Source organism: Arachis hypogaea, chromosome 3, assembly GCF_003086295.3.
Source record: "Arachis hypogaea cultivar Tifrunner chromosome 3, arahy.Tifrunner.gnm2.J5K5, whole genome shotgun sequence".
In the NCBI taxonomy this organism is placed as follows: domain Eukaryota; kingdom Viridiplantae; phylum Streptophyta; class Magnoliopsida; order Fabales; family Fabaceae; genus Arachis; species Arachis hypogaea.
In genome coordinates this window covers 23,424,472-23,496,560 of record NC_092038.1, presented here as the reverse complement: position 1 = coordinate 23,496,560, position 72,089 = coordinate 23,424,472, and the positions used below count along the sequence as shown (strand labels likewise).

Genomic DNA, 72,089 nt, shown 5'->3' with positions numbered 1-72,089 from the left:
TTGATAAAAAAATACTATATAAAAAGAATAAAAAATGATTATCTAATAATAAAAAGTGATTATCTAATAATAGAAAAGTTATAAAAAGAAAAGTTTTCTAAAATATTTATCTAGCAATATTAGAAGTTATCTAATAATCGAGAGTTCATTGTGTCATTATTTATTTTTTTTAATATATTATACATAAATTGATAGATAAACAAATAAATAAATTTTCATAAAATAAAATTCATTCTCCAAATATGATATGCAATATTAGAATTTAGATAATTATACGAATTAACATTTTTATACTCTATTTTTTTTTTGTAAAATAAGATAATTTAGTGTGTAAAATTATGAGATTAATGTTGGGTTGATTGTATATATGTTATTTTTTATGGTAATATAAATGTAGTTTAATTCTAAGATAGATATAATTTTTTTATGTTATTTCAATGGATGACATGATAATTTCATACGAAATTTAAAAGTTTATTTGTCATTCATTCACTGTAACACTACTTTAAACTCTTCTTTTATATATTATAATAGATAATATTAGAATTTAGATAATTATATGAATTAACAGTTTTTATACTCTATTTTTTTTTGTAAAATAAGATAATTTAGTGTGTAAAATTATGAGATTAATGTTGGGTTGATTGTATATATGTTATTTTTTATGGTAATATAAATGTAGTTCTAAGATAGATATTTTTTTTATGTTATTGTAATGGATGATATGACAATTTTATACAAAATTTAAAAGTTTATGTGTCATTTATTCACTCTAACACTATTTTAAACTCTTCTTTTATATATTATAATAGATAGATTTTTATTTTTTATAGAATAAGATAATTTAATATATAAAATTATGGAATTAATGTTAGATTGATTATATATACTATTCTCCGTACAAATATAAATGTAGTTTTAAAATAGATATTTTTTTATGTTATTATAATGAATGACATGACAATTTTATATAAAACTTAAAGATTTATGTGTCATTTCATTCGTACAAAAAAGTCAAGTTTTCTTTTTCGCAAACTTAAATTTTTAATATTTTTTTTATCTTACTAATTTAATTCCATTTATTATACTTTATTAAGTAAAATTCTCTTCACATAGATAATAAAAAATAATATTATTAATTTGGGTAAAAAACCTAATTGAGCTAAGGAAGGAGAAGCTTAACCTAAATCCGCCAAAATGAATTTCGATACAGCATTCAACCAAAACGAAATTTTCATATAATTCGAACTGATATGATTCGAATTAAACTTGAATGTAGTTCGAATTGAGTAAACTCGAATTACATGAACTAATGCAATCCAAGTAATTCGAAACAAATAGTTTCGAATTAGAGAATAGTAATTCGAACAATATCAATTCGAATTACTTTGAAAGTGTGACGCTAGGTATAGTTCGAGACATATTGACTCGAATTACGTATAGAGGATAATTCGAATTTAGTTAATTCGAATTATGTATATATGGTGCGATAATGGAGTTGATTCGAATTAGTGGGAAGCGGAGCTCTATATATATGCTGTGAACTCATGTTGTGCTCAACAAAAAGGTGAGATGGCTAGTGAGGATAGTTTTCTAGTGCTAGTACACCACAGAGGATCGATTAAGAGAACAACTCGGTCTGGGGTGAAGTTCACGGATAAGGATCCTCTATGTATTATCATGAGCCCCGCCACCAGTTACGATGGTCTCGCGAGCTCTGTGCTTGGCAAACTTGGTCTGGAAGGAGTGAAGAGAGTTAAGAAGTTTTTCTATCGCATTCCAATCACGGTGCTCTACGATACGGTGAAGTATGATTGTTTCACGATCGGGAGTGATGAGGACTTGCAGGTCATGTTTCTTTCTCGTAGGCAGTTTCCGGAGGTGAGGACACCGGAGCTGTTGGCTAAGTTCGTCGACGTGGTATCTAGCTTTGGTGGGTCGAACCGGAATGCCAACACTATAGCCACGGCGGCCGGTTCGAGCTCGAGACCTGCGGTTGCTTCTTCCTCCGTTCCAGTGTATGAGGCAGCGGTCCAACCTGCCGCCTCCCCATCGTTTGCTGTTGATCTCGCCGGCAATGTTGGAGACGCCGTTGGATATGATGAACATCATCCGACTGAAGTACAGTGTCCTCCTCCGACTGGTGTTGGTGAGGCATTGTGTGATGATGCAGATGATGATGAAGTCGAGCCGGATATTATCGCTGATGAAAGCGGTGATGATGTTGGAGCGAGTGATCCGATTATGCCTACTGGTGGTTCTAGTTCTGGCACCAATCAGTACCCACCCCATTTTTCATCGTTGGATCTGGATGCCATGAGGCAAGACGGACATATTGGGCAGCTAGCTGGATTTGGCGCTAGAGATACCGACGGGTCTGCCGGTATAACAGAGTTCCAGGTTGGTCAACAGTTCCAGGATAAAGACGAGGCGCTGTTGAGTGTCAAGACGTATAGCATCTGCCAAGGGGTACAGTACAAGGTGGTTGAGTCTGACTATCGCCGGTACGTGGGAAAGTGTTCTGAATTTGGGAATGGGTACACATGGTTGATTAGGCTGAGCCTCCGACAGCGCAAGGGCATCTGGGAAGTCAAGCGGTACAACGGGCCGCATACCTGTCTCGCCACCTCCATATCCAGCGACCATAGGAGCTTGGACTACCACGTGATAGCGACATTCATCATGCCAATGGTTAGGGCTGACGCATCCGTCAACATCAAGGTGCTTCTAAATGCAACGGCAGCACATTTTGGCTTCAGGCCTACCTACCGGAGGGTGTGGATGGCCAAGCAGAAGGCGGTAGCAATCATCTACGGGGACTGGGATGAGTCGTACAACGAGCTCCCTCGGTGGGTCTTAAGAGTTCAGTTGACTATGCCTGGCACTGTAGCAGTCCTCAGGACATGCCCTGTTCGAGTTAGTGGACATGTGGATGAGTCTCAGGCTTATTTTCATAGGATGTTCTGGGCTTTTCCCCCTTGTATCGAAGCATTTCGGCATTGCAAGCCGTTGATGAGTATTGACGGCACCTATCTATATGGCAAGTATGGGGGAACGTTGCTCGTGGCGATTGCACAGGACGGGAATTCCAACATACTCCATGTGGCATTCGCACTAGTTGAGGGTGAGATTGCTGAGTCATGGTCCTTCTTTCTCTCCCACCTCCGACAGCACGTGACACCTCAGCCGAGTCTGTTAGTTATTTCAGATAGGCATAACGGCATCAAGGCAGCACTTGAAGCACCTGATGAGGGATGGCTACCTCCGTCTGCATACCGGGCATTCTGCATTCGACACGTTGCAGCGAATTTCGCCCTCACCTTCAAGGGCAAAGATGCCCGGAGGCTTCTTGTGAACGCCGCATATGCGAAGACCGAGGTGGAGTTTGACTACTAGTTCGACATCCTGCGCTCTGAGAATCCAGCAATGTGTGACTGGGCGAACCGAATTGAGTACTCTTTGTGGACACAGTACTGTGATGAGGGCCGGAGATTCGGTCACATGACGACCAATATATCAAAGTGTGTCAATTCAATCCTAAAGGGGGTAAGGAACCTCCCTGTTTGCTCGCTGGTTAAGGCCACATACGGAAGGCTGGCTGAGCTATTCGTGCGTAAGGGTAGGGAGGCCGAGGCTCAGATGGGTACTGGACAACAGTTCAATCAATACCTAGTAAAGTGTATCGAGGCCAACCTGAAGACTGCCAGGTGCTTCACGGTGACTGTTTATGACAGGGATAACTCGGAGTACACCGTGGCTGAGACGACTCCGACAGGTTCATTCTCACTAGGTACGTACAGGGTATCATTAGGGTCAAAGACTTGTGATTGTGGATACTTCCAAGCACTTCATTTCCCGTGTCCTCACGCCCTGGCCTGTTGTGCTTATTCACGTCTGACATGGCAGCCTTACGTCCACCAGGTCTATCGCCTTAGTTCCGTTTTCGGTGTCTATCAGATGGGATTTACACCACCCATTCCGGAGGGTTTCTGGCCACCATATGCCGGGCCTACCGTTATACCGGATCCGAACATGAGGCGTGCGAGGGAGGGTCGTCTAAGGTCCACACGCATTCGCACCAACATGGATGATGCAGATCCGAACCGGCCAAAGAGATGTGGCCTCTGCAGGCAGCCAGGACACACCCATCGTAGTTGTCCACAAGCCGCAGGACCCAGCGGGAATGCTGGGAATTATTAGGAGATATGGTTTGTCTGTTTATATTTCTTACTATATCAGCAGATGTATTTTATTTCAGTTAGCGACCATTGTTCTACGTGGAACTAAGTTGTATTCTATAAGTGTTGAAACTTGTAATTCGTACCACATATGTATGTTGAATGTCTTTCTAATTTTGGAATTTAGTGACTAAAACAAACTACACTATCTGGTGGGATGACTGATAATATTTAACATAACACCAAAGTACATAACATAAGATAACATCGAAGTACATAACATCAAAGTACATAACATAACATCAAAGTACATTACATAACACTGATAACCAACAAAGAAGGTACATAATATAAACATAATAACACGACATACACCACAATCCATAAATCATCTAAATAGGTGCGACCCCGTGCCACATCGGCGTGGCACCCGTGTCCTGTAACCCCTACGTATAAGTGGCTCCTCATCCTCAATCGAGTCATCGCTGTCATCCAGAACTGCGTCGGTCGGGGTCCTGGGCGGAACATGCACGGATCTGGATGATGACGAGCCGGCAACTGAATGTGACCCCAGAGTATGGGCTGATGCTGGCGTCCCACCCAGGGCAAAAGTATGCGCAGGAGGAACCGTGGCAGGCTCATTCAGATCTACATCTAGAGGTGCCTGTGTCGGGGTCGTGTGAACCCGTCCTCGTGCAGCCTCATCCTCCTGCATAATGGTCCAGATATCCTCAAGGAAATGCGGTCCACCGAACTCGGCGACAATGCCATCACTAGCAAGGAAGTCTGGAAACATGGAGCCCGGACTCACCCATGGAGTACTCTCCTGAAGGGTCTGATCGTTACCGGAAACACCGACGAAATAATCTCCAAGTGGTCCACCCCCAAGCCCAGCCTCAGTGTGACTCGTCGGATCTCCCATGCCAGATCCATACCACTCACCATCATGCCCCCCCCTGATGGGGCCTATCAACCCCCACTGCAGCACCTCCTCCAGCTACATCCCCCCAGCCTGATGGGCACCCTCTCTAGCAGCAGCACCCCTCCTCCTGCCTCCACGACCACATCGTCTCCCGCCACCCCTAACTGCATCCTCGACGTCATCCATAGTATGATCAACCCAATTCCACTCACGCTGGCTACGACGTGTCCCGACCTGTGCTCTCCTCTCAGTACGACGTCTGTCAGGAACATCGTCGACCCGGGCCATATCTGGAACTCGCCCTGCACCCCTCTGCGTCGCCTCATCCGGAATAGGAATACCTCTCGGATCCCCCAATAACATCTCCGGCGACAGGAACCTCTTTCCGTGCTGATGCCACCATGTCAAGAAATCATGAGAAGGACCGGGGTCGGGCACGATGTCGAACTGTAAAATGTGCTCCGCACGCTCCTGCCAGTGAAGATGCCAGTCAGCTAAGTGCGCCGGAAACCAACGGTCACCTCCTCTCCCGTCCTTCGAGGAAAGGAAAGGGGCCAGCTAATCTCATCATACCCAGTAGGCCTAAATGAAGGAAACCTCCAGAAGATCCAAGACTGCAGTAACTGTAAAGGCCCAGCTAACTTCACGACATGTCTGTTGGCGACTCGGCACATGCACCGATACAACCATGCTAGTGCCGCCGACCCCCAACTGTAGCCACCCATCTCCTCAAGCCGAGCAACATACGGTAGCCATCTGATGTGTATACAATTGCCGGACTTGTCGGCAAACAGCTGCGTGCCCAATAACATCATGATATAGGCACGGGCAAAGCGCCTAACTGTCTCCTCATCAGCCCCGTCGGGACACTCTCCAAATGTCTCCTGGAACCAGGTGCAGTTGACTGCGAATTTCTGAACCTGGTTCTCGGGAGGTAAAACCCCGAGCAACTCATAGAACCACTGCCAAGCTGGCCTCCCACCCTCAATGTACAGGTGGAAGTCCGTCAAGCAACCACTGACGTAATGTCCGTCCACTGGCAACCCTAGCTGGTATATAACGTCCTGAAGCGTGATGGTGCACTCCCCGAACGGCATGTGGAAGGTGTGCGTCTCAGGCCGCCACCTCTCGACGAATGCGCTGACTAGGGGCTCGTCTAGTCGAAACCATCTGTCGTTCAGTCTCGCAAGATGGTACAATCCGGCCATCTGCAAGTACGGAACGTACCTCTCATCAAGACGCATCCCCTGCTGCCGCCTAACGCTGGATATGCAACGACGAGGCTGGCCAGTACATAAACCGCATAATTAGAACAGATCCACAAACCACTAAGATATACAATTTATTTCGTAAAGAACCAAAAAATAAATGGTGCAACACAAGATACATGAAATAGGCAACCAACATTGTATACACAAATCGCTAACATGAACCACATGCAAAAACCATCAACAAATACAACAATCACTAACAAGTAAAACCATTAACAAAAACCACTAGCATACACCTCTATCATAAACCACAACCTTAAACCACTAACCGTCACTAAAACCACTATCCACAAACCATTAACAAAAACCGCTAACAAAACACAATAAAAAAAACCACTAACAAAAACCACTGGCCTAAACCACTACCTTAAACCGCTAACACTAACATAAACCGCTATAAAAAACCATTAACAAAAACCACTTGCCTACACCACTATCCTAAACCACTATCCTAAACCACTAAATGTTACATAAACCATTACAAAAAACCACTATCAAATACCACTATCACAAACTGCTTTCATCAATCACTACCATAAACCACTAACAAAAAACACTATCAACAGCGCAACATCATAAACCACTAACCTCGTCGTTGATCACCCCGGCGATATAAGCAACTCCATCCAAACGATAAAGCCTCCCCGGATCGTCCCCCATCCCCTGAATATGCCTCCCTTGTCTTACTCGGTCCGAATGTTGGTCGTTTTCTCTGGGATTTGGTGGGGTATGAGAATGACTAAGTGATTCGAATGAACTTGGTTCGAACTCCTTATATAGCCGAAACCCTTGTAATTCGAATCAACTAGATTCGAATTACTCATGTTCACAAAGCCCTAGTAATTCGAATCAATATGATTCGAACCCCACTCATGTGTCGTTCTCAATGTAATTCGAATTAACTTATTTCGAACTACAATATTATAATTCAAACCTACTCGTTTCGAATTACTAAGGAATTTTATTTGATAATTCGAATCTTATAGGAGAATATCTTGGAAGTAATTCGAATTGATTCAACTCGAATTACATGAAAAACTAATTCGAATCCTATTGATTCGAATTATATAAAAATGACTTCTGGTGGATTGAAGTATCAAATTTTGATTTGGCTGATTTTCGTAAAAATGAGCTCCCTTTGGTTCAATTAGGTTTTTTACCCTATTAATTTTGTATATTTTTATGTGTCTAACAACTATAAATATAAGTTTTAATTATCCATCAGAAAAAAAAATTATTCATCAAAATAATCAGCGATTAAACTATTATTCATGTCAATCGAATGAATTTTTCTGTCGTGTTAAAGAGAGATTAATTCGTCTTATAATTTCTTTTGAGGCCTAATTGTTTTATAGGGTCTTATTTGTTCAACATGCGCATTAAATATTTTTATGAAAGCAATAGAGGGACCAATTCCTTTGACGAGAGTAATTATCAATGATTTCCATAATAATAAAAATTTAAAATTGTTAAGGATTATAGTATCAAATTTAAAATTCGTTTTGAAACAATTTTATATTTACTTCAGAAAATTTGTAATATGTGTGTGGTATAAATAAATTACAACAAAATTTATTATAAAACAATTAGATATAAAAATTACAAAAAATACTAATATAATCGACGGCCAAATCAACGGTAAAACCGTTGATAATATTAAAAATCGACGGTAAAATCGATGGCAATAGCCATCGCTTTAAAACGTGATCTAATAAAATCAACGGCTTCTCGAATTATCAATAAGCTTTCAATAAAATCGACAAACATTGTGTTGATAATATAGAATTAAAATTTTTACATACTTAAAAAAAGCAACACCAGAACTGTCGATAATATTATTTAAAATCGACGACACATGTGTCAATATTTAATTTATTAAAATTAATAAATTAGCTGTCGATTTAATTATTAAATTACCGATAACACCATCGTCTATTTTTTTTGTCTATTTTAAATTAAAAATCGACAACAATGTTGTCGATTTTTATCTATATTAAATTTAAAAATCGACAATGATACCGTCGATTTTAATAACTAATTTTTTTAGTTTTTTCCATATGAAAATAGCAGATAATTAATACAAATATACTTTTAAATATAAATATAAATTTATACTGAATATTAGATAACGAGACAAATAAACTTTAAAATATAGAGATCAAATTTATTCTAAATATTAGATAAGATAATAAATAATTTTCTAACATAAAAATTCAAGATAAGATAAATAACTAATTCAAATTGCAATCCACTAATAATACAAATGATATACCCTATAATGCAAGTACTGGTATACGAAAATTTCAAATTGCAATAAAAAAAAAAAAGTGCAAAAAATGGCTATCTATTGGCAGTTTAAAATAAACCTTGGAATCATTGAAGTAAAAAGCTTTTATTTCAAAAAGTCTTTGTTGTTCTGTATCCATGAACTCATATGATCCAATTAATAACTAGAATAATTAGATAAACTTGATAAGTTCCTGTATCAGAACTATCTTAAACACATTGCTAGCTTTACTTCGATCATCGAAACCTCCGTACTTTTCCGGTTTACCACCAGAAGCCATGGGATTAAGTACTTTCTCTTTCAACTTGAAATGATGTGCAGATTAAAACAAAAAATCAGAACCACCTCTTCTCTGGGCTTTTCTTTGTAATGGAGATGGGGACACCAGAGAGAACTTGGCACAATATCAATGGCATTATATTCATAGTTCACAAGATTTTTAAGTCCACTCACTAGCACATTGTTCACATCAGCTCAGTTCATACATCAATAAAATTCCAACGTCTCCTCAATTATACAATCTCTCGGTATTTTTCAAAATTTTAATTATTACAAAACACAAAACACAAGATCCCTAATAATAATAATCGAAAATACTTACATTTTATAAGGATTGGGTCCTGCATTACCTGTTGGCTTCGGTATAGGCATCAAAACCTACAAACCAAATCCAAATATCCAAATACATAAACTAGTGAAATCAATTGTTATTACAAGAAGGGCAACTAACTAAACTAAGTGTAAGCTAGTTGCCAATGAAGAAAGAAACTAGTGAAGGATAACCATACGTTCATAACACGCAGCGGAAGAAAAGAAAGTAATCCTTAAAAATCTATTTTGTACTTAAACTTTATTTCAATAATAAATATATAGTAGATCAGATCTAAATACCTGTGTATGCTAGTAAAAATCAATTTTCTCCTTCGATAGTACGAAGGCGCTATGCGTATCCACATCGAGACCAACCTTTGCTGTCAACTCTTTGACTAATGGATATCTGATCTAAATTGAAAAACCTCTTGCAACTCTTTGCATGCCATAAAATTCTTCTCCAAGAATCAGGCTCACATACGTTTATGTGTGTAGATGTAAAGGAATAAAATTATTGTGTTTTACTCTCACTTATTTCCTCTACTCTTGACACACATATATATATATATATAGTATGAGATTTGTTACTAATTTTAAATTTGATTCTCAATTCAAATTTAAACCATATTTTCAAATTCTAAATATGAATCATTCAAATTTATGAATCATATCATAACTTAATTTAAAACAAAATCAGTTAGGATCTCATCCAAATTTAGAAATAGAATAACTAATTATTCTCAAATCTCATTTAATATTCTCAATTATCATATTATTATTATATTCTTGGTGCTAGCAAAGAATATAATAATATTTCATCTAAATTAATATAATTATTTATTTGATCAAATCAAAATAATAATTAAATAATTCTATAGCAAAGATTAGAACACTCGTTAGTGTGTGACCCCATAGGTTCAATACTAAGCGGGTAGTAAATTAGTCATACTAAATTTACTAATCAAGGTTGGCGTCTAGCAACACTCCTCAACGACCCGATAGTATGGAGTAATATATTTTTACTAAGAACCTTAGAAGAACAAAGTGCATGTTTGGGCGCCATTATTTTGTTAAAAAAAGATCTTTTTTCAATGAAAAAAGATCTTTTTTTATTTTTTAACGTGTTTGGCAAATTTCTAGTAGTAAAAGTAAAAGCACTAGTAAAATCAAAAAAAGATCTTTTTTGAGAAGCTGTAATTTACATCTTTTTTTAAAAGATCTTTTTTCCTTAAAAAAAAGATGTTTTTCATGTAATAAATAAACAAAAAAGTACTTTTATATTGTTATACCCAAACATAATTGATAGATAAAAAGACCTTTTTTACATGAGATATCCAAACATAAAATTACTTTTACTTTTCTATAAGATCTTTTAAAAAAAGATAACTCGAAAAAAGATATTTTCTTAGAAGCTCACCCAAACAAGCCCAAAGTATAATTCCTTCCATCTTTTCAGCTCTTGGTTAACTCTTAGAGTATGGTTTAATTGTCAAACTCTAACTTGTTACCATTATTATAATGAATTGCGAATGACCTAAGAAATTCATTTCTTCATTCATTCAATCCCCTTGGTCAAAGTTTTATTCATCTCAGTTATTATAATCATAGAACTCAAACTCTTTACCGAGAGTTGATAGATTCCTTATTGGCTAATCATTAATTTTACAAGTATTTAAATCATACCCAATATCCATTCAACTAGCACCCTAGGGTATTAGGTGTCCGGAATCAAAGTATAATAAATACGTTATTAATTACTATGATAGTCGCAGGTCAAAGGAAAATCTATTACTATGTTCATCTTGAGAGTATCCTATTGACAAATATACAGTAATTATAACCATTAGGAATTCTCAAAGTGAGTCAATTCAATGACCATATCTCTATATGCACCATCTATATATATATATATATATATATATATATATATATATATATATATATATAATTTAATAAATGAGATCTATTAATCTTCATCCAATGAAGACCATTATATATATATTGATCTTTTCGGATTATTAATATCCTTTTTAATAATCCTATGACCAAGAACAATTTAGATTAAATTATAAAGGATTTATCTCTCAATATTATGATCACTATCACAATAATAAATCTCTAAATTTAATCAAAGACCTTATTATATTAACATTTTAATATAATAATAATAACAAATTATTTGACACATGATTGATTGAATTGTGGTCATACTCCTTGTTCCCAACAACTAGTTCCTAAAAGCCAAGTTCAGAGGTCATGTTCCTTCTCTAATGCCTCAGACAACTCACAAAGCATGATCTCAGCTCCTGTGCCAAATGGACCCATCATCAAGTCTCCAAGCACAGTTAATACCCCCATGCACATTCCACCATAAACTGCAGTAGTAACTATATAGAGATTCAGTTCCTCTGTCCATCCATCGTCACTTGGTGTTTCTACAAAAGTCAAAACATTGTTTAACATGGGCTAGTAATAAGAACATGGACTAGTTGATTAAAGCATTGAACATTTCCTGCAAAACGATAAATTGAAGTAATAGAGTCACAAGATGGCAGCACCGGTACAAAAAGGAACTGAATGGCATACCGTCTTTGCAGCTCTCTAAGCTTCTCGAGTAGTTCCCGGAATGTTGGACGGGAAGCTGGATCACTGGTAGAAACAGATGAAGTTGTAAGTTATAATACTATTTCTTTTGGATGAGAAATAAAATAGTTGTTCAACAAAGAGATGCCAGCAGCTCTCATCAACATCTTTTGGAATTTCAAGTCGTTGATCCATGAACCCCACGGCTCCAATCACCTGCAATGTTCCTAGACGAACAATTAATCTATATGCACCCAAAGTGATACACAATTCATGTGATGTCTATCATTCTAGTTTGAGTATCTATTTTTTTTCAAGATACTTTCAAGGTTTACATAAGCATGAAAGCAATACCTGAATTGAGTTGAGATTACTCCAAAGCTGTATACATCAGACCTGGAGTTCCCAAGGACAAGCAAATATGGATTTTCAAGGAGAAAAACTACATAAACCAAGATGGCAGCACCGGCACATCGCAGCATAAACTAAAAGTAGCACAAATATATTCAACACAGTAATGCTATTAAATAATTGGAATCTATTTCAATGTTAAGCCACGATGTAAAACAATTAAAATAGCACCTTATCCACATGGTTGATGAAAATTGAGGAGTTCAAACAACACATACCTAAGAGTAAAACAGTTTTGGTCGGAGGCTTATACAGAAGGCTTGCATATTACCTTTGATAATGACACAGATAAAAAAATAGCTATCTCTTTTCCAATTTTCGCTTGACGTGTGTTTTGATAGATTTAGTGAAATTGAAGCAAAACTAACCATGACAAGAACATTAAAAACTTGGTCGTGGTTTTGATGGAAAGAATTCCATCTGTTTTACAAGCATCAATAAAAATTAGGTTTAATTACTCTGCAGGTCCCTATAATTTCACCGAATTTTCAGTTAGGTCTCTATCCTTTTTTTCTTTTCAATTGGGTCCCTGTAAGTTAATTTTTTTTCAATTAAATTCCTGCCGTGAGTATAACTTTTAAGATAACAGAATATTCTTGGTAAAAAATAAATATTCTTGTCATTTGGTTGGAGTGGCTAGCTGAACAAAAATGTAATTTTCTAAAATACCAAAAGCACCCCTTTCATTTCATCGCAAAGAAAAAAAACCCTAAGTTGCTCTCTGGAGATCGCGAGGATTGTCCCCTGCGTCTCCTGTGTCTCATCGTCTGTGTTCGTGTCTGGCGTCATCTGCAACGGACGCTTGGTGGTCTGCTCCGTCGCATCCTTCCCTCTGCGCTGGTCTCCTTTGGTTTGTTCTGTTCGGAGGTCTTCGCCGTTTCTCCGTCCAATCCGTCGCTGTCCCTCGCGGTGAAGCCCCTCGCCTGACGTCGCCATGCCACACCGTACCGAGCCTCGTAGCGCTTGGCCTCCCGTCCCCACGTTGTGCCTCTGCTCCATCTCCCTGTACTCGAACTGTCTGCAAACAGGTGACAAAAAAAGCCTCTTCTTTTTCAGTTTTAAAAATTGATGTTTATGCTAATTTTATTTTGTTTAAAAATATAGCATTGGTTGATTATGTATTTGTTGAATAGATTTCTGCATTGTTTTGATTTAATGGTTTATTTAGGGTTTACAATATGAATATTTATGTACAGGAATTTTGTTTACAATATTTATTTCTGGATTGTTTTGTTATTTGCTGATGATAAATTTTGTTTATTCTTGATTCTTGATTCTTGATTGTTGTTGCTATGATGATGCTGTTTTAAATGAAATTTGTTTCTGTTTTTATTAATGTAGTGATGGAGAATTCGAAATTTACCATAGACATACATCATGGTGGCAAGTTTCATGATATAGAGAATGTGCTAGACTATTTGGGGAGAAGGGTGTTGGAAGAGATGCATTTTGATCTCGATGAATGGAGTTTGCAAGAAATAGTTAGTGAGTTGTAGAAGTTAGGGTACAAAGGATATGCTAAGATATGGTATTGTGAATCAGGATGTCAATTGAGTTCGAGTCTTAGAGAGTTGATGAGTGATGGAGATGCCATAAAAATGGGTAGGTTATTAGTGTCATAGACTATTAAGCATTGCTCGGTGTATGTTGTTGATGGCTACAGAAAAGGTAATGGTGTTGAGATATGTTCAAATGATAAGGATTATGTGCCAACGGAAGCTGAGTACAGTGGCAGTGTTTTCGTAGAAGTAGAAGTTGAAGGTGAATCTGAGGCATCTAGTGAGGAGGATAGATTTGATGATAGTGCTGATGATGGAGATCACGAGGATCATTTTGGATTTGATGTTGAAGATGGGAATGATGGTGGATTTGCAAATGTTTTTGGGAGGTTTGATGGCCCGTTAAATGAACATGACAATGCTCAAGCTGCTGGTGTTGGTGCTGCTGTGATGATGCCGCTGTTGGGGATGATGTTGAAGTTGGAGAAATTTCTAAGGGTTATGAATCTGAAGATATTGATAGCTATGAGGGTTATGAAACATAAATAGCAGTAATTGGATTGAAGCCATCAAATCTCTTATATTAAAATTACATAACACAGATAACTTTAAACTCTTGTAAACCACATTCCAATTATTAAGACTAGCAAAAATATAAATAGCATATATTGCATTTTACATTGAATTTTCATATTGTCATCCAATCTCTCAACTTGTTCTTGGAGAATATTGAACTCATCACATAATCTACCCACACAAGTATCTATTTCTCTGGCTTCAATAATCAATCTCTCCATCTCCACGTTTAGTCTCTCTATCTTTCTCTTTTGTGCATTTAATTTCCTCATTTCACCCTCAAACTTAGCATAATTTTATGTTTCAACAACTCCAACAGTAGCAGCAGACACATTGCTTCTTGCACCAACTTCATCAACCCACTCAAAAAATTTGCATCTTCTATTAGGGCAAGAAATAAATCTTCTATTAGGAATCTTTGTTGTTCCTGAAATTTAAAGACTTAGACTGTCACCACAAAAACAGTGAACCCTCCTTTCCTTTTTCTTTGCCCACCCATTCTTTGCACCGTCATCATCCTCAATCCACTCAAAATTATCAATCCACCCAAAAAAGTTGCATCTTGGTATCTTCCCACAAGTAATATACCTCCTACCATGGTCAGAAACGGTTGATGAACGGTGGACGGTTACTGCCTCTCCACATAAACACAGATATCTTCTTTCCTTCGGGTTGGACTCCTTGAAACACAGCTTCCCAAAGAGAGAATAAAAGAGATTCCTTGACTTTGAGCCATAAGTCTGTGGAGGATGAAAATTGGAAATGGAAAACAGGGAAGAAGAGAAACCTCAAACAAGTTAGAAACATGGAGTGTTTATAGTAGAAAGACAGGGGTAAATAAGTTATTTCACAACTCACTAACATTTTTTGTGATGTTAAACGTTAACAGGGACTTAATTGAAAAAAAAAATTAACGTACATGGACCCAATTGAAAAGAAAAAAAGTATAAGGACCTAATTAAAAATTTGGTGAAACTATAGGGACTTACAAAGTAATTAAACCTAAAACTTAAAGAAAGGAACAATTAGAAATTAAAAATCACGCTAATAGTAAAGGTTTGTGCTCATTACTTGAGACTCAAAGAGAGAAAGACGAAGATCGAGCGAGAATCACTGAAAGTCTGCATATATTCTCCGATAATTGACATCTCTAAAACGCTGAAGATATTAACTGAAATCGCACACTCACAAGTTACAGTTAACAGAAAAATTAGAGATCAAAAGAAAAAAAAGAAATCAACAATTTGCAGAGCAGAAAAGAAGGCGAAGCTCACATGTAAGCTTAAATTATGAACCGAAGAGAACTCCATTCGAAAATCAGAAATTCGGAATCACATTTCACAAAACAAGGAAAACAACATAGAAAAGTAAAGAGAAAAGGAAAACTGAATCTTATTCAATGTTGCAAGACAAATAGAACTGTGAAATCATGTGTTGCAAATTAAATTAGCACTCGTAATGGTTCATATTATAAATTGCCGGAGATTCATACGGAAAAGGAGATGCTAAGACGTGTTTTCGATTTGAAACAGGGGATGGAGGGACGGCGGCACGAGTGCAACGGGGCGATGACGGGTGCGGGAGCAGCAGAGTAACGACACGGTGGCAGCAGAGCGAAGAGGCACGGCGGCATCGGAGAGGGAGGGTTGGTGAAATGGAGAAGGCGTGAATTGGAGTTAACTTCTGAGGTAAATGGAAGTGAATTGGGGCGAAACTAAGGACGCGGAGAGTTAACATGGATAAAATTTTGACATTGTAGCTGTCTATTTTATATAATAAATCTAAGCTACTAATCTGATTTTAAGAAAAAATCTTCACCGTTTAAATTTATCGATGGCAAAAATCGTCGATATAATAAATATTAAAATAGACGACGTTTCTATCGATTTTGAAGGAAAAAAAATCTCAACCCATTCTTTGTTGACAAATGACAATGCGACAGTAGTAGCAAGATGGTCTAAGTTGCTAAAATAATAGACGACCCGTCGTCGATTTTACTATTTTATTTTTAATTTATTTTTTTTTATTTTATTGACGACTAACCGTTGAAAAATATCGTCGAATATTTTGGCCGTCAATTTTTGGCGTCGATAATTACACTGTTTTTTGTAGTAAAAAATATCATTCTATAACAAATTAATCTCCTTAAAACAATAGATGGACTAATTAGTCTAATGTGAGTACTTCTCCAAAACTTTTAAAATAATAAAAATTTATTAAAAACTAAAAAGTATCTAATTTAAAATTTAATGAAGATCAATTTAGATCTTTTCTCTACATTACTACATAGCAAAATTTTTTTTTCAGCATTTATTTTGAGTCGGTCCAAGCTATTCTATGTTGTGCTTCAATGCCGGATACACGAAGGAGAAGTACATAACAAATAGAATATATACTAAATTGGTCCTTTTAAGGAATTTTGATTTAGAAATTTTGGTTTATAGTAAATTTTATTATTTTAGAAGTCTTGAAAATGGATTGATTCCTTTATATTAGATTATTTTATAAAAATTAATAGTTAAATTCATCCCAAAAAGATATTACGATTTCTGTTTTTGTCTCCAAAAAATTAAATTAGTCAAAATATTCTCTCAAAAATATTGGATCGCATTAGTCCTTCCATAATCTTCGTACGTAGTTAATGCTTGCCGACATGGCCATTTAATTTAAGTGATAGGTTTTTTGGTGATTAAACAAAAAAAAGATAAAAACTAAATTAATTGGCTAAATTCATATCTAAGTTTATTTGATGTTAAAATTCATTCCATGATTGAATCTAATTTGAGTAACTGTCCTTGCTAGAAGCAATTGCTTTAGAAATTATTTTGACTAATTTAATCTTTTAAAGACAAAAATAAAAATTGAGATAATTTTTAGAAATAAATTTAACTATTAACTCTATTTTATAATAATATTTTTTAAACTTAATTATCTTATAATAAAATTTGCTGAATACTTATTTGTTCAGCATGCATATTTTAAATTTTGTCGAAAGCCACAAATAGATTAATTTATCTAATGGATATATAAATATACTAAAAATTACAATGTTCTATCTAAAATTCGTTGGAGATCAATTTGAGCGTATACTCTAACAACTAATATTTAAGAGATTTCTTCTCTTCTGAATGGATAATAATTACAAGCTTGCACATTAATACAGTGCCTCACAATCAAGGCTTGACATAGATTAGCTCCCAAGCTTTTATTCTTAACTATGTCGTGGAATAAAAACATAACTTAAAAAGGGGTAAAGAATAGCTCTGTGTACAGCTGGATCACAAACAAATAATAATGAAGAGAGTTATTGTTAATCCAAAACGCCAATTTCCCTTAGATCTTTTTGAATCCTAATATAACACGAGAGATATGCTTGTATTCCTTAGAATCTTTGTTTCTATACTAAACTAAATCCCAAAATAAAATGATTCATTTTAAAATACATTCTATGTGTAGTTCAAAAGGAAAACCACTTTATTATGAAAGAAAATTGAGTGGAATGCCACTTTATTTAAACTAAACTAATATAGAACAATGTCTTATGAGTTATGACTCATACGCCACATGTCAAGTTTAATTTTCACTACATTGTCTTTTGAGTATGTTTAGTGGGCGGTGGTTGTGATTGAACTATTAACCTGAATTTTAGATAGGTCTGAATCATAGCATGAAGAAATCCAAGTACCCAACTGTGTCTCAGAGAATAAGAACCATAAAGTTGAAACTAGACAAACATACACCACAGATAACTGCAATGTAAGAATTTGGCAACTTCCTCTTTAAGCATTAACAAAACTTGAAGAGGTCAAGATTTACATGACTTCCAAAACTAAAAAACAATCATACAATTATAAGTACCATAGTCCATATATCATACTGTTCCTTTGATTGACAGAAGCCAAAAAATCTGCAAATTTGGATATGATTAAAGACAAGTATGTCTCTAGGTTTCTGTTTCAGTTTCAACAGTAAACCATTTATAGAGCTCTGTCTTATAGCAAAGTACAAAAAGAAAGAACAAAGAAAACAAAGAGCACAGTGCAGCCAAGACCAGTCAAGGTTCAGGACCCAACAAAATCTTAGAATCCCATGAAAGATCTTGTGAATTAACAGTACAATACAATCATGATTATGTGAAACGAAATCACATCTGGTTTGATTAGTTCCATAGCTTCTTTTCCAATTCTAACAAAGTCTAACTACACAAGATGGAGACCTAATTTAGTTAAACCAACGACAAGTTTAATTATCATATCAAGCTTCATATATCCATACATAGCCAATATAATAGTTAACTCTCTTACTCTGACTATATTACACACAGAACAAAAATAGGAACAACATTATAAATTGCTACAAATAGAAATTGGTGCTGCTATTGAAAACTAGGGCCTGTGTTAAGCCAAATTTAAGAGGGTATCTAACATAGTATTGAATGGGGCAAGAGATTCAATAAGCAAAATAAATTTTTACACTAAAACTTTAAAGATATTCAATATATTTGGAAACCGAGATAGGTTCCATTAGTTTCTCACTTGTTCTATTAATCCAAATAACAATCAACTGTCAACTAATAACCCACTTTACAATTTTCCAACCTATCCGAAAATCCCAATTAAAAAAAAAAAAAGACCCCGATATAACACTAGACATTGATCCTAATTAACAAAAGTGAACCAAATTCGACACATGAAGAAGAGAACATGAGGCCTCTTCAACGAAATTCCGAACCCTAGAAATTCAATCCCCTTTTTTTCTTTTCCACGTAAAACTATATAAAAAAAAAACTCTCCCGTCCATGATTTCAAATCGAAGAAACAGTTCCGTCCTTCACCTATAAACGAAAATCTTTAAAAGAACACCCTAAAAAATTAACAAATACTAACGATACTTATATAAATTCTACTTCCTTTCCTTTCCTTTTCTTTCTGTATTTTTCTTCAGTAGATCTGATTTACCAAGAATTCTTAACCGGTGGATGATCGCAGTCAATTGAATTGTTGACCTAGCTGTTGTTGCTGATTCTGCAGCGGCTGTGGCTGTGGTTGCTCTCTTTGGGAGAGAATCCAGTCGCCGTTAACCCACTCATGATGAACCCTAATCTTATTAGAAGGATAAGCGATCTCTTCATTGGTTGTACGGAAATAAACATAGTAATGGTGAGGACCAAGCCTGCCGGTGATCTCGCCGGACCACCAACCGTCGTTGTCGAAGGCATCAACTGCCTGGTAGAGAGAGAACTCGCCGCGGGAATATACCTTCGGAGGGGAAGGGCGGATGTCCCTCGGGAAGAGCGTTTCGGTTAACGGCTCAGAAACGGCGTCGTCACGGAGGAGTGTCTTGTAACGGACGACGTAACGGCCGGTTTCGAGGCGGGAAAGAACGGTTGCCTCGTAGTATGAGCCCAGGAAGCCTTCTTCTTTACTGCAAACCTCCACTTTGTCGCCTGGACGGAAATCGACTCTCTTCAACGGTGGACGCATCGTACAGAGAAAAAGATTAGATCAGATTTGGAAAGAAAGAAAGAAACGATGTGATCTGATTTTCTTTAAGGTGGTTATTTCTGGGGGAGAGTCAAGAGTTTCTTGTCGATTGTAATTAGAGATTGTTTTTTGGGGGAAACTGTGGGTAGTTAGTTACGCTATGACGATTTTATACAGCTTTTTGTCTTTTGGTATTGGAGAAGGGGAAGGAAACCAAACTACTTGACTTTATTCTAACGCCAGTTTTATGTAATTTTTATTCAATGTTGTATCGCAAATGATTTTCTCTTCTTTACTCTTCTAATTGATTCCTAATGAGAAAAGTATTTACTTTTTCTTTCATCAGGGTTAAGAGATGTATTCACTTGATAATGTGATATTATATAATTAAATTTAAATTTAAATATTTTTTATTATTTTTTAAAATTCAAATTATATAAATTCAAATATATATAATTTTTGAAAATATTAAAAAGATAAAATTCAAAATCTTTTTATCTTAAAATTAAAAAGATATAATGTGCATGTTTACAAATATATAAGAAAACAGTGAATATTTAAACTTTATTTTTTTATTTTTTTATAAGTATTTATTGTCACTAAATTAAGCATTCAATTTGTTAATAATACATATATATTTGATATTATGAAATGTGAAAAAACTAAATGTATTTGATTAAAGATAGATTTATTTCTTATAGATACTTAGATAGGATGGAATGGAGAGATTTAAGGTGTATGTAAGGTTTGAGTTGAAGATTTTTAAACCCTCAAAATTAGAATAAAGTTTAAATTCTATCTTTTTCTACACATTATCACTCTTACTAATTATTTTTCATTTTAAAATATCTATAATCAAACTCGTCTATCACACAGGCTTTATCCCTAGTTTTAGGTATTTCGGCTCATATAGACTTGATACTTGTGTGAGAATTGCTAGATTTTCAAGAAAAATAAATAATTAAGAGTATCACACATCTTTGCTCAATAGAAAAAAAAAATTTTGAACCTCAAAATATGATGAACAAGTACCAAAATTGTTAGTGTAAAATAATGAAATATCAACAAATCTTTCACTGTGCCTGTGTATCTTTTTTTCCCCCCTTTTTTTTATACGGTCAATATTCAAATTTTATTATCACAAATTTAACTAGTAATCATTTGAAAATTAAAAGTTTATAACGCTCTCTCCCAACAAAAATCGTAAACCAAATAAATAAAGATATCTAAATAGTAAATACTCACTAAAGTCAAGGCAAGCAGGAATTACATTCTCCAACCCAAATAGAGATTAAAATAAAATTAAAAAAAAACAAAGAATATACTGACCCATAGTCTTTCAGAATCATGGCCCAAAAGATTGGACCACCTTAAGAAAGTCCAATAATTGCTATACAGATCCTACAAAACTAGAAATGATACAAATTTACCTACTCGACTAACTCTGGATCCGACGATAACTTCAATTTTTTAAATATTTTTTATAAAATTAATAATCAAATTTTAAATTTTTTATTTAAATTTATTTTTTGTATGATTTGTAGTCAAATTTTAAATAATAGAAATTAAATATATTAAATTATCAAGTGAATAAATAAAATAAAAATTCAAATAATAGAGGATATGATACAATCAAACAATGTATAAAAAAAATCCTAGTCATTAAAAGTCGTCGTCGTTGTCATTCACTGGTCCTGCTGCTGAAGCAGTGGCCTAGGCGGTGATCTCTGTGCCCCTCCATTAGTGCCGTTACCACTAACACGTATCTGATCTTCGTACAACGCCATATGTTGTTCCATTCGCTGAAGTTGTTCCATCACCCGCCTCCGCTCCAACCTGAGGTCATTTGTGTTTGTCATACGTGAGAGAATCGCCTGATACCTCTCCTCAGATTCCCGCAGCTGAGCCTATTGGTAAAGGCTCCAGGTGAGGAGCAGCATCTGCTCCCTCAAATCCACGTCATCCTTGAGATCGACAGGCCGACTAGTGGCAGGGGTGGATGAATGTTTCAATGTGGACGTGCGGAGGTTGTCAGTGAAGAATGATCCAAGCCGTACATGCGATTCTTGTACGGTTCAAATGTAGCCTTGCGTCAAACCTGATCAGGATCGACGACTGATACAGTAGAATGTTGTTGCCATCGTCTCTAGTACACCGAGATTGTTGGGTTGCGGCCTCTAATCTTTGCGTGTAGGACTCTTGTGTAACACATTTTATGATTAGGGTTGCATTTAATTTAAAAATGGTATATCACATGATGTTTACTCACGTAATAATTTGCGGCCCGCTAATCGGCAAATTTTTCCTTATTCTCTTTCAACGTACGAGTATACTTGAAGGTCTCTGTCATCGTTGCCTGACGATCCAATGACTTAGACTATACATTTTGAAACCACATGTTAAGTCAAGTAATAATAAAATATTATATTAGGACTAAACGAACTTAATAACAAAATGAAACAAGTTACGTACTAGTTTGGTCTTAGTCTTTATGAAAATCACTGACCCACCAGTATACTTTAAGGACCTGGTCGATGCCCTGTTAACTCTGTTGGTGAGATGACGATGCTTAAACCCCTTGTCATTCTCCCAATAAACATAAAATAACTTCTTAATGTCCAAACGGAGCCAAATAATAAGGTGGTCGCAGTACTCACATACGTTTTCTAACATTTGTTGAAGCCACCTAGCTAAAACTATCATGGTTTATAAATAGCATAAAATGCTAACATTTTTTGGATAGTGATATAATCGCGGAAGACTGGACTGCTTTTGGTTAATTATTCTTATTTGCTTGAACCTTAATTATTCTATCTAAAATGTGTAATTAAACTTACATTTTTCCAACACAGGTTTGTCTACCTACTGTAATAGTGGAATTCCTAAGACAAGCAAAGGCTGCTAAGCTCTTCATGACATCAGAATCATTTGCCTTTGATGATATGCTCGAATATGATCTTTCGAGGGCATTTGGCGGAATAGATTTCTTTCTTTTTGATCCTTGTTTATTGAAGAAAAATGAAAGTTTTGTACTGTAAGCTAGTTTTATGAAAGAAAAAATCGTTCTATTTGTTTAAACTTTTTCTCTTAGTTTAATTGTTGATGTTACTTCTGCGTTTCTTTCTAAATTTCATTGCTGTTTACAGTTACATAAGACCACATTTTATACGCTGGTCAAAGATCACATGCGATGGCGAGTTCAGTGAAAATGGCAGCGATTCATCTGATAAGAAGGGCAAGAAGTCCTTCTTTGGGATGTGGAAGTTCTAATTTCTTTTAATTTATTTACATGGCCATACGTTCATTTATTTTTCTTTGACCACTGCAGTCTTATATTTGTCAAATCTTTAAGGTGTTTGTTTCGTATTTTTTGTTTTTAACTTGTATTTTTTTGTTACATAATATGGGAGAATGCTAGTAAAAAAGAAAAAATAAAAGTTAATTAGTATAGGCTGAAATGTAAAATAAATATAAGTAAGATATTAGTTGTTTACCATTTTCTCTTAAGATATTATATAAAAAACTTAGATACTTCATGATCATACAACCTAAAAAATGTCACAAGAAAACTAACTTATAAAAAGCTGGTACAGTCTCAACTCTGAAAATATTAATCATGTACCACATTCGATATCCCAAAATTAAGTCCAAAAAATTTTGTGGTTTTGTTCTTATTTATCGCCAAGAATGTTTAACAAGATGGAACGAAGGCAAAATAATAATAATAATAATAAATAAAAAAATAAAAGAAACTTTTCTCTAAATAAAAAAAAATCACATGGGAATTGTTTATAAGAAAAATCACAAACAAATAAACTTCAAATTATCCATAGAACACCACACTAGACTTCATGTTCATGTCTCATACTACATCCCCATCATGCATTCTCCAAGAACTAAAATCTAAACTATTTTTATTTCTGTTATTTTCCCACATTCCTTCCTATACTGATGCAATTGGTCATGGATCATATATTCATATCAACCATTTTAACCTCCATATCACACAAATCACTCCCACAATTTGTTGCTTCTTCTTTTTTTGATGATTCAGGAATATTTCTGGTTTTTGCCTTGTCAGCTTTTGCTCTATCTTTGATGGATTTAATAAGCATCTGCAGCTTTGGAATTGTTATTTTTTCCCTTGGGTTTCTTGTCTTGTCCCCTCCTTTTCTAGCCATAGTTAAACCAATCATCTACAAAGATTCATGTCAAAACCAATTAAGTTAAACACTAATTTTAAATAATACTATTTTCATTTTCTTTTGTCTGTTTATAACTTGTATTCAGTTTAATTTTGTACATAAAAAATCAACTGCCAAATCAGTTGTTTATATAAAATATGTATTTAAATACAAAAATACATATTAAATATATGAATTTTGTGTATAGGCATAACAGTTTTTGCAATCGTTCATCAGATACATATATAAGAGATGAGAGAGAGATAATTAAGAACCTGCATAGGAGATGATGCAATTAATCTTCCATGAACAGGTCCTCCAAAAACCTTGCCATCAGCACCAACAACTGAAAGAGATAATTGAGTTGTAGTTTCTGTCTTCTCACCATTCTTCTTTTGAACAAATATACTGCCAGACAATGAGATAATACTAAAATTTCCCTACATGTTCAAATTTATTTTCTCTGTTAGCCATTAAATCAAATCTAGTATAACGAAATATATATAGTATGCATATATATGTAGATTCATCATCATTAGATATTGAAATACCATAGAAATAAAGGACATGAATGAAGGAACCCTAATAATGAACACTCATCAATTCATTGTTGAAATAACCATATATAAACGAATCTAATTCTTTTCGTTACTAGATTTTTCAACTAGTTCAAGTTAATAAATAAAATAATGCTCATCATGCACATCTTCTTTAGTACTTCAATATCAAAGGCACATGTAGCAAAACCTTAACTTCCTTTGTATTTGTAAAGAAGCTACGACCTTGTGATAGAAACAATAACATAAAAAGTAGTCTTCGTATAAAAATAATAATAATAAAAATGTAAATACATGTAACATTTTAAGTTATTTAATAAATTTTAATTATTATTTTTACATAAAAACGTAAAATAATTACTTGTTAACTGCATGTAAAGATATATACAATTTATATATATAAAAAAATGTTAGATAAATATAAGAATTTTTTACTTTTAGTTATCACTTAACAATTAACTCAATTCTTTTAGTCTAATTTTATTAGTCTAATAATTTAACAACATATTTTATCTTATATTTTTAAATATTAATGATAAACTAATATCAAAAATCAATAAATTTTAATAATTCTCTAACATTTCTCTATAAAAAAAAAGCCTAAAATAATTTAATAACCTCAAAAGTTGCAAGGTTTCCTTGGTGCAGAAGCTCAACAAGTGAAAAGGTACCAACTGTACCAAGAATCAGAAGATTTAGTTGTTTTTCTTCGGCTATTAATTTCAATGTTGCCACAACATCCTGGAACAAAACCAATATATATAGTATAACAGATTGAAAAACCAAATTAAGAACTTTCAGAAGCATTTGATTAATTTGTAATAAGAGCATTAACAGAACAATATTTCTCTCAATTCATACTTATTATTTATTATTAAAAATTTAATTTTAATACACGCACCTGTTTTACGTTCACTCTAATAATCAATGGCCAAAGAGTGTCGTGATTGGTTCCTGCAATTAAGAAACTTAATTTTTAACTTCGTGCTTAAACAATTTTATAGAAAATTAAACAAAAGACTACTAAAAAAAAATTTAAAAACATGAAACTAGGGATGGATTACCAAAATGTAGAAATGCTTGGAGCAAATCCATTTCAGAAACAGTTGGAACCCCTTTTCTGAATCCAACAACGGTATTAACATCATCATCACTACCTTCATTAACCTTTTTTTCTTTGCTCTGATTCCTCTTCCTTTTATAGTACTTTGATTGTTTCACAGATATAGCTGCTTGTTTATTGTTGTTTTCAGGAGGATGAGAAGCACATGAAGAAGAAGAAGATGGAACAACAATGGCGGAAGGCATTGGAAGAGCACTAACAACCGTATTGGCACCTGAACTTGATGATGAACCAGGCATAACAATGGAAGGAGGAGCAAGAGAAGGTGCAACCTCAACAACACTTGAAGAAGAAACAGCATCAAGTTTTGTTGAAGGGTTTTGATAAGAAGGCTTATCATCATCACTTGATTCTTGATCTTCTTGGTCACTACTACTATAAACGACCAGAGGAAACAATGAAGAGAGGGTAATGTTTTCTCGAGGAGAAGATTGATCATCATCTCTTGATTCTTCGTCTTCCTCGTCTTTGTCGTCATCACTATAATCAACCAAAGGCAGCAACATTGATGGGGATGAGAGGGTAGAATACCGATGAAAAGGAGGTTTATCACTTGATTCTTTGTTGTCATCATCAACAAGAGGCAACGAGTGCAATGGGATATTATTATTTCTATCTACAAGTACAGATTCTGACTCAACTTCAGACTCAAGCTCATTCTTTGGTTCTTCATCACTGTTGTGGCCACTCAGGTTAGGGTTACTTGAATACTGATGATCAGGAGGGTCATAACTTGCTTTTTCGGGTTCGAGTTCGAGTTTAGATCCAAGTTCAACTTCAAGCTTAAGCTCGGAGTTGCTCTTTTGTTCATCGTTGTTAGAACTTGAATCTTGACGATGAAAATGATCATGATTTGGTTGGCCAACACAATCTCCATGAAAAGTAGTAGTTTCATCTTTGGGAGAAACAATCCAAGATGGAGGAGGTGGTTGAAACAATGGAATAGTAGTGAAGATGTTGTCCATATCATTCCAACCAAGGTATTGGTATGGAGGGTTGAGTTCAACATCATATTGAGGTGATGTGTTCATGTTGTATTCCCCAAATGAGTCAACAATTGATGGTAGAGGAGAGAAAAATGGAGGCAAATAATCACCTTCATCAATTGGGGTAACATTGAAAATTGATGGTGAAAGAGGTGCAATTTCATCATCATTGTTATGATGTTGGGATCTTGCTAATGATTGAGGATCATCATTATTGTTTACTTCACAAGGAGCATTTGCAATTGATGAATCCTTGTTCAACATTTTGTTTGTGAAAATGTCATCTATTTCGTGATGGAATTTTTTATTTTGTGTGATTTTTTTGGGAGTTCGTATAAAAGTGATGAGAAAGCTGAATAAGATTAATTAGAAATCTATACCATTTTTGTTTTCTTTATATATCATGAACCGAAATTATCATCATATTTATATATTAGTTTGTATGCAATATTTATAAAATTGTTTTATGTGTGTGTTAGCATTTAATTCTCTTTTTATTTTATGTACATATATAGTCTTTTGACTTTGTTATTAGTATATTCATAAATTAATGTACTTATATGTAAATTTTAGTATATTCATAAATTAATAAATTTGGTTGTTCTATACTTTTAAATATATGAATTTATGAATATATAGGAAAAAAAACTCATATAAAGAACAAAGAATGAAAAAGTGATGTTGATTGTTTCATTTGGCTTGCTACTTTAAAATATATAAAGAAGAATACTACATATGATCAATATTTTTAATTAAAAAATTGCAAAATTAGTTAAATTGACTGAAACATTAAAGAAAAAATATTGGTATCCTAATATTTTCATTAGTTGTTTTTATATATAATTATAAGAAAATGGAATAATAAAAAGGACTAATATTTAATTTGATTGCTTTGCTTTGTTTACCACTCTACCGTTTGAGCCCACGGATTTGGCATGTTTGAATGTAATTACTTCCTTGGCATAGAGGGCTTCTTTATGAAAAGAAATATATAATTTCTTCTTTGACAACATGGAGGATTTTATGGAAAGAAATTAAAATTGGATTGGATTTGTGAATCAATTTAATTTCTGTCTGTTTGAGTTGGCATGCATGTATAAGGACAAGAATTTGCTTGCCTATGCCAAAGACCAAATAAATCAGTCTTTACTTACATTAAATTTGGAAGAAAAAGTTGAATATGTATCATAGATTTATTATTTATAGCATAGAATATATTGATAAGAGAATATCATTGACAGAAAGCATGAAAAATAAAATTTTAATTAGTTAATTATATTAGCAAACTTTAGAATTTAGGATTATAATTTTAAGATTTATCATTTAAAATTTAAGATAACCAAATAATTTTAAAGAAGTTGACTGATATTAATTGAAAAAATTGGGTTATCTAATATTACTCTATTATTTATATACAAATAAAAAGTAAAGAATAAATAATGACTAGATATTAAAAAAGAAATTATAATTATTAAGATTGTAATTATTTTTATTCTCATTTTATTCGTTTATTTTAAAAAATAATATTACATATTTAATTTTTTTATGAATTAAGTCTAATCAAGTTAAACAATAAGACTTAGAATAATATTAGTCATAATTATTTTTTTTGTTATATTAGATCAATTTAATTAGACTTGATTAACAACAAAATTTAGATGTGTAACATTATTCTATTTTAAATCATTAAGATGATAACACTATTAATAAATAATGAAAACACAAATGTAGTCTTTTGATTTTTATTACTAATAAGTTATGATCACTAATATTACTATATATCATTCTTCTTGAAATTCCTTAAGTTATAAATCGATTTCCATTTTACTATAATATTTAACAGATTGATCTCTAAATACATTCATGTCTAATTTTATCAATTAAATATTTCTATGAAATTCTATGTTTTACTGTAGATGGAATTGAAAGTGTGTAATCATTAATTAAAATTAACAAATGAATGAGAATGAGAATATAGCACCCTTGTAAAAATTATGTATATACTACATATTACATATTACATTAATACAATTCTTATGTATAACTATATACATGGGGGAGAGAGAGCGAGTGTGTGTAAAGTAATAAATGGTAAATAGTAAACCTAAATGATAAATGCTAATATGCTATCATAAATTTTAAAGAATTAAAGAGAGAGAGAGTGTGTGTGTGTAATAAATGGTAGATATTATACCTAAAATGATAAATTCTAATATGCTATCATAAATTTTAAAGAATTAATTTATGAAAAAAAGAGGTGATTTCACATTCACATATAGAATAATATATTACATTCTTTCATTCCACAATATCTATCATTCCAAAATTTTATTATGCTAGTGACAATCACAAATCTAATAGTCCAAGTCTAAATTTATTCTTTTCACTTTCGTATCGAAAGTACTGTCATTTAAGAACATACATATAAAATAGTAACATCAAATAAATGGTCGGACGAATGTAATATCTATGGCAGACATATACAGTATGTAGACGCTGTGTGGATTCATAATTGTATTTCATATTGAAAAAGAAATATTTCATTCGTTTTAGAATAATATCTGTCATTTTAGTTACTGCACATTAATTAAATATTGTAAAATTAATAACTTAGTTAAATAAATTATCTTCTGTTTTTGAAATATGAATTTTTATTTTATTGTTTATAAAAGAATACGAATTTTTATGAATATAAAATAAGTGCATTTAACTTATTTTTTGGTTTTTTATGGTATCCTCTAATTTGGTACGTCGATGACTAATTTATCGTGAATCAAAGTTCTATTTAAAGATTTGTTGTCGTTGGCTGCTAATGAGTTGCTATATGCACAAGTCGAAATTTAAACTCTCAATACTTAATTAAACGGATTATTAAGTTAAGGTTTAATTATTCTACAGGTTCCTATAGTTTCACCGAAGTTTCAATTAAGTCCCTATTAAGTTAAGTTTGAGAAGATGCTCTAGGTAGTTACTAAGAATATGTAGCTGCAATAGGTAGGAGAGACTGGAAATATGTAGAAACATGAGGTGCTATGATAGGAAACTCAGAATTTGCTGCACTGGTAGCTGTGTTAGAGCCTGAGAATCTGAAGTAACAACTACGGAAGGTGGTTGAAAAGAAAGAACAACATGTGTGGTGGGTAGCAGTTGTGAAGATGCAGCCGCAGCAGTCCTTCTTCTACCCCTTTCTCTGCCCTTGCCTATTCCAACCTGCCTTCTTCTCTCAGATCTACGGACATCTACACTAAATCTATTGTTAGCAGTAACTCCATTCTGGCCAGCAACATCATCTCCATTGGCGGTAGCAATAGCATCAAGCTCTAAAAACATGTATAACTAGCACAACTAATTTGCAATGTAAGCCAGTAGCAAGTTAACAGAAATTAAAGCAAGTTAAACCAGTAAAATGTCAGCATGTATTCTCACAAAATGTATCACATTCACTAGATTATATGTCACTTATTACAACCTATTCCACTAAACACAATAAACACAAAATAAATTCAACAAAAATCAGTAAAATAGCAGCATGCATTGTCACAAAATATAGCACATTTACTAGATTATATGTCACATATTACGACTTATTCCATCAAACACATTAACACTACTACATAATTGACTTTTACTAACATTTAAAAAATGTTACCAAATCATATTAAAATGTTACCTATATATCACTACACCAAATTTAACGTATAGTTACACTTGATCTGTGACCCTTAATTTAAGGGTCTCTATTCGTTAATATAGTGACATTTATACTTATAATTTTTTAACCGTCACTGTAGTAGAGTCTCATTCTTTCTCTTTTACTATGTTTTTACAAAAATTCGTTCACGCTACAGTCAGGGAGATGAGAGGAGAAGAGATGAGAAAGTAACAACCATTCGCCGTTCTGAGTCCAGGTCGTAGTTCGAGTCCGCCGTTCGCTGTTCTCACATGGCGGTTTGAGTTCACCGTTCACCGTCGCGCTTCAAGTTCATTGTTTATTGTTCCCCTATCGCGATTGGAGTTTGCCGTTCTCCGTTCATCACCATCATGATTCGAATTCACCGTCTCTGTCCCCACGCTGTCCCTTCTCTTTCCCTCTTTTGTGAGTGCGAACCCTAATCTCCTCTTTTCAGTAACCATTTCTTCTCTTTCAACCATAATATTGAACACCAGTAGTGAGTATTTGATTGTTCTTCTACTGTATATTTTCTCCTGCAATTTCTTTATTGTTACTTAGGTTTGTTGTGATGAAGTTATTGCAATTGTTTATTGTTAGCATTATATTTTGCTATAATTTATTATATTGATTATATCCTCAAGTTCTCTTTGCTGTTTTTTTCTTTACACTCTCTTATTTCCTTTTAACTTTATTAGCACTCAACATGTTCGATGAAATGCTTCAACTGAATTTGCTTAGGTTTGTGTGCAGAGTGAGCTACTTGTTAATATTTACATAAAATATTTTCCTCTTCTTCTTTTTATATTTATGTGATATGCTTTTTTAATTTGATATTCATTCTTCTACTTGTAGAGTAAGCACAATGCTCTTTACGAGTGCAGGAATATCAACTTCTTGTTGTATACCTGATTTTAGAGGTCCTAAGAGAATTTGGACACTTTAGGTAATTATTTTGAATCTTGCAAATGCTTATTCTCTGATGAAATTAAGTTTTTATTCCCATGATTTATCCTAATTCCTAGCCTAGTTACTTGGATTTGTTTTGAACCTGAGATTGCCAAAGGGAAACATGTTCCTACACTATATGTTGAATTTGAAATCAAACCCAAAATTTTATGTTAAATGTAGGTTTTTCTACTGAAGAGTCATAAAGTACTATGATAATTGATATTGTTGGACAAAGCTATTAAAAATTAAGTCAGATGCTGCTATCATTTGCAATGCACTCATTTCTTATAAAGAATTTTCAGCTTTCTCCTGTTAAGTAGAAGCAACATAATCTCCAAGTGAGTATGTTTTTAATTATGATTTTCTTCTTGGTTTGCTTTTTGGATGATTTATATCAGTCAACTACAAATTCTTATTTTTAAAGACATGATTTAAAATTATCATAATCTAATCATCTGATTTAAACATCTTAAGGTACTTTCGTGACTTTGAGGTAGAAACTATTGGTTTAAAGGAGACATCACGATTCTGTTCAGATGAAAAATATGGAGCAAGACTCGGGGATACAGTCCTTGACTGGGAGGTAGACAATGTTAATTTACTTGATTGCAATTTGATTGAAGTTTGACTATTATGATTTATTATGGTTGTCCGCTAGTGGATCTTGTGTTTTCTTTGGTATTAAAATATGATATCAAGTCAATAATCTGTTATCAGAATTGCAGTTTTGTAGATGTTAAGTTTGGTTGCTGCCTTTTCATGGGTGTTTTAGCTGCAGAATTTCCCCCCCCCCCCCCCCGTGATTGTGCTTTTTGATGATAATGACTTATTTTTTCCTCAAATATTGAATTGTAGACAACAGCATCCATTATTTAGTTTCTTCATTTCTTCTTACTTTTGCCTATACATGCACACCATGGCAACCACGTACATTTTTTGCACGCAATAGATAATGGTCATTGTTGCTTTCCTAAGCATGCTATTCTTCTTTTACATTGATGCAGAATCAATACTATATATATTTGCAGTTTTTACTTTGAAATCTCTTATTTCTTTTTAATTTTACTAGCACTCAACATGTTCGATGAAATGCTTCAACTAGATTTCTTTGAATGCTATATTTCTTATTTCTTCTCTTAATAATTATCGTAAAATTGTAAATGTTTGAATCAATGCAATGGTAATATGGTTGAAGTAAATGCCTATTTCCTAATATATAGGTGAGTGATGCTATGGCAACATTAGCTGGAGCAGAATATTGGGACAATGATGTTGCTGTTGCTATCATTTGAGGTATCGAAACTAATGCCTACTATGTTGAGCAAATTGATGGCATTCCTAAGTTACAAGGTGGTGTCTCCTCTTCTAGAAAAATGGTTAGTAAGAATAGCATTCTTTCTTCATTACTTTTATGAGAATTTATTTATCTTCTTAATAGATCCTCCTAATCACTACACATGGCAAAAATGCGTTGTCTTTTAAGATTTCAATCAGTATTTATGAGGAAATTTGGGAGGAATGTTGAGATACTGTATTATTACTCTATTTTCACATCTTGTCGAAATTCTGGGAATGAGTTTGTTTCTCTTAATCTGAGGCAAAATACTCTTTCATTCAGTACCTCTTGACAAGATTGAGTAAGGTTTATATGTTGCTTTCCAATTCAAATTTCATTCTTTTTCCAATAAAAATCCACTTATTTGTCATATGTAGCCAGCAAGCATAACTTGTAACTGTGTCTTCTTCTCCTCCCAGTTTGATGATGGGCTTGGTTTTGACATTTCATCGGCATCATACTCTAAATCACAGGTGAGTATATTTTTCTTTGTGAATTGAATTTTATGCCTAGTTAGGATCCTAGTTCTAATTGAGTGCGTGAGAAGATAATCCTAGTTCCATATGTAATGTGCTGCATATCAAAGGTGGTTACTATATGTATTTTGTAAAAACCATCATTCTAATACAAACGAAGATGATCTAATAGATATTAATCAGTACAGAGTAATCTCTATATTTCAAGTACATTTAGAAACTTTTTTTTATTTTTATATTCTTTTACTTAATAAACTATCTATACAATAAAAGTAATCGAATAAGAATATAAAATATTTTATAGTATATATCAAAATTAAATTCGTTTACCAAAGTATTGAAAGAGAATCCAGATATGGTGGCAAGAAAACTGCATAAAGATATATAAATTCATAACACGTGACAAAAAAAAAAAAACAGTTATTATTGTTAACATAGATGGAAAAAAAGAAGAAAAAAGTAGTAAGTAGTAAGAGAGGAAGCAAGGTAAGGAGTTAGTGATGGGCGTGTTGAGAAAGTGAAGAAGCAATGATGGGTGCACACGTGGGAATCATATCACCTTCCACCTTCTTGCCTCGATTTCCTCCAACTTCTTTAATCAAAACCAAAATCAAAATCAACACATCACCTGGTAAGTATTAATCAAATTTCATCTCATACACTTTGTTATTGCAATTTATATTTATATTTATTTAGTCTCACACTCAGTTCTACTACTTTCTGTGTAGCTAAATTGCTTTGCTTCTTTCTATCCAATTTGTTTCTTAGGTTTGGCATTTTGGCATTTTTCCCTTCAAAGATTAAGTAGCCTTTTGGCATTTTTCTCACTGTTACAACTCTTACTGTATACATACCCAAGCATAGTTTAGTTGTTGATGAAGCCCCCAAATATTTAATCTTTTGCTGATAACTACTACTTCTTGCTCTTGGATTATTTTCATAGTTTAATTTCTGCTTGAGCTGCTCTTTCTATTAGGATTATTCTTAAGTTATTTTTTTTATACTATATCAGTTTTTATGATCTGGTCTTGTTTTGTTCGCTGTGTTGGATACTGTAGCTGAAATTACTCGTGATAAAGCAAAGAAAAATGATACACATGAGGGAAATAATTAATCTATCAATAATTACAAGAATGATAATTAATCTATCAATAATTAATAAATAATTATAATTTTTTTTTTGGAATACAGAATTTGATTTTAACTCCATTATTCTTTTCCTTTGTTTCTTTCCCAGGAAACTCTAATATAGAACCAATTTCTTGGAACACTCGTCTCAAAATAGCTATTGATGCTGCTAGAGGCTTGGGTTTTTTGCACACTTCAGAAAGCAAGTTATATATAGAGAATTTAAGACCTCCAATATATTATTAGATTTTATCGATTATGACTATGTAAAACATATAGAATTCAACTTTTGAAATATTATGACTGTTTGGCAATAGCTAATTATGTTGTTTCTATTTTTGTAAATTTTGTGAGATTGAGTTTAAATTTGTTGAAATATAATGTCATTTATTATTTTATTGGTAGACAAATAAACTATTATTTATAATAGAAATATTTTTTGCAATAATTAGTAAAAGAAAGCATTAATGTTGGAGAGATTATGACGGTTTAAAACAGCCACTAAATACAGAATAACTTTTTCACAGGAATTAGTAATTTAGTGACGGTTTTAAATAAAAAAAACCATCACTAAAAATATTGTGATGGTTTAAATAGTCACTAAATATACTTAAAAACTGTCAGGAGAACTAGTAACTTAGTGACAGTTTAAAATAGTCATAAAATATAAGGAAAAACTGTCACAGAAATTAGTAATTTAACGACAGTTTCAAAATATCGCGAAATACAACATAAAAAACACCTTTACAAGTGTTACAAATTAGTGACGGTTTTATACTTCAAAAACTATCACAAACAGTTTTAGCGACACTCTTTACCAACGGTGGTCCAAAACCGTCACTATGCCAGCTAGCGACGCTCAAATCTGTGACACTTTTTTTAACCGTCGCAAAACCATTTAGTGACAGTTAAAACTGTCGTCAAGCATTAAAAAAAACGGTCGCCAAAATGCTATTTTGTTGTAGTGTATATTAGTAAGATTTTAACAAATGTTAAATATACCCTATGTTACTAAAGAGTTTTACTAATATTTTTCTAAAGATTTAATAACATTTAGCAAAAATGTTACAATATATCTTCTATAGTAATATTATGAGAAATATTACAATAGACTTTCATTGGTAACACTTAAAGAAATGTTTCAATAGATATATTTTGTAACACTTAGAAAAATTTTACCATAGATAACTTTTTGTAACACTTAATAAATGTTACAATAAATATTTTATGTAACACTTAAAAAAATGTTACCATAGATATTTTTTGTAACACTTAAAAAAATATTACCATAGGTATTTTTTGTAACACTTAAAAAAATATTACAAAAAATCTTTAGTAACATTTTTTTAGTTATATTATACTATTTTTTATTTTATATTATACACAATATAAATATACTAAAATTAATTACTACAACATGAAATATTTCATTAAATTCACAAATTCACAAAATAAAATTTTTATAACCTCTTTCATTAATCAATAATCATTGTACAAATTTACTTCGTAATGTAAATAAAATGAGAAAAAAATACTTATAACACTTAAACTCTATGAATATTCCATATAAAAAAATCAGTGTTTTGTTGTGAATTAGATCAAAGATACGCTGAACGATGAGAAAAAATTGAATGTGGTACATCTTCAACTTCAACTAGCACAACTGAGGATGTTCCTAGTAGAAGGATAGCCATGTTAGATGGCAATTTGTCTAGCAAAGTCAGGAGAATAGCTCTGAGTTGTTCATGAGCCTGCAAGATTACGAAACCAATCAAACTCAGGTAGCATTGAAGCAGCCCCACAACATAAGTGAACACATGCATACAAAATATAAATTTTGGGCAGGGAGATCATTTCCATTTAACATACATATAATTAAAATATGAACTTACAGTTTCCCACCAAACATCAAATTGTGGTAAATAGAGAATTGATGGTGTGGTTCTTCTAACTTCACCAAATATGTATACCAATGCCTCCTCTGGTGTCTTAGCACTAGGATCTGACAGCAGAGATGAAAGTCCTAATGAATGTTCTTGTTAAGATATAGACAAGAAAAACATTTACTTATTAAGATATAGAGAATAACAAACCCAACCCTACAAAGCAAATATATATTCTCCTCACTGCAAATAAATCAGAGGAAGAAAAAAGTAATCATCATAAATAGATAGTAGAGCTGGAAGGACAGTTTCTCCATTATCAGAGAAAAGTCACACACCTTGCCAATATTGCTCAAATTTAAAGAACTCTTCAACAGAACACACTCAAAATAACTCAAAATAACAAATTGAAAATAATATCAATATCTTGACTTTCAGAGTCGTTAGACAACTAATTCCAACTGCAACAAGACATTCCTTTTCCTCTCATAGTTCTTGCATTTTTGAGCAGATTTTACTAAAGATACTGCACAGTTTAAGTATTTAACAACCACATCTTAGCAAATAGCAAGAAACCACAAATGTCATTAATTAAGAAAATTACACATGAAAATGCAGAAAAGTACAAGATAAAAAAGCTAGCAGAACAAACCTTACTAGAATTATAGTGAATATTTTTATTTCTGGGCTTTCTTCTTTTGTGTGCGTGTGGGGTAGAGAAGTATTGCCAATGAAAAAGAAAATACCAACCCAACTAAACCACTGCTGAAGGGTTGAAATGGATGAGTGCCGGTTATCCAAAGAGGAAAGTTTCCTGTGTTACTATATGTTAAAAGGCCACCCTTTTGCAAGAAAAAAGTGGATGTGATTATCCCAGTGCGTATCCCTATTAGAATTGAGAGGCTACCTCCATTTTCCTGTCGGGCACCTGACAGAGACAAAGATAAAAGCCAAAGTCCTGGAACTGATATCAGAGACCTGGAACCAAAGCAAAAGAAATGACAAGATTTTGAATTGGCAAATGAGAATATGGAGGTAATAATGAAAATATATGTCATCACAGTTTAGTTTGGTAAATATTGTGTCCTACCCAAACCACTAACTACAACTAAAATCGGCCATAAAACCATAGACTTTTCGGTGTTGTTAATAGAAGGGGAAAAAAAACCAAATATATGTCATGTGAAAGCAAAAGCATAACCATGAATAATATCCAAAGCAAACTCCAGAAAGAAAACAAACCTCTTCAATAAAAAAAAAACACTAGCCCTGAAATGGTGACTCCATGAAAATACCCCAGATCAACTGCAATTTTTTGCGGTAAGCATGACCTAAAAAAGCAATTCTTCCACCAGGGCAATGCCACTGGCCATTACAGTTCCTTGAACAACCACCAAAAGCATTTTCCCGTACACTTTAAAACATGTCACAGCATCTAAAGATGACAAACTACAAGGCCATGAAAAAGTTGCACAACCAAGAAATGCATTCACAGCATGGATTGAAAAAACGAGGATGATGCCACTAAGGAAGCCCTTCAACAATTCAAATATCTGCAAGAACCACAAAAAATTTTAATACATTCATTCTCGTTACTGTAATTTCAATTTTTATTATACATATTTCAGGGGCAAAGAAGAAGATTGAAACATGATATTGACATTTGACAACACATTCGAATACTATCTTCATATATTTATTCTGAGACATTTTTACTGATTTTCATCTCAAACTTGTACCTGGTGTGACAATTTCAAGTCCAAACCATACTGCTCAAATGCATTTTCGTACCCATAGATTCTTTTTTCCCATAACATGATAAGTATCACTGTTGAAGTGTATAGGCCAACAATGCAAGTGAACTCGGCAAATCTGGAAGGGGTCTGTGTTGTTCAGCTCCGAACCTGTAACACCCTACCATACAGAGTCTTATGCTTAAGTCATAATTCAGAGATGGCAAGGTATTACGACCTCTAAAAATAAAAATTTAGTACGTATAGTAGTATGAATGATTGATTATAACTAGGAGCTTTTGTAGAAAAAAGGGGTAAACAAAAATCGCAACTCAAAGCGCAACACTCCGATCGATAACGTAACGAACAAGGATAACAAACGCGTGATTATATATATACAAAGGAGTGTCAAAAACAGGAATATCAAGACTCAAGATCCGGCTGCGAAGATAACCGGTCCGAGCATAGCAATATATACATATGATAAAAATAAGGAAAACCCCAAAGGAAACCTAAAGGGACACAAATACATAAAACCTATTCTCCAAAATCTCCCATAAGAGGAGTCATCATAGTTTGTATTATTTAATGGAGATAAAAGTATCTAAGCAAAACATATAAACCAAAACGTAGCCCCGAGAACAAAGGATCTTCGCAAATCTAGAAGTCTCCAGCATGCCTCAGCGGGAAACCTCACGTCCTGCATCTGAAAACCACAAAATTCGCATGGGTGAGAACCAAAAGTCCCCAGCATGGTAACAGCTTCCACATATATAATACATAATAATAGAGAAAAGCCAAAGGCAATCCTAGAACTTCCTCCAGATAATATCAAAGCTTATAAACAAGCTAAACCATATAAGGGTATCTGACTAAAGATTCTTCAGTCTAACTAATACTTCCCTTTCCAATTCCTTCAGACCTCCCAACCACCAGCAGGAGTATAAAGTAGCAAACACAGTTATATCAAGTAAGAAATATACAATTAGGAACAAGTAAAGCATTTAGACAATTAGCAAGTAATATGCATTCAAATAGGCAATCTCAAACAATTTATATAGTATGCATATGATGAATGCCTGTCCCTAGTGGCTGATGATACCATCTTGTCGGTTATAAAGCCAACCCGACAAGTCCTGGTCGCTAACCATTGGACTGTCCCTCTGTCACACATCCCCAACTCGAGTTATACTCGTTATAAACTTGATCATAATCATGATCTATATCCATCACCCTCACTGGTGAATATTTACGGGGGCGAGCTCATCCGGGTCTTTCACAGTGCCCGGCCACACTTATGACATAGGGTCAACAGAGTATCAAGTCTCAACCTGGAGCACGTGGTGGCTAGCCACTGCTACTACCAGGGAAACTCGTATCTCAGATAGTGGAAGTGAAAATCACAATTATCAATAATTCAGCATAAACATGCATGAATTCTCATCCATGGATCAACATCCATATCAGCATCCGGCTCACGGTTCAGTCCAGAACCAGCCAATATTCATATCATACACAGCCATTCCGGCTCACGGTTAAATCCATAACCAGCCAATATTCATAGCATACACAGTTATTCTGGCTCACGGTTCAATCCAGAACCAGCCAATTCATAAACAATTACGGCCCTTCGGCCAATGGCATAACAAGCACTTCCACCACCATCCTCCACATCTCACATAATCATCAATGATCCTCATTGATTATTCATTTTCCCTTGCTTCACTCGCAAGTTACCACATCCACTAGCTCCTTCTCTCATAGCTTGGCATATCATAATGATTTTAAGACATAAATGGTGAGATCGGAGGCTTAGAAGTATGAGATTTGGCTTTTAAAACTCAAAAATCAACTTTGGGATGAAAACAGGGCCACGCATACGCACACTCCACGCGCACGCGTGGATGGCCTCGAAAACTCATCGACGCGTAAGCGTCATGCACGCTAACGCGTGGATTGAAAACTAGCCAAACGACGCGCACGCGTCAACCACGCGTACGCGTGGGCACTCTCGTGCCCCAGGCACAAAACTGGCACAGTCCTGGCATAACTCTCTGGAAAATGGCTGGACATTGGGTGCAGCACATTGGCGCGCCCGCGCACATCACGCGCACGCGTGGATGGCACTTTCTGGAAGATTGGCGCACACGCGCCAAGTGCGCCTACGCGCGAGGGGTATTTCTGCTAAAAATTTTCTAAGTTAAAATCTGCAAAATTCACAGATTCAAACCCCTATCTTCCAATGGACATAACTTCCTCATTTTAAATCATTTTTCATCCGTTCTTTGAACGGCATGGACATCCCGGATCAAATTTCAATTCTAAACAGATTTGGTGCAAAACAGAGATCCGTAGTCCAAGTTATGTCCCGTCAAAGTATGCCCAAAAACCATGTTTTTCATACAAAATCACAACATGCCATTTTCAAAACAAGTCATATTCAACTCTTTTCAAAATCAATCAAAACATGCCATTTTCATCCCTTTTCTTTGAAATCAATCAAAATATATCAATTTCAACATCAAGCCTCCTCAACTCACACATTGACACTTTACCACAATTTATCAAAATCACTATCTCATCATTTTAACCCACTTCACCCAAGTGGCTCAAACTCAAACATATTGACATATCATATACTCTTCCTCATGCCAATTCTCAACAACACCAATTCCACTAAATCATCATTGTACACAATCAATATCATACTCACCATCAATATGGTTCAACCCACAATTCAACCATAACCAATCATCAAGCATATATCACAACATGCATATTTCTCATACATCATACCATCAAGGCATCATTAATCATCATCACATATATGAATACATCATATATATCAACAATTCAACAACATCAACAATTCAATGCCTATCTTAGGGCCTCTAGCCTAAGTATTTCCTACCACATTACATATTAGATACGGGAAACCGAAACCATACCTTAGCCGATTTCCCAAGCTCAACCGGAGCACTTCCAAACCACTTATCCACAAGCTCTCAAGGCCTCAATACCTCCAAGAACAGATTTTTCACCACCAAATCCCTTTTTCAAGCTTTTCAAAATCACCACTCAAGCTCCAATATTCACATATACACAACCTAAGCCATAATCATCATACCCATACACAACATCTCAAAACCCAAACATCATAAAACAAAAAAATACACTAGGGTTGAGAATCTTACCACACCCAAGGTCCAAGGAGACAAGACTAACCTTCTCCTTCAAGAGAGTTGGGTCCTATAACATCAAAGAACCCAAAATCTCAACATTTCACCCATGAAACTCGAAAATAAGGGCTGGAATTTCGAACAGCAACACGTGGCTTACCTCAAGATTGATTGTATGGGTTTTGTAGAGCTCTCTGCGGTGAACGCGTGGCCGCAAACGGAGCGGCAATCGGAGCTCTAGATCAAAAGTTATGGTGGTTTGAAGATCAAGTGAGAGATAGAAGGTTGAGAGAGTGTTCTTTCCCCATTCTCTCTAACTTTCAGCGTGTTTTGAGTGTTGTGAGGAGAGAGAGTGTTGAAAACTAGGGTTTTGGTTTAGTTATGTTGGGTCAAGGGCCCACTTTGGGTCTGGTTGGCCCGGTTTGGCCCGTTCGGTCCAATCTTGGTCCGATTTCTATAAAATTGGTACCGAAATTCTCGTCTCAATCTCCTCTATCATATTTAGCCATAAAAATCACATTTTAGGCTTTCTAGAATAAATTCTCATTTATGGGTTAATTAGCCGTTAATTAACCGAGTTTTACAGTACCAATGTCGGAAGCAATAGAATAGCAACAGGAGACCATAGAACAAGGATCATACCTACAAATCTTACCAGAATTGACAACAACCTTACTAGAGATAAAAATGCTTATTTTTTGCATGCTTAATTAAACAAATAAAAAGTTTCAAATAGCTAATTAAAAAGACTTGCAATCAGAAATAAAAAATAAATGCTCAAGAATTGACTCAAATTAAACTTTGAAGCATGGAAAATGATGGTGGGAGGGCATATGCAATCATAAAAAAATTTGAAATTCAATTTAAAAAATATTTAAAACTTAAATTCAACAAAAATTTACAATCAATGGACTTTATATTTACTAAAATTAACAACTCACTGTATATTGGCTGAAATTAGCTGATATAGTAATAATGAGGTGGAATTAGCAGGGAAATAAAAGGTATTAACAAAAGCCCTTTCCTTAAAAAAGCCTTTGTTTGAAAATATCAGTGACCAAAAGCAACATATTTGAAACAACCTACTCACATGATCTTTGTATTTAACAAGAGCAAAAAAGGAAGTTAACTATAATTAGTGGGAGATAATAGCACGAAGTTAAGCGTCATACATTAAAGAAAGAAGAAAGAAAAGGGAAATAAGAGGCTTTTTCCTCCTTAATCTCCCTTAGTGCGGCACACAAAAAGACAAACCCAACTTGGATTTCACCTTTCACAGTTCACACCATAAACACTAAAGAAGGAAATAAGAGGAAATATTACACAACATAGAACTAAAACAAAAGAGAAATATTTCCCAATTTAAACCCTCTTTTTCATAATAATTTTCTCATGCCTTTTTTCTTTTTAAGATCCACCACATGAATCCAACTTCAGCTCTTATGAGAGAAAAACATATAAACTACTTCAATTTTCCTTCTCTAACTTGTATGGAAATGGAACTACAAATTACAGAACCACAAATTTAAGTGCAAATTTAGAGACAGAAACTTATAAAAAAGTGAACGTTGTACTAATTCTAACTGTAAAAATAAGAAAGCAAATAATTTCCGAATAGAAAGTTTTGAAAGTTGTTAAGTACAAGGAAAAAGACATGAAGCAAATGCGGAGAGAAACAGAGTAAGGGTTTACCAATGAAACATTAGACTTGAAGGTCACTCTTGCAGCGACGTTTGTGTTTGTGGTGACAGAGACGATGCCTGACCGAGATCGGAGGCAGTTCTGCGATGACTACAAAGCCAGGAGCAACAGAGGGCCTACCTACACATCGACGGTGACAATGACGATAGCTAACGCGACAAGCATTGGCAGCAACAACGAGTAGCGATAATTCAGATCTGGATCGAAATCAACAACAATTGAGAAATTGAACAACTCCATGAATAGAAAAGAATTAAAGAAGAGAGAAAATGCTTACCGCAGTGGAGAGTGAAATCGAGAATTTGAATCTGAAGGCAGAGCAAGAGATGATTGAGGTCTCAAGAGGAACGAGATAGGGTTTACAGCATTTTTCCCAGCGTGAGGAGGAGTGAGAACGATTGTGAGTGTTTCTATTTACCCTTCAGATTTGTTTATTTGAGAATTGGGAGTGACTTTTAATTGACAATAGGTAATATTTTTAGGAAATTTTTTAAAAACTAAATATATTTGCTAACATTTATAAATAAATGTTACTTAATATTGAATTTTATGATCATTACTAACACTTTAACAAATATTAAAAGAGAAATGTTACTAAAACTTCAAAATGTAGTAGTGTAAACACAAAATAATTCAACATAATCCAGTAAAACAACAACATGTATTGTCATAAAATATATCACATGCACTAGTTTATATGTCACCTACTATTACAACTTATTCTACTAAACACAATTGTCAAAAATGTTTTCACATTTTCAGCAGCATGCATTGTCATAATTAATGGAATGAACACAAACTAGTGTATTTAAAGCTTAAAAAATTATTTGATACTTGTCACTATTAAGTTGGGGCAATGCCTTATACTATGTCTATATTGTCCACAGTTGCTACATGTCACAGATGTATCCATCTTCCTAAGTTTTATCTGAGAATAATTTTCATCAGGTTCTCTGATCCTTACCATCGAATCTTTGGTCTTTCTGGCTTCATTCTAAAGATGGAAAGTATAATGGTATCGCACTTCACTTTTGACCACTTGTTTTCTCCATTGATTGGAGAAACTAACTTACCATAAATTGCAAGATAGGTTGTTGGGCTATAAAAGTTGCTGCAGTAATTTTCTGTATTGCCTCCTTTATTGAATATGGTACAGCAAGCATGCGGACAGGATATTCCACACAATCCCCAAAATCTGCAGCTACATGTTCTAACCAATAAGCTAACGACGAACCTCTCTACAATAATCATATTCTTACGAGAAAATTCGTATTTCAATCCTCCAGCTCATCTTAGTTGCCACTTTATAGTTCGTGTTGGAATGACATCCAATCTCTTTTTTTGTTTAGACAAGATTGTACCGTCATATCTTTCAACCTTTGACAATGCTCAAGAGCATAAGTTTGGATTTTCACAGTAAAAATAGGATTGACGTTGCAAGTATAGTCCAAACTCAACCCTTGATCATCAATCAAATTATAATCCTAAAGATGTCACAAATCAAAGCAAATATAATTCGAGAGTATTTCAACTCACGGGTCGTTCTTTCCTAGGAACTAGTACCAACAAGTGCATACAATTTTGGTTGTGATAAGCAAAGGGGTGTTTTCAATAAAGAAGCAAGCAATAAAGAAATAAAAGAACAAGACAAAATTGCAATTAACAAACTAATAAAGGAATAAAAGAACTATGTATGTAATATAGACAAGTAATGCTATAAAGTGATGGAAAAATAGTTCAAAACATAAATGAAACCTTGACTTGGGATGAGTTATGGAATTCCTTCCTTGCCATAACCACAACTATGATAAATATGATGGATTAATCTCACTAAGTTAACCCTTAACATCGAAGGATAGGTTAAGTGAGCATAATTGTTACTAATACACAAATCCTAACTAACTTACCAAATTAATTGGTAAAAAGCTAGCGTTAGTGGAAACAATAGCAACTAACAACCCAAGAATTATCACTAAATGTTGGACATTATGGCTCTAGTAATCCATAAACTCATTCCCCCAAGCCAAGGAGTGGAAATTACCCCATAATCAAAATTGGCATTTCATCAAACATATAGAGGGCATAATCATAAAATGTGGCAAAATTGGAAAAATGGTAAAAGCTATGAACCACAAATGATCAAAATCAATAAAAGCAACTCAAACAAACATATAATAAGCATCAAACATCAAATTAACCAATTAGAAATTCAAAATTGCAAAACTATGTATATTTTGACAAAGGAAATTAAAACATAAGAAAGCGTAGAACAAGTAGTGTAATAGAAGAGAAATTAAAGAAATACTTATAATGCAATCGCTATAATTCCAAATCAAAACTTGAAGTATAAAATGCTACAAACCCTAATTAAGAACCCTAAGAGAGAATTTTCTATACTACCCTACTCCTACTCCTACTATGTATTTTTCTAATCTAAAATTGAGCTCCTAAAAACCTAATGAAAACCTAATGCCTTCATATGAGGTGTTGCCCCCTTCATATAGCCTTTGATTTCAGCATCCAAGCCTTCAAAAATGGGCCAAAAGAGCCCCAAAACGCGAGTCCACGTGACTTTTTAATGGAGGCATGCGCTGATACCTACGCACAGGTGTGTGCGCACGCACACTTTGCTGAATTTTCACTTGTGCATACGCACAGAGGTTTGTGCGCACACACGCATGCTGATTTCTTTCTTGTGCGCACACACGCATGGCTGTGTGCTTCTCCTTTATTTTCTTCATGTTTTCTCCCAAATGCATGCTCCTTTTCCATTCCCACCAAGCCATTCCTACCTTATTCATCTGAAATCACTCACAAATAACATCAAGGTATCGAATGGAATGTAATTGAAATAAAATAAGCTAAATTAAGCACAAAAGAGCATGTTTTCATAATTAAGCACAATTTAGGGAGAGAACATAAAAGTATGCTATTTGGATGAATAAATATGGGTTTATGTGATGAAATCCACTCAAATTAAACCAAAATATATCGTCAAATATGAATTGATGAACCTTCTTTTTCTTTTTAGCAAACCTAGACATCCAATAGTACCGAATCCATTTGAATAATGTAAGAATAGGCTTATCTTTTGCCTCCAAAACTCTCCCATTGAAAGCTTCAGAAATATTATTCATCAACATATCACTCTTTGCAAGGAAAGTAAAGTGGCTCTTGCACCAGAGCTTTGGATCCAATGTTGCGAACTTTTCACAGCATTGTTGATTGATGTGCATCAGGTGAGTCATCCTCCTCTCCCATTCCTCCACATATATAGCTTTAGATATTGATAGAATTACGTCCCTCAAAATAGTCCCACCACCATATGTTTTTTTTGCAATTGAAATACAAATGCCTCAAGCATAGTCTATGCTCTCTAAAGCTGGCATCATCTCTTGAAAAACTTGCATTAATACCTGGAATACATAATACAAACCAAAAACATAAAAGAGTATAGATATGAATGCAACATTACCTAAGTAATAAAGACATAATGACAACTTAAAAGTACTAACATTTTGTTGATTGGACATAATATCCACTTTCTTCTACTGACATGACCAATATCCAATAGTAGGTTAATAAACCAACCCCAACTGTCTCTGGTCTTAGCCTCTACATCAGCAACAATAATTGAAAAATAATTATCATTTGGATCTCTTCCAACAGCCATCAAAAGTTGTTGACCATGATCCTTCTTCAAGTGACAGCCATCTACCCCTAAGATAGGCCTGCAACCAGCCAAGAATCCTTGCTTCACAGAATCAAGGTACATGTACATCCTCATAAACTTTGACTGGTGTGTAATTGAAGGCTTGTCAACTAAAATCTAAGCAGTAGACTTAGAATTGGTCATCATAATCTCCGTATAGTAATATCTCAACTTGCCATATTGCAAAATAGCGTTGCCATGTACTTCTTTTCTTGCCTTTTCCTCACCCAATAAGCCTTTGTAACTGAAATATTAGCTATATATTTGTCCTGAATGGTCTGAATTACTGTTGCAATCTTCATCTCCTCTCTCCTACTAATGTTGGTAATAATCTTCTGTGACACCCAACTACTTGATGCAAGCTTACCACTGTAATTTCATCCACAAGTGTACTTTCCATTCAGAGTCTTCAGCCAAAATTAATCATAACCACCAACCTTGGATGCAAATACCATCCATTTACACTTTTCTTTCTTTCTTTTGCAACCTACTCTACATCTAACTTTATCATTCTTGAGATACTTAATATTCCTTCCACTCAACAAAGCATGCTCTCTAATAGCATTTTTAAATTGAGCGAATGACTTGAACTCCACCCCACCTCAAACTCATAGTCCCTGCTCATTTCAGCCTCATTATATTTTAGGGTATCTTCTCTTTTTAATCATATCATCCAAATCTCTCTCATAGTTATCAATATCTTCGGTTTCGTAACTCTCAGAAATTTTTTCAATTTCAATATTATCACCATCAGTAGCATCATGAACAGCAGCATCATCACCAGCAAGTTTATCATTGTCATCTTGATTTAACAGGCCATTGAACTCCCAAAAGCATTTGAAACTCTACCATCATTTTCATCTTCAACATAAAAATCAAAATGATCCTTGTGATCTCCATCATTAGCACTATCATCAAATCTATTCTTCTTACTAGATGGCTCTGATTCACCTTCAACATCTACTTCTATTAAACCACTTCCACTGTATTCAGCTTTAATTGGCACATAATCCTTATCATTCAAAGATATTTCAACACCATTACCTTTCTTACAGCCATCAATAACATACACCAAGTAATGCTTAACAGTTTGTGATACTAATAATCTACCCATTCTCATGACATCTCCATTACTCATCAACTCTCTAAATCCTGAGTTCATTTGACAGTCTGGTTCATAGTACCATAGCTTAACATAACCTTTGTACCCTAACTTCTCCAGCTTACTGACTATTTCTTACAAACTCCATTTATCGAGCTCAAAATGCAAGTCTTTCAATACCCTTTTTCCCAAATATTCTAGATCGTGACCTGTATCATGAAACTTTCCACCATGATGTAGGTTTATGGTGAAATCCAAATTCTCCATCACTACATAAAAAAAAGGGAAAAAGAATTCTAATAAACCAGCATCATCAGAGCAACAACAATCAATAATCAACAAAATTCATAATCAGCAAAATTAATTCATAAATCAATTCAATAATTAACAAAACTCCTGCATATATATCCATATTATAAATCCTAAACCATTATATAAAAAAATCAAAATCAATTCAAGAAATATTATATAAAAAATAGACATATGCTTAAACCTAAGGAATCAACTTTGAAAAAATGAAAAAAATAAAATAAAATCACCTGTTGTTGCACTCTCAGGTCAGGCAGCAAGGGCGAGACAAAATTGCGGCACGAAAAGGCGATGTGAGGCGAGGCACGGCAAGGCAATGAGAGCAGAGTAGAGTACTCGTGAACGACACAGATGGACGACGACTGCCAAGCGACAGACGATGCCAAGCGACGAACGACAACACTAAAATGGGACGGAAGAGAAACGCAGCCATGGGAGCTTTGGAGAATAACTTAGGACTGGCTAGGGTCTTCTGACTTTGGGACAAAATACTAAGAGTTCTTTTGGTATTTTGAAAATATGGAGGTCTACTCAATTAGGTATTCTAACCTAATAATGAGAATATTCATTTTTGTAACAGAATATTCTATTATTTTAAATATTTTTGTCATGATAGAGACTAAATTAAAAAAATATTTAACAAAGAGAGACTAAATTAAAAAAAAATATTTAGGGACCTAATTAAAAATTCGATAAAATTATAGAGACTTGTAGAATAATTAAAGTTTAACTTAACTACTAAATTAATTCAAGTTAGATTGATGTCCAACTTATTTATTAATTATCTGTTGACTACTATAGTAGACCAAAATATAAGATATGATGATTATTGAATAATTAAAGAGAAAATAGGAGAATGGAGAATAAAAAACTTAAACGAGAGATTCATATATATAATAATAGAGAATAGTGGAAGATAAAGTCATTATATTTCATATACAAAGTTAATTCTTAATTTTGACTATTTCTATTTTTTATTTTTATTGGAATAAAGTCATTTTCTAATAAAGTCATTTTTGTTTATTAATTGGGCATTTGAACTCGTATATATAATAGTATTAATTGGGCATGTTTTCTGAGAACTGGCCACCAAACTAGTCGATTCAGATAAAAATTAATTGGCAACAAATTAATTAAAGAATTAACAAAAGATGGTTAAAGAATTGGTTAATCAGTTAAATCGGTATAATTTTTATAGAGGTTAATTGGTTTAAAATTATAAAATACAAAAGACACTTTTCTTTAAATAAATTTATATTTTATACATAAATATATATTTTTATTATATTTGAGGTAATCTGGATTGAACCTTAATTAAATCTTTAACCTTTTAAACTTCTAATTCTATTAACTTAATGATCGATTTGGTTTTTAGAACTTTAAATTTAGGACGGTCATCTAAAAAGAAGTGGCAAATTATAGTGTTTGTCACATAAAAAAACATAAGAAAACAACGTATCCTTCACCAGAAAGACATAATCACATAAACAACAATCTTATAAAAAATGAAGCAGATGGATTAGATTAGGGGTAAACTATTATTTTGGTCCCCTACGTTTAGGGTGAATTCTATTTTAGTCTCCAACGTTTAAACTGTTCTATTTAAATCCTAAAAAGATTTGATTTGCATCAATCAAGTCCTTCCGTTAAGTGGGTGTCAAATTATTGACGCCATGTCCGACGTGGCAAGGAAGAGGTGATAGTGGTTAGTAAACGTGTAAGCCTTCCCGCCTTTGAACATAACGCATGCTGCTTACCCTGACTCTTCTTCTTCTTCTTCTTCTTCTTGTGAAGCACGAAACGCAAAGGAAAAGGCACAAACCCTACCGCTAGTCACTGAAGGCTTGCGATTCGCAGCCAGAGAAGTGACATTGTCGTTCAGTAACGTTAAAGGTCCACAGCAGCAGTGAGTTTGAAACCCTTGCTTTCCGGAAGAAGATCGTGTCAGGTATTCCATTATCAAATCTTCTGAACCCATTTGGTTTTCATTTTCATCTTAATGCGTGTTTATATGTAATGATGTATGTTGATGTGTGATTGTTTTGTTTTATAGTTTCATATTCGTTTCTTGTTCTGTTTTGGAAATTTTTATTTTGCCCTAGTGATTTTATTTATGCATTTCTGTTGTTGTTGGTCAATGTGAGAATTTTATGAAGTGTATTATGTTTGTGTAATAGATTGGTCGAGAAATGAGCTATTTTAGTGTTAAGATACACCATGGGGGGAAGTTTGGGTTTGATGGTGAACCTTTACACTATGTGGGGGGTGAGACTTCGATAGTAGACTACTGTGATGAAGATAGGTGGAGTAGGTTCGAGGCTATGGAGATAGTGCTCGAACAGGGATATGTGGTAGAGAATATCGCTGCAATGTGGTATAAGTCTCTGAATGATGAAACAGATGTCGGGTTGAGGATGCTTCACACAGACAAGGATGCCATGGACATGGCTAGAATTGGAATGAGGGACAACATGGTGGAGCTTTTTGTTGTTCACAAAGATGCTGCTACTACTAGAAAAGGCTGCACTATTGAGGAAGTTGAAGAGATAGATGGTGATGAGGCTGCTGCACCCACTGCAAACACTATTGGGCCTGGTCCAATTGTGTTGCACAAGGCCCAATCTCTTGCTCAGGCCAAGGTGGGTAAAAAACCCAAGATGGTGAGAAAAGCCCAGAATGATGTGCTGGAGGATGGTGATGAAGAGAGGTCAGAGGAGTCAGATTTTTCAGGTGATAAAGAATCTGAGGATGATGACTACCAGCCAGGAATTGATGATGAGGGGGACAGTGATGAACAATGGAGTGGAAATAGCTCTGGAGATACTGATCTGGAGGTTGCATTTGATGACAGCGATGATGATTGAAATGGTGATGGGGGTTTGTATGATGTTGAAGTTACAACTACAAAAGATCCCCAAAGGCCAAAACAGAGTGTTCCAACTGAGAGAGAACAAGGAGAGCACAGTGGCAGTGTTAATAAGGGTAAGGAGCAAGTGGTGGCTGCTGGATTAAGGGATGAGGATGATGGGTATGAGAGTGAGGGGTTGTGGGATGTCCCTGTAAGTGATGATGAAGGGGATCCCTTGTTCAGGAGGTACCCGTTGTATAAGGGTTTGAAGAATATGAAGGAGTATAAATGGGAGGTTGGGACAATGTACGTAGATAGGAATGCTTTTAAGGAATGTGTAACGAGCTATGCCATACACAGTGGCAGAGGAATATGGTTCTCGAAGTGTGATGGCCATAGGTGCAAAGCTGTTTGCAAAGAAGGTTGCAAGTGGTTTGCTTACTGCCATAAGATGAAGAGAAAGGATTCATGACAACTGACCAGCTGTTACAAAAAACACACATGCTCTAAGGCAACCAAGATTGGTATAATGAGTTCTCAGTGGCTAAGTAAGGCTTTTATGAAGAAGATCTGTGAAAACCCGAAAATCAAGTTGAGAAGTTTGATAAAGAAGGCTCATAGCTAGTGGAATGTGGATCTCACAATAACCAAAGCTGCCAGAGTGAAGCAGCAAGCCCTGGATGAAATTAATAGTACCTATGGAGAGCAATATAGGAGGATTCATGACTATGCTGCGGAGTTACTGAGGTCTAATCCAGGGTCCACTATTCAGATACAAGTGGAGAGACCTCCTGAATTTGAGCTAGAGACACCACCTCCTAGTACGGACATGAGACCACGATTTCAGAGGATCTATATCTGCTTGGATGCTTGTAAACGAAGTTTCATAGTGTGCAGACCTATGATCGGCCTTGATGGATGCTTCATCAAGACTCCATATGGGGGTCAACTTCTAACAGCCATTGGATGGGACCCCAATGATCAGATTCTGCCAATTGCCTATGCTGTTGTTGAAGCAGAGACGAAAGATTCGTGGAGATGATTTTTGTTGAATCTGTGTGATGATTTGGGAGTTGATAAGATCAGATGGTGTACATTCATGAGCGACCAACAAAAGGTAACTCTCAACCTAGACTTGTGTAATTAATTCTTTCTTTAATTCATGTTGTGCTGCTATTGACTGGTGATGTTTTTAAATTCTGCTTCAAAGGGATTAATCCCAACCTTTGATGAGTTACTGCCTGGCATAGACCATAGGTTTTATGTCAGGCACTTATATAGCAACTTCAAAAAAAGGTTCCCAGGTGTTCAGCTAAAGATGATGATGTGAAAGGCTGCAAAGGCAACATATGTCCAGGAATGGGAGAGGAGGATGAAGGAGATTCAGCAGGTTGATCAAGGAGCTTATAATCATCTCATGGAGATCCCTGCCAACTATTGGAGCAAGTCCAGGTTTAATTATTTTCCTAGAGTTGATACACTTGTTAACAACATGTGTGAGTGTTTTAACTCTGTTATTGTAGAGGCTAGAGAGAAACCCATTGTGTCCATGCTAGAAGACATTAGGGTTTATCTAATGAATAGGTGGTCTGATAACAGACAAAGTATAGTCACATATGCCGGAAAAATATTGCCAAAAATAAACAAGAAAATTGAAAGAGAGTTTGATAAGGGTGGGGAGTGGTTGGCCATATATGCTGGTAGGGACAAATATGAAGTGTCTAGCAGTCAGGGTAATAGAGCCAAGTTTGTTGTGGACTTAAACTTACATGAGTGCTCCTGTAGAAAATTTCAACTAACAGGTTACCCTTGTGAGCATGCCATGAGTTGCATTAGGAAAATGTGTCTAGATGTTAAGAACTATGTGAACAAGTGTTATAGGAAAGAGACCTACGTGGACTGCTACCAACATGTAATCTACCCACTGAATGGACCAAATCTCTAGTCCCGGACTAAGAATGATGATGTGCTGCCACCAGTGTTTAGGAAACCAATAGGGCGCCCAAAATTGAGGAGGAACAAGACTGGTGATGAGCCACGCAATAATGGACCACTGTCTAAGTTATCCAGGACTGGACAACAACAAAAATGTTCATATTGTTTTGCACTTGGTCACAACAAAAGAACCTGCCCTAGAAAACGTAAGATGGAGGCCGCAGCAAAAAGGATAAAGTTGTTATTGTCAATTTGATTACAATTCCTTACATGTGAATGTTGATACTGTCCCATTAACCTAATTTGTTGTTACTGTTTATAGCAGAATGCAACTGCACAAGCCAAGAAAGGGGCCAAGAAAGGAGCTGGCACAACTAGGACTCTAAAATCCAACAAGATCCCTGCCAAGACAACAACACAACCAGCAACAAGACTTCAGCCAAAGAGGAAGAGCAGTACACAAGTTGAAGGAAGCCAGGAGTCACAGACATCATCTAAGAGAGCTAGATGCAGCAGCAGTGCCAGTCAACCACAACCATCAACAGCAACAGTCACTAGCCCATCAAGGAGGACCCTGAGGTTCATGGCAAAAACACCACCTAGGGCCTGGAAGGCATTGGGATGAAGAACATAGTAGATTTTAGTGATACCATCTGTTTTGTAATGAATCTGTCAATGATCAAGGGCTAATGTCCCTGTGATACTTTAGACACCCTACTTTAAGACTACTACTGTTATGTTGATCTCTTTTGTGTTGTTACCTTTTCATGGTTATATTTAAGGCTTATTTGGATATTGTTATGGTTAAGAGAAGCTACTTTAAGACTTCTCCATTATCTAATGAATTACATGAATTTTCAGCAACATAGTTATGTAAATTGGCAAATTAAGCCTTGTATTTATTAGTAGATGAAACTAAAATAAACTTGTACAGAGCCAAATAATGTATGTCACAATACAGGAACTCATTGCTATTCATTTCAGTCAAAAACCTTACAATGTTTACAGCAAATGCCTTTACACATACAGCCACAAAAAAATTTCATTCTCTTTACATCACTGTTATCACCTAACTGTATGTCAATTTTTTCAATCCCTAAACAATTGACATTCCCTACAAACTAGGAAACAACAACAGAATGGCAAAAATAAACAAAATGCTAACCCCCTAAACCTCAATTAAGTCGATCACATAGCAGCAGCCCAGCCATTGTCCATCCAAGAATTCCAACACCAACTGCCAATACAAATTTCCTTTCAGCTTTCTGCAGTTCTTCTTTCAACGAGCTTGCTTTGTTCTTCAGTCTTTGAATTTGTGGATCTTGTCCTTCAGGCTCTGCCCAAGCAAAATAATCGCATCCATCTCCTATCTGTTCTCAACCAAACCAACACGAACACACCAGCATGAACACACCAAACACTTCAGATCCTCTAAACACTTACACCCAATACTATTTTCAAACAAGAGACAAAAAAGATGAGACTCACCTGAAAGTTGACACAGCCCCAGAATCTTCTTCCTGAGTTCTCCGCTGTAGATGACGTGCGCAATACCGGTCTCTCTCCACAGAAGCAAGTCCTCCTTCTCCCACGACTCTTGGTGCTGCTACGCGAACCTTGGGAGGAGGACTGGGTAGCCATTCTCAGCAGACGAAAAACATCAACTTTGGGGATTAGGGTTTACTTATTGGACCGGATTGCATTTCGTTTTCTTTTTTTTTCGTGCTTCCAATTCCAACTGTTAACTACAGCCAAACTGCCAATTTTGCCACGTCGGACACAGCGTCAATAATTTGACACCCTCTTAACGGAAGGACTTGATTGATGCAAATCAAATCTTTTTAGGATTTAAATAGAATAGTTTAAACGTTGGGGACTAAAATAGAATTCACCCCAAACGTAGGGGACCAAAATAATAGTTTACCCGATTAGATTATAATGATACATATTTAGAATCTATTAATACTGTAGATAGTAATAATTAGAGACTTCAATCTAGTTAATAATTGTTATTTACGGTCTATTACAGGTTAGTGCTAATTTTTCTTTTTTTTTTACTATATGGTTATTAAATTTTTATACACTTTAATTCTTGAGATCAGCATCATAAAACATAATTATTTTAATGCAATTATAGAGTTTTTGTTTTTCCAATCCAGGCTATATATGTGCTTTTTGACTCGAAGTACAAATATAATAACAAGGGCTGATTTTTTGGGTTATGGAAGAGGGGTGTGTTGCGCGGGATTATGGGATGAGGAGGAGCTAGACCAATCAGTGGGACAGGTTTTTTTGTCAGAGTTGGTGAGAAGAAATTGGACCCAACAATTTACTTTTTCAGATTTCTTTGAGTAAATCGGAGGGTCCGTTTTGCATGGAGAGGAGAGATGAAGATAACATTAAGGAAATGGGACCCTGCGAGTTGTACATAATCAAATTTTTTTTATATTACTTTAAAGTAATCGCATGGTCCGATTTCATTGTTTACGAATTTTTTTATTTAGGTTGAGCAACTCGTTGGATTCGAGTTGTGGAGGAGTAAATATTTTTTCAGAGTAAAATTCAACACATCCAATATTCTTGCGAGAGATTAGATTCACAATTCAAATTAATGTTAAATTAAAAAATAACATCTAAGAGAAAAAATGGTAACCGAGAAGATTCACAATCCAAATTAATGTTAAATCAAAGAATAACATCTAAGAAAAAAAATGGTAACCGAGAGATTACTAGGTGACGAGTAGAGTTGTGATCAAGATCCCCAACTTAGAGTAACATGTCAACTAGTATCAGACCTAATAAATTTGTTTTAGCATATAACTGATTTTATTTTTCCTACATTTTAATCTATGTTTTTTATTTACTAAATAATAACAAAAAAATATAAATTACTTAAGTAAATATTTTATTCATCCAATAAATAATTTAGAAATCAAGTATGTATAAAGAATAATATTTCAAGTTCTTAGTGGTTGGGGAAGAAGATGGCATGAAACTCAGTGGGTGGATGGGAAAGGAAGGGAAAAGTGAGGATAAGAAGGGGACTTGTGGAGTTAAAAGGGGCACCGTCTTGGGGAACTATGGGCGTGTGACGCGTGGAGAACTCTTCCACAATTCAGACGACGGTCTGCGTTGTTACCACTTTTCGCACGGTCCAATTTGGCCAGGACAAATTTGTCGGTCCGATTTCTATTTTCACTGACACCATAGGAATGTAAAGCTCTTCTCCTCTCCATAACACGGTGCAGCACATACTGTAACTCCATAATAAAATTAATTTGCGTAATAACAAGCATTCTTTATATTGTGTTTGTGTGTCTAGCTCCTATATATGATGTCTTGTCTCTCTTTCTTACCTCTATCGCTTTTTTGTACGGTTCAGATTTGTTATTTTAATTTTCTAAAACTTATATATGTGTAATAACTTTTGGATATGTTAAATTTTTAATTATTTCACTATTGGATAGACTAATTTCTTTTGATTGGAACATTTTATGTTTCTCATAATTATAATGTTGCTATCATCCAATTGATTAGATGAATATCTAATTGATTTGATTTATACATATATAGCAATCGATTTTTGAGTTATACAATCGATTGCTTTCAGAATAATGAATGAAATAAATTTAGTGGCTTTTAGTTCAATTGCATTGGATGTTTTCTCCAATAAATTAGTTCTGTGAAAAAAAAAAAAAGAAATTATTTAATTCTAGTAATCGATTGAGTCCGTAGATAAGAGAAAAACAATTTCATCTAATTAACCAGATGATTCTTTCAATAGGTTGTTTTGCAGGAAATTATAATTTAAAAGAATGCATATCTAACAAAACACCAAGAGTGATGACTACTGTACCAAACCAATGATTACAGAGAATGAAGAGATTCATAAAACGATTACAGTTATAGAAATTGGACAATTAAAAAATAATTTGATGATAGATTATATATAAAATTGTTAATATTAGGATTGACAAGATAAAATTAAGATTCTAAATCTAAAATAAAATTAAGAAAGAGATTGAAGATAAATATTATTGATATAATATTAAATTATTAACCATAGAATTATAAAGATAAGTTCAACAGATGAATAATGAATAATAAAATAATAAATTAAAAATTTTAAAATTAAATAATTTATAAATAATTAATTAATAAATAAAATAAAGAAACTATTTGATAATTATTAAAAAATTTAAAAAAATATATTTTGTTACGTATACTATTTAATAGTTGAAATGTTTTGGCATCGTCTAATCTTTTGCCTCATTTCTGTTGCAGGTTATGGATGAAAACTGAGTTATAGAGCGAGAATTGATAGTATAGCAGCCATATTTGCTTCTTGATCAAACTTCATGCAGACTTTCATAAAAGTAATTAGATGTAGATAATCATCATCATACATAGAGAGGGGGTGGAACTCTTATATAAGATATTTCCAAGAGGAAAAGCAGCAAGTAGGTTTCCAATGGAATGGAAGTGAGAAATAACATTTTCTCTTCCATTTCCATCAATCTTATTTAGGTATTGACTTAAAGTATATCTTTCAAGGTATGAAATAACAGTTTACTCTTGGAAAATACTAGAGTCCAACAAATTTCCAACTTTATACTCAAACTTCTTTCCTATAAACACTAGCTTTTAAGTATTTTGGCATTTCACATATCTGAACCCAAATTAGAATATGGTTGAAATCAAATGTTTGTTTCTTTTTTCCATTTATTCAATGAGAGAACATAATTTTCAAAGAATAATGATTGAAAAACAAAAAAAATTAGTCAAAACAGTAAAAATTTATCTTATTTAGTATTTATTAATTGTTGTTATAATTAATAAATACTAAATAAAATAAATTTAATTTTTTTATCTTTCTAGTATTATCGATTTTTAAATAATATTTATAAATATATTGTAGGATTCAAAGAAAGTCAACTAGTTGGAAAAAAAAATTGAAACATGATTTCACTCAATTTTAACAACTTGTCGCCTTCAGGGCAGTTCTAGAATCTCTTTAGTCCTACTTTTACTGTGCTTGAAGAGTAAATTCTATCGGCAAATAACATTTTGTTGCTATGGAGAGGTTGGGCTCAACATCCACATCATCCCACATCTTTGGATTCTTAGCATTGGCTTCATCATAAATCGATGAGTTAGATGTCATTTTAGGAGTCATTGTAATATTTTGGATTTATTGTTAAAGATGTTTTAGTTACAATAAAAAATCGTAACTATAGATATTCTAAAGTTACGGTAAAAATTTATGGTTACGGTTTTTAAAAAAAGGATGATTATAGAATGTTTATGATTATGGTTTTTTTTAAAAAGTGGCCTAACAGAGTTTATGGTCACAGTTTTAAAAGTGATCTAAAAGAGTTTATAATCACTATTTTTTACTGTGACTAAAAAAGGTCTATAGCCACAGTTTTGCAAAAAAAAAAAGGTGATCTAAAAGAGTTTATGATTACGGTTTTGGAGGTGACTTAAAGGGATCTATGGTCACAGTTTTAAGAAGTAACCTAAAAAATTCTATGGTCACGGTTTTAGGGAGTGACATAAAGGGGTCTATAGTCACGATTTTGGAGGATGACTTAAAAAGGTCTATGGTCATGATTTTGTGGGTGGCCTAAAAGGGTTTATGGTCACGGTTTTTCGAATGGGTGACCTAAAAGGGTCTATGGTCACGGTTTTGGGAGGTGACCTAAAGGGATCTATGGTCACGGTTTTAGGAGGTGATCTAAAAGGATCACGGTTTTGGGTGACTTAAAGGTATCTATGGTCACGATTTTGGGAGATGACTTAAAAGGGTCTATGGTCACGATTTTTCGAACGGGTGACCTAAAGGGTCTATGGTCACAGTTTTGGAGGGTGACCTAAAAAGGTCTATAGTCACGGTTTTGGAGAATGACCTAAAGGTATCTGTGGTCACGATTTTAAGGGGTGGCCTAAAAAGATCTGTGGTCACGGTTTTAGAGAATGACCTAAAGGTTTCTATGGTCACAGTTTTGTGGGGTGACCTAAAAAGGTCTACAACTACGATTTTGGAGAATGACCTAAAGGGGTTTATAATCACGATTTTATATATTTAAAATTTAAAATTTTTAATAATTAAAAATTAATTAGCAAATTGATAATTAAATAATATTTTTAAAATAAATTTTAAAAGATTAAATTAAATCTTAAATTGATACTTTATATCCTGATTTGATTAAATTATCAACCCTAACCCTAAAATTCAAAACACACACTAACCCTCACAATCCTATCCCTCAGTCACCCTTATCCTCTCACCCCCCTTACCCAAAGAAAGAAAGAAAGAAAGAAAGAAAGAAAGAAAGAAAGGGAGCAGGGAGAAGAAGAGAGGGAGGTGACGGCGCCGACGAGGCTAGGTGCGGCCGACGTTGTTGTCATTGTCAGAACTGAGAAAGAAAGGAAGGAGACGTTGAGAGAGAGGGACGTCGTCAAGCCAAAAGCGAGAGAGAGGGGGCCCACTGCAATCCATGCCGCCGTTGGAGGGATCATCGCACGCCGTAGCTGCCGTCAAGATCGTCGTTGTCGTCGTTCATTGTCGTCGTCGCGTCGCTATTGAAAAAGAGAGGGAGAAGAGAACGCAGGCTAGTGCACAGAAGGAGGAGTTGCCGCCGTTCGTGCCCCTCGTCGCCGTTGCTCTTTCGTCGTCGCCGCTGTTTGGGTAGTCACCGGAGGAAGCCATGGCTGACCGCGCTGTCGTCGGAGTTGCTGCTCCATTCCGTTACTGTCTGTATGTTCAAGTATGTTTGTTCCCTTTTTCTCTGACTCTTTCACCCAATAATGTACCAAATTTCTAAGCTAAAAACTAAATTGAGATTTAGGGTTTTATTAAATTGTAATTTGATAATTTTAAATCTGATAGCTTTAATATTTTAATGTATTCCTTCATTTTTCGCTTGCTGTGTAAGTTATTTTTTGCTGAATTTATTTACATTTTTTTTTTTGCTGCTGGTTCTGTGTTTTTCAAATTTTGCTGCTATGTTGTTAGTTTGTTAAATTGTTAAGTTGCTAATTATTGCTGTGTTAGTTATTTCTTGTTGAATTTAGTTGTTTTTAATCGCTAATTACTCAATCATTATAGTTTTCTATGCTTCAGCTATAATGGATTAAACAGTAAAATGCCTTTTTTTTCTTATGTATTTTATAACTCTACTTTAAGATTCTAATATATTATTTTGGATTTTGTTCTTGACAGAATTTCTAAGTCAAGAATTTTTTCTATGGGTTGTGATGAGCATCAAAAGTATACATCTAATGTACATAAAAAGGCATAAAAGCATAGCTAGGCATACAAAAAATTGTTACCTTTTTCTCTCTCTTTTTTTTTCTCTCTCAACCATAATAATATTTGATCCCTCATCATTGATGAGGTATATATACTCATTATTGAAACTTCAAATTATTACCATCAAAGATATTTGCCTCTTTGTTTTTTCATTAACTGGTATTGAAACTTCAAATTATTACCACCAAATAAGATATATGCCTAACTAGATATTTGATATCAAAGACATCAAATAGACAAGGGATAGGTGAACTGAAGAACCTTTTGAATTAAATTGTTACTTTATTTTTTTTTTTTTTTTTTGTTTATCGTTTCTATCTTAGATGATTGTTCTTTCAGTGGATAAGACATTAACTGGCATGATTTGTTGATTGTTGACGTTAATATTTACAGCAAAATATATAATATTGCTTAACATGTTTAGTGATAAATATCCAACTATTTATATATTAAGCATAAGCTTAATCTAATTAATTAATTTTTAGCAAAATAAAGTTTAAAAGATATGGAAGCATCGAATCCTTCTTTGGAGAAAGAAACATCAAAATAAATTTCTGTCTGTTTGAGTTGGCATGCATGTATAAGAATAAGAATTTGCTTGCTTATGCCAAAGACCAAATAAATCAGTCTTTACTTACATTAAATTTGGAAGAAAAGGTTAAATATGCATCATAGATTTATTATTTATAGCATAATATATATTGATAAGAGAATATCATATTGAGAAAAAGCATGAAAAATAAAATTTTAATTAGTTAATTAATATTAGCAAATTTTAGAATTTAGGATTATAATTTAAGATTTATAATTTAAAATTTAAGATAATCAAATAATTTTAAAGAAGTTGACTGATATTAATTGAAAAAATTGGGTTATCTAATATTACTCTATTATTTATATACAAATAAAAAGTAAAGAATAAATAATGACTAGATATTAAAAAAGAAATTATAATTATTAAGATTGCAACTAGTTTTATTCTCATTTTATTCGTTTATTTTAAAGAGTAATATTACACGTTTAAGTTTTTTTATGAATAAAGCCTAATCAAATTACATAATGAGAGTTAAAATAATATTAGTTATAACTGTTTTTTGTTATATTATTAGATCAATTTAATTAGACTTGATTAACAAATAGATTTATATGTGTAGCATTATTCTATTTTAAATCATTAAGATGATAATACTATTAATAAATAATGAAAACACAAATGTAGTCTTTTGATTTTTATTACTAATAAGTTATGATCACTAATATTACTAGATATCATTCTTCATGAAATTTGTTAAGTTATAAATCGATTTCCATTTTACTATAATATTTAACAGATTAATCTCTAAATACATTCATGTCTAATTTTATCAATTGTATATTTCTATGAAATTCTATGTTTCACTGTAGATGGAATTGAAAGTGTGTAATCATTAATTAAAATTAACAAATGAATGAGAATGAGAATAGAGCACCCTTGTAAAAATTATGTATACTACATATTACGTATTACATTAATACAATTCTTATGTATAACTATATATATGGGAGAGGTTAATGAGTTATAGTTCAAATGTTATAGTCTTTTTATATTCACTTAAGAGGTTGTAAATTCAAGTCTCTCTATCTTTGATTAAAAAAAAAAAGAAAATTATATACATAAGAGAAAGAGTGTGTGTGTAAAGTACTAAATGGTAAATAGTAAACCTAAAATGATAAATGCTAACATGCTATCATAAATTTCAAAGAATTAAAGAGAGAGAGAGAGTGTGTGTGTGTAATAAATGGTAGATATTATACCTAAAATGATAAATTCTAATATGCTATCATAAATTTTAAAGAATTAATCTATGAAAGAAAGAGGTGATTTCACATTCACATATAGAATAATATATTACACTCTTTCATTCCATAGTATCTATCATTTCAAAATTTTATTATGCTACAATATCATCGTTTTAAAATGTGATTATGCTTAAAAAAATGGATAAAGTATTAAATTAATTTTTTATGTTTGGACGTAATTCTGTTTTCGTCTTTAAGGTTTAAAGTATTCTATTTGAATCCAAAAAATTTCATTTATCTTTGATGTAGTCTCACCCTGAGGTCAAAGTTAAATGATTAATAGAATGTCCTATATAACAGCAGTACAAAAACAAGATCGATAATCTGTAGAATAAATACAAGCTCTAGAAGCACAAAATTAACTGTGGAAGCATCAATATATTTATTTATCATTTTTTTAGTTTTATAAAAAATATTTTATTTAAATTATAAAAAAATGATAAATAAATATATTGATGTATACATGATTGATTTTGTGCCCCTAGAATTTGTTATATACCAAGAAATGATAGATATTATCATATTTGATGTTGTTGACACTTCTACTAACTAAAAAATGCACTAAAAATAACAAAAATATCACACACTGGCAAAGTCACAATATAACTATTAAGGCTGCACATGGATCGGATAATATCCGCATATTTATGGTAATTATCTGCATTTGATTCGAATTTTATAGATATTATCCGATTCACAGAGCTATCGGATCGGATCGAATCGGATCCGTACTATGGTAGGATCGGATTGCAAATTTGGCAGTGATATCTGCGGATCCGATCCGCAAATCCGCATATCCCCATGTCTCATATAAATAGCATAGTTTAAGAAAGTAAACGCTAATGTGATATGAATTTTAGTGTGTTATTTTATGAATTTTATAATATCTTGTTTTTAATTTTTTATGTTATACTTTAACATAGAATAATTAAACTTAGATCTTGTATTATTATTTTTCTTTTGTTATTCAAGAGAATTTTTATTGATAATATTTTAGGAGTAAATAGACTTAAACAGGTGGAAAAAATAGATTTTTTAGAGTCAAAAGGGCTTTAAAACAATTTTATTAAATTATGCAAATATACCCGATATCCGATCCAATCCAATCCACAAGTATGCGGATCGGATCAGATCCAACTTAAAAAAATACAAATATCATATCCGATCCAATCTGACGAGTACAGTGCAGATCGAATAGAAAACAACGCATTCATTTATTAATACATATAAAAAGAGACATAATAAGCTTAAAGCAGCACATCCAAATTTCAACCTACATATTCTTCCCCCCACCCAATTACATCAAACATAAGAAATAAAAATAACAAGAACTTATTCATCATGACATCTTATTTATTCATGTTCAAGAAACGGGAAAGAAAGTCCAACTATATATTCATTGTTGATTTCCATCCTGATATACCCACGACCCATCAATCCAATCTAGGTGAACCCTAATTTGGGAAGAAGGATAAACAATCTCCTCATTTGTGGAGGAAAAATACACAGAATATCTGGAACCCCTCTTACTGGTAATTTTTCCAACCCACCAACCATCATTGTCAAATACATCAACATTTTGATTAACAATGAATTCATGAGATCCAAGATCTTCGGATGGAATAGGGCGAAGGTCCTTAAGTTTCACCATCTCAACGAGAGGCTTATTAGGCTCAGTAGCACTTAGAAGGTTTTTATATTGGACAAGGTAGCAGCTATTACCAACGCATGAAACAATGGTGGCTTCATAATAAGAACCAAAAAACCCTTCTTCTTTACCACACACCTCCACTTTCTGCCCTATTTGAAACCTGACCCTACTCCTAAATGGTGGACGCATGACTACAAAGATACGGAGGAAAAATGGTTATGGGATTATGAGCAATTCATATATGACTATGTGAACACTTATATAGTTGAGAATCGTGGTTTTGTGTTGTTTCTTTTTAAAAAAATGGATGAAATAAATTTGCGGCTTTGGAAAATTTTTTGATAAAATCTATAGAATAAATATCTCCCTTTTTTTTGGTATGTAATAAATAAGCATTAATTTTTTGGTTTCAATGCTTTTGATTTTATATCCATCTATTGGATTTTCTTCTATAAATTTGCAACTTTTGATGGAAAATTTAGCAAAAGTTTTGGAAATTTAATGACGGGAGATGTTTGGTAGTAAAAAAAAAAAAAGTTAAAAGTTAAAACAATTATAATTTATCTTATTTAATATTTATTAATTTTAGTAATAATTAATTATATATATTAAATAAGATAAGTTTGGACAGTTTTTTTGTCTCTCTAGTATTACGAATTTGATGTAATGAATTTGTAACTTATTATTACTTTAAAGGATTTGAATCTTTTATTGTTAGGTATTAATCTATTATCTATTATATTCTTTTAATTTTACAACCAAAATGTGTTATATGTCACTTTTTTATTGCAATTGAAATCAAATTTTTCTCTCTAAAATTGAAGAATTCTCCTCTCCTCCTTACTAATTTTACAACCAAAATGTATCACATGTCACTCCCTCATTGTAATTGAAATTAAATCTTTCACTCTAAAATTAAAGAATTCTTCTCTCCTTCATACTAATTTTACAACCAAAATGTGTTATATGTCACTTTTTCATTGCAATTGAAATCAAATCTTTTTCTCTAAAATTGAAGAATTCTCCTCTCTTCCTTACTGATTTTACAACCAAAATGTACCACATGTCACTCCCTCATTGTAATTGAAATTAAATCTTTCACTCTAAAATTAAAGAATTCTTCTCTCCTTCATACTAATTTTACAACCAAAATGCGCCACATGTCACTCCCTCATTGTAATTAAAATCAATTTTTTTCTCCAAAATTAAAGAGTTCTCCCCTCCTCCATCTTCTTTTCTTTATCTCTCTCGTTCCATCAACTACTCTATCTATTTTATATATCATTATTAATATTAATTACTAATTACTAATTACTAATTTAACAATCAAAATGTGCAACATGACATTCTTTAATTGTATTAAAATTAAAATTAAAATATTAAAATTGAAATTGAAATATACCTATATTATGTATCATATATTACTATCTAATTTAATAATCGAATGTGTCACATGACACTTTTTTATTAAAATTGAGCAAAAATATTCTAATCCAAAATTAATAAACTCCCTTCCTAAAATTTTCTCATCTACCTCTCTCCATTTTTTTATTTCTCTCTACCATTTTTATTCTATATATAATTTATATTTTATATTAGTAATTTGACAAATCAAAATATGTCATCCGATATTTTTTTATTATAATTAAAATAAAAATTTTTCTTCCAAAATTAACAAACTTTCACTCTCATTTTTCATCTTTATCTTTCTCTCTCTTTTCTCTCATTCTCTATTTTTTCTACATTTTTGTTCTACAGAAAACAAAATTAGCAAAATAATATAATTCAAATAAAAAATATTATTATTATATACATATTTTTTTAATTTTTTATTTAGTTTTAAATTTTTACTGTTTATCTTTTTAATCTATATTTTTATTTCTCTTCTTTCAAATATTTATTACATATAATTTGGAGAGAATATTAATGTTATAATTAAAGTTAAAATCAAGATTCAATTATTTCAAAAAAATTAGTTTTGAGTTAATTTTATAACTATCAGTATACTTTCTTTTTGCTAATATCTAATTATATTTTTATATATATAGAGAGAAAAAATATTATTTTTAAATAACAAGTATAAAAATTAATTATTTCTATTTGTCCAACAGACTTAACACATAATTAAATATAGAAGTATACATGCTAAATTGTTTCAAAATTTAGATAACGAATGTTAAAATTAATTATTAATAAAAAATTAGACTTTTTCATATAAAAATAAAAAATCTAAAAATCTTATTATTTGATTTTTTATCTATAAATACCTTGGTCTTTTTAACCAAAGACTTTTGTCAACCTACAATTTTTTTGTAAGATTAGTTTGATTTTATAAATCTTTTGTGCCATGCATAATCTATACTGTCAGAACAAAGTGAACCGTAATTTTAAAAAATGTATATTTTCGTAATGTTATTACGGATAAAAATACTAACAATTTAAAAGTGTCATAGGAATTGTGAAAATACAAATCATATTTAATTTATTCTTTTCGCGTTCATTAATTATAATAATAACTTAATGATCAATTTAATTGATGTTAAATTAGAATATTATTTGTCTCGTAGTCATATATTAATTATTTGTAGTCATAATAAGAAGTTATTATATTTGTATTTTTGTATAAAATAAATTTTAAAAATATTTAATATTATTAAAAACATTATTTTTTTAATAGTTGTACTCTCTAAAAACATCTATGCGTAGGTAAAAAAAATAAAGAGTATCAAAATAAAATTATACCTAACATATTAGGAAAAAAATTTCAAAATAACTACCTAAAATAAATTAATCACGAGATTTTTAACAGAGAAAAAATAAAAAATAATATTTTATTATCAAATTTTAATTTAAAAATTTTATTTAAGAGATTAACATATTTACTCCTTAATCTAAGTTTATGAATTTAATTATAATATTTTTAAGATAAGAAAAAATTATTAATTAATAATATAATAATTTAATTCACTAATTTAATAACAAATAATTATGTACGATTATAGTATAATTTATATTTAGTTTAATTAGTAATAAATTAAAATATTATATTTTTCCTAAAAACATAACCACATATGTTTCTATTATTAACTGATTTAAAATATTATTACACATATTTTAACTTTAATAATATATAAATATCTTTTTTTCATAATCATATATTAATATACACGTTCCTTCCATAAACACAATACTTTATTTTTAAGATTAGGAAAGACATTATTAATTAATGATATGATAAAGAATATTAAAATAAAATCATATTCAATACATCACAAAATAAAATCTCAAAATAAATATCTAAAATAAACTAATCACGATATTTTCAACCGTGAAAATTTTGAAATATTACTTTACTATCAAAATTTATTTAAAAAATTTTGTTTAATAGACTAATATATTTATCCTTAATCACAGTCTATGCATTTAATTATAATGCTTTTAAAATTAAAAAATAAATTATTAATTAATGATACAATAATTAGATTCTCTAATTTAATAATAAATAATTATATATGATTGTAACATAATTTGTATAATTTATATTTAGTATAATTTATAACAAATTAGAATGTTATATTTTTTCTAATAATATAATCATATACTTTTTTACTATTAATTGATTTAAAATATTATTACATATATTTTAATTTTAATAATATATAAATATTAATATACACATTCCTTCCATAAATATAATTTTTTTAAGATTAAAAAAATTATTAATTAATGATATAGTAAAGAGCATCTAAATAGAATCATACCGAATACATTAGAAAATAAACTCTCAAATTAAGTACCTAAAACAAACTATAATCACAAGATTTTCAACAATAAAAAATTTGAAATATTATTTTTTTTAATATTCAATTTTAAAATTATGCTTAATAGACTAATATATTTTTCCGTTAGTTAGAGTCTATGCATTTAATTTTAATTCTTTTAAAATTAGAAAATAAATTATTAATTAATGATATAGTAAGTTAATTCTCTAATTTAAAAGCAAATAATTATATATTTTATAATATAATTTGTATAATTTATATTTAGTATAATTAATAATAAATTAGAATATTATTTTTTTCTAATAATATAATTATATAGGTTGATATGATTAATTGATTTAAAATATTAATACATAGATTTTAACTTTAATAATATATAAATGTTATCGTTCTCAGAATCATATATTAATATGAATATGCGCGTTCCTTCTGTAAGTATAGTGCTCATTAGAAAAAAAAAATTATTAATTAATGATAAAAATAAAATCATATTCAATACATCAAAAAATAAAATCTAACTACCTAAAACAAACTAATCACAAAAATTTTAACAATAAAAAAATTAAATTTTTTTTCAATATTCAATTTTAAAATTATGTTTAATAGACTAACATATTTATCTTTGAATTAAAGTCGATACATTTAATTCTAATACTTTTAAAATTATAAAATAAATCATTAATTAATTATATAATGATTTGATTCACTAATTTAAGAACAAATATTTATTAAGTACGATGTAGTATAATTTTATAATTTATGTTTAGTATAATTAAAAATAAATTAGAATATTATTTTTTTTCTAATAATATAATCATAAGGTTGCTACTATACCAATAGTTGATTTAAAATATTAATACATAAATGTTAACTTTAATTAATAATATATAAATATTATCTTTTTCATAATCATATATTAATATATATGTTTCTTCTGTAAGTATAATGCTTTTAAGATTAGAAAAAATAATTAATTAATAATATAATAAAGGATATCAAAATAAAATCATACATAATACATCAAGAAACATAATATCAAAATAATTACCTAAAACAAACTAATCATCAGATTTCTAATAGTAAAAAAATTTGAAAATTAGAGTATATATATGTATTCTCAAATTTAGTTTAAAAATTATATTGAATAGACTAACATATTTATCCTTTAATTAGAGTATATATATTTAATATAATAATGTTAAATTAAGAAATAAATTATTAATTAATGATATAATAATTTAATTTTTTAATTTAAAAACATGTAATTATATATGATTATAGTATAATTTGTATAATTTAAGTTTAGTATAATTAGTATTAAATTAGATATTATCTTTCTCCTAATAATATAATCACATATAAATATTCTTGATTATTAAATAATACAAATATTTTAATTTTAATAATATTTAAATATTATCTTTTTTATAAGAATATATTAATATCCTTAATTATTAAATATTAGTTATTAATGTTATATAATATATTGATATACATAAAGTATTATGTAAAACACTTATTTACTATTTAGAGCACTCTTTTTTTTATATACACAATTAGTATTATTGACAAAGAAATATTATTATTATTTTAAATGATTCAATTTTTTTATTATTAATAGATTGAAAGTATATTAAAATGATATGACATATTATTGTATTAGCATTTGTTTTTCACTCAATTATTTGGATATATTACTGATAAAATAAATCATAAATAATAAAAAAATAGAATTTAAAATTTAAAAAATAAATATTACATATCTAAATTAAATAGAATTAATTAATAAAGTGATATCAACTTTTAAATTTTTTTAAAACTAAACTAACTAAATCCTAATATTAGAATTAAGTTATTTAAATAATATTTAAGTTATTCAATTATAGATCTTCGATACATATATATTAAAATCATTTTTGTAATGACAACTAATAAAAATAGTTTGATCGGATTGAATATATAAAGTTCATGCAAATTTAGACCATTCTCTTGATAAATAAGTATCATCATCTGTTATTCATTTGATGTATTATAAATTATTAAGATAAAAAATAATTTTGCTATAAGGACAAAAGATAAAATTAAGAAAGAATACTCATTATATAATTCAAAGACTAAAGGTAAAATTGGATTCATAAAAGAATGATAAATTTCTAATTGAAAAGGATGATTTTGATTTAAAAAATGAAGAATATATTATTATTATTATTATTATTATTATTATTATTATTATTATTATTATTATTATTATTATTATATAAAATAGTTAAGGAGGAAAAAACAAAACAAAAAACTTTGGTTCTAAAATTTACGCTCATGAACGGTAAATGAAAGACTCTATATATAATATTCATGGAGATATAACAAAGAATTATTGTAATTATTAAATAGATATATATGATATATGATATTATGGTTATATATTGACAATTAAATTTTACCATAACTAATTATTAAATATAAATAATATAAGCAAATCGTCTAAGAAATCGTTTGTAAATAGTGTACAAGATTTAAATTTAATTCCTCAACATTTTTCTCTATCAACTCATGTACCAAATCATGATTAGGTATCTTAGTATTAAACTGTTGTAACACTTGAGTATATATGTTATTGTTAAGCTGATATTTTAACTATATTTTTTTTGTTCATTTAAATTTGACTGCAACTTGCTTATAGTTGGATGAAGTTTTATGATAAGATAAAGGCAATTCTTAGCAGAACGATGAAGCACAAAGTCTTTGATTTCAAATAAAAAAACTAATTTTTTTTGTTCAAGTTTGTCATGAGAAAAATATATATTTTGTTTATTTATGTTTATTATTTATTTGACTTGGTAACTTAATAAGTATGTTAATTGGCACTTGGAACACCTTTCTATATACATGTAATACATATTATTGACTTATTCTCCCTATATTGATTAAATTGAATTTAAATATTTAAATATTATTAGTGTGTGCTATAGATCCTTCAACTAATGTCATATAAATATAAGAAAAGTAAAAAATATATTGCTTTATATATAAAAAAAGAGAATCCAAGAAAAACTCAATAAGGTATTGCTTTAGGTATTTAAAATAGACAACCGCAAATAAATTTAGACAAGTGTTTTTTTAGATATATGAAAAAACAACCAGAAAAAAACTTGTACAAGTGTAGCTTTAGATATTTAAAAAGGCAATTTAAAAAACATGGACAAGTGTTGCTTTGTGTATTAGAAAATACAAACTCGTCAAAATTGTTGCCATAAAGTCTTTATTAAAGCATTGTGTTTGGGTCCTCTAAGGTAACCCTTACATGAAGTTACTTTTTTTAGTAGAAAAAAAGCAACGTTTCTTAAAGGTTGCCATGAAAAGGGTTCTCTTTGATACAAAAGGAGTTGTCTTAGACCAAAGGTAATGGCTGTAGAGCCAATCCCCCAAAAGCGTTGCGTTTTGTCAGAAAATGTTGCCTTTGATTAAAGGCAACAGTTTTTTTTATTATAGGCAACATTTTCGAAGAGTTGTCTCAACCCGAATTTGTTGTAGTGAGACAAAGAGGAGATAAGAGAAGAGCGTAGATGTGCAAGCAATGACGGCGACAAGTAGAGAAGGAGGCTGTAGTGAGTGATGTGCAGTGAACGCGACGAGTAGAGCGGGAAGCAGCAACGAGCAGTAAGCACGAAAAACGAGACGATACGGTGACACAGAGGGAACGGGGACGACGACGGCATGACAACGAGATAGAGGCCGGCAAGAGATGACGATAGGGAAGGTTGAGGATTTGTGCTATGATTCTGTCGTGTTTGAGTGTTGTGAATGTGAGAAACTAAGTTGGGGAGGAGGCGAGCAGCGTGGTGCCAAAATGGAAGCCGGTGAGAGGCAGCGACAGAGAAGTTGAGGAAGTTCTGTCTTTGCCTGTGGTTAATGATGTGAGTCTGAGAGAGTAGGGTTGGGGAGGGGGCTTCGAAGGCCATTAGCCCATTAGGGATTTTTTGTTTTTTAAAATTCAAAACCATCATTTCATTGCCATCATGACAGAAATTGGCCCAACTCAACTTTTCGATGACAAATTATGGATAGAAAGTTGTCTTAGGAACTACTTTGAGTCTTGGAATGTAACTTCGAGGACAAAGTAACTATTAACTTCAGGGACACTTTAAGGCTTTAGTACAACTTCAAAGACTACTTTAAAACGTAACTCGTAAAATATATGGACGCATGGTTTTTTGGTAAATATAACTTAAGGTATTTAGTTTTATTTTCTATTGATTTTTTATCAAATTCTAACACGATAAGACAAAACATTGAAATATACAAACATATGATTTTCTGTTTAGTTTAATATAATTCAACACATTTAGTTTCGTTCATCATAAGTTTTTTCTATCATATGCGAACATGATAGGACAGAACAATACAATTAAACATCCTATAACATTCCTTGAAAAGAAGGTTATTTCCATAGTGAAATTTCTACGTGTCATTCACCAAGTTATTTCTCACACTCTTTCCAACGTGCCTCCTAATACATATGGTCCATTCCCAAAACTACTCATTTTCATGCATTTCCTTTTGTTCATTTCACAATCCAATTATGTCTACTATTACTTCATTTCAAATTTTTTAAATTTCAAAATTTTTCAAATTCAAAATATTTCAAAGATATCATAATATGCAATGTCCATCATTTTCGTTATCACTCTAATTTTTTGTTTCTCTTTCTCCTCTTCTTCTTCGGTTCTTCTTCATCTTCAGTTCTTCCACTTTTTGTCTTTCTCCTCATCTTCAGTTCGTTTTTCTGTTCACCGATTCTGTTCTTGTTCTGATTCTTATTGTTCCTAATCCAAGTGGGATGTGGAGATTATAAAGTTTGTGTACGCACCAAGATAGAGGATGTCATTAT

General features: G+C 32.4%; 3 protein-coding genes and 1 long non-coding RNA gene across 6 annotated transcripts; 2 read left to right on the top strand and 2 right to left on the bottom strand.

The window, feature by feature from the left end:
• The first annotated feature begins 3,426 nt into the window (after positions 1 to 3,426).
• On the top strand, positions 3,427 to 4,200 carry LOC114927455 (uncharacterized). The gene has a single exon (XM_029297391.1). It carries the CDS (start codon positions 3,427 to 3,429, stop codon positions 4,198 to 4,200), a length of 774 nt encoding a protein of 257 aa, XP_029153224.1.
• Positions 4,201 to 18,784: 14,584 nt separating this feature from the next.
• LOC112789885 (protein AGENET DOMAIN (AGD)-CONTAINING P1) lies at positions 18,785 to 20,124 on the bottom strand. Its single transcript, XM_025831999.3, has one exon. It carries the CDS (start codon positions 19,799 to 19,801, stop codon positions 19,307 to 19,309), a length of 495 nt encoding a protein of 164 aa, XP_025687784.1. The 5' UTR covers positions 19,802 to 20,124; the 3' UTR covers positions 18,785 to 19,306.
• Positions 20,125 to 30,453: 10,329 nt separating this feature from the next.
• LOC112769929 (uncharacterized) lies at positions 30,454 to 33,337 on the top strand. 3 transcript variants are annotated; one of them, XR_011878353.1, is made up of 5 exons: positions 30,454 to 30,747; positions 31,177 to 31,267; positions 31,747 to 31,855; positions 32,493 to 32,648; positions 33,028 to 33,337. It is a non-coding gene; the product is annotated as an uncharacterized lncRNA (long non-coding RNA). The 3 variants fall into 3 exon arrangements; XR_011878354.1 differs by lacking the exon at positions 30,454 to 30,747 and adding an exon at positions 30,775 to 31,062; XR_003186563.2 differs by lacking the exon at positions 31,177 to 31,267.
• Positions 33,338 to 63,164: 29,827 nt separating this feature from the next.
• Positions 63,165 to 63,608, bottom strand: LOC112769919 (protein AGENET DOMAIN (AGD)-CONTAINING P1). The gene has a single exon (XM_025814371.3). It carries the CDS (start codon positions 63,606 to 63,608, stop codon positions 63,165 to 63,167), a length of 444 nt encoding a protein of 147 aa, XP_025670156.1.
• Between the last annotated feature and the right edge of the window lie 8,481 nt (positions 63,609 to 72,089).

Bases quoted from the DNA above. Each gene is read 5' to 3' on its own strand.
- LOC114927455 (XM_029297391.1), top strand. From the start codon at position 3,427: ATGTGTGACTGGGCGAACCGAATTGAGTACTCTTTGTGGACACAGTAC.
- LOC112789885 (XM_025831999.3), bottom strand. From the start codon at position 19,801: ATGCGTCCACCGTTGAAGAGAGTCGATTTCCGTCCAGGCGACAAAGTG.
- LOC112769919 (XM_025814371.3), bottom strand. From the start codon at position 63,608: ATGCGTCCACCATTTAGGAGTAGGGTCAGGTTTCAAATAGGGCAGAAA.